The 64116-nt window shown below is 39.8% G+C and overlaps 3 protein-coding genes across 6 annotated transcripts; 1 reads left to right on the forward strand and 2 right to left on the reverse strand.

Moving 5' to 3' along the window:
- Window positions 1-7453: 7453 nt before the first annotated feature.
- On the reverse strand, window positions 7454-37473 carry LOC119742598 (forkhead-associated domain-containing protein 1-like). 4 transcript variants are annotated; one of them, XM_038218708.1, is made up of 26 exons: window positions 37138-37473; window positions 36123-36329; window positions 34779-35133; window positions 34307-34425; window positions 33015-33269; window positions 31869-32141; window positions 30000-30080; window positions 26752-26856; window positions 26314-26421; window positions 25895-26140; window positions 24851-25049; window positions 24146-24334; window positions 23482-23609; window positions 22773-22862; window positions 21703-21940; window positions 20829-20967; window positions 19133-19399; window positions 17120-17252; window positions 15447-15585; window positions 14292-14548; window positions 13234-13506; window positions 11865-11978; window positions 11162-11248; window positions 10573-10644; window positions 9478-9546; window positions 7454-9157 (listed from the first exon to the last, which is right to left on the reverse strand). In XM_038218708.1, the coding sequence occupies exons 1-26, from the start codon at window positions 37231-37233 to the stop codon at window positions 9146-9148; spliced, it is 4251 nt and encodes a 1416-aa protein (XP_038074636.1). In that variant the 5' UTR covers window positions 37234-37473; the 3' UTR covers window positions 7454-9145. The 4 variants fall into 4 exon arrangements, with proteins under 4 accessions (XP_038074636.1, XP_038074634.1, XP_038074635.1 ...); XM_038218706.1 differs by having other exon boundaries at window positions 34779-35136; XM_038218707.1 differs by lacking the exon at window positions 30000-30080 and adding an exon at window positions 30154-30231 and having other exon boundaries at window positions 34779-35136.
- A 1084-nt stretch (window positions 37474-38557) lies between these two features.
- LOC119743149 (Parkinson disease protein 7 homolog) lies at window positions 38558-44303 on the forward strand. The gene is made up of 6 exons (XM_038219516.1): window positions 38558-38894; window positions 40177-40278; window positions 40847-40906; window positions 41511-41580; window positions 42329-42415; window positions 42519-44303. Exons 1-6 carry the CDS (start codon window positions 38646-38648, stop codon window positions 42677-42679), a joined length of 729 nt encoding a protein of 242 aa, XP_038075444.1. The 5' UTR covers window positions 38558-38645; the 3' UTR covers window positions 42680-44303.
- Window positions 44304-57530: 13227 nt separating this feature from the next.
- Window positions 57531-64019, reverse strand: LOC119742602 (protein gustavus-like). Its single transcript, XM_038218716.1, is given in 3 exon segments — window positions 57531-61106; window positions 62979-63620; window positions 63623-64019. Coding segments are annotated over 3 exon segments (834 nt in total). The 5' UTR covers window positions 63687-64019; the 3' UTR covers window positions 57531-60978.
- Window positions 64020-64116: the final 97 nt, after the last annotated feature.

Genomic DNA, 64116 nt, shown 5'->3' on the forward strand with positions numbered 1-64116 from the left:
TTTGAGATAGTTTGTCGTCGACGTCTAACGTTCTCGAGCAAAATGTGAGAAATATGGTGTTTGGACTGGGACTGCATCCTATCGCCAACTTTTTCTCTGCGTTGACACTAGACACTGATGAGGGAGAGAAAAACAATATTTTGTCTAAATCTTCTGTCTAGTTTGTCTATTTTTCATGATAAATCACCTGGCCACAGTTCAATTTAATGAATTACTTAATTTTTGAGATAGTTTGTCCTCAAGGACTATCGTTCTCGAGAAAAAAGTGAGAAAAATGGTATGTTTGGACTGGGACTGCATCCTATCGCCAACTTTTTCTCTGCGTTGACACAAGACACTGTTGAGGGAGAAAAAAAATATATTTTGTCTAAATCTTCTGTCTAGTTTGTCTATTTTTCATGATAAATCACCTGACCACCGTTCAATTTAATGCATTACTTAACTATTGAGATAGTTTGTCCTCAAGGACTATCGTTTTCGAGCTAAAAGTGAGGAAAATGGTATGTTTGGACTGGGACTGCATCCTTTCGCCAACTTTTTCTCTGCGTTGACACAAGACACTGTTGAGGGAGAGAAAAACAATATTTTGTCTAAATCTTCTGTCTAGTTTGTCTATTTTTCATGATAAATCACCTGGAAACCGTTCAATTTAATGCACTACTTAATTTTTGAGATAGTTTGTCGTCGACGACTATCGTTCTCGAGCAAAATGTGAGAAATATGGTGTTTGGACTGGGACTGCATCCTATCGCCAACTTTTTCTCTGCGTTGACACTAGACACTGATGAGGGAGAGAAAAACAATATTTTGTCTAAATCTTCTGTCTAGTTTGTCTATTTTTCATGATAAATCACCTGGCCACAGTTCAATTTAATGAATTACTTAATTTTTGAGATAGTTTGTCCTCAAGGACTATCGTTCTCGAGAAAAAAGTGAGAAAAATGGTATGTTTGGACTGGGACTGCATCCTATCGCCAACTTTTTCTCTGCGTTGACACAAGACACTGTTGAGGGAGAAAAAAAAAATATTTTGTCTAAATCTTCTGTCTAGTTTGTCTATTTTTCATGATAAATCACCTGGCCACCGTTCAATTTAATGCATTACTTAACTATTGAGATAGTTTGTCCTCAAGGACTATCGTTTTCGAGGTAAAAGTGAGGAAAATAGTATGTTTGGACTGGGACTGCATCCTATCTCCAAGTTTTTCTCTGCGTTGACACAAGACACTGTTGAGGGAGAGAAAAACAATATTTTGTCTAAATCTTCTGTCTAATTTGTCTATTTTTCATGATAAATCACCTGGCCACAGTTCAATTTAATGCACTACTTAATTTTTGAGATAGTTTGTCGACCAGGACTATCGTTTTCGAGCAAAAAGTGAGGAAAATGTTATGTTTGGACTGGGACTGCATCCTTTCGCCAAGTTTTTCTCTGCGTTGACACAAGACACTGTTGAGGTAGAGAAAAACAATATTTTGTCTAAATCTTCTGTCTAAGTTGTCTATTTTTCATGATAAATCACCTGGCCAACGTGCAATTTAATGCATTACTTATTTTTGGAGATAGTTTGTCCACCAGGACTATCGTTTTCGAGCAAAAAGTGAGGAAAGTGGTCTGTTCGGACTGGGACTGCGTACTCTCGCCAAGTTTTTCTCTGCGTTGATACAAGACACTGTTGAGGTAGAGAAAAACAATATTTTGTCTAAATCTTCTGTCTAATTTGTCTATTTTTCATGATAAATCACCTGGCCACAGTTCAATTTAATGCACTACTTAATTTTTGAGATAGTTTGTCGACCAGGACTATCGTTTTCGAGCAAAAAGTGAGGAAAATGTTATGTTTGGACTGGGACTGCATCCTTTCGCCAAGTTTTTCTCTGCGTTGACACAAGACACTGTTGAGGTAGAGAAAAACAATATTTTGTCTAAATCTTCTGTCTAAGTTGTCTATTTTTCATGATAAATCACCTGGCCAACGTGCAATTTAATGCATTACTTATTTTTGGAGATAGTTTGTCCACCAGGACTATCGTTTTCGAGCAAAAAGTGAGGAAAGTGGTCTGTTCGGACTGGGACTGCGTACTCTCGCCAACTTTTTCTCTGCGTTGATACAAGACACTGTTGAGGTAGAGAAAAACAATATTTTGTCTAAATCTTCTGTCTAGTTTGTCTATTTTTCATGATAAATCACCTGGCCAACGTGCAATTTAATGCATTACTTATTTTTGGAGATAGTTTGTCGACCAGGACTATCGTTTTCGAGCAAAAAGTGAGGAAAATGGTATGTTTGGACTGGGACTGCATCCTATCGCCAACTTTTTCTCCGTGTTGATACAAGACACTGTTGAGGAAGAGAAAAACAATATTTTGTCTAAATCTTCTGTCTAGTTTGTCTATTTTCATGATAAATCACCTGGCCACCGTTCAATTTAATGAATAACTTAATTTTTGAGATAGTTTGCCCAGCAGGACTATCGTTTTCGAGCAAAAAGTGAGGAAAATGGTCTGTTTGGACTGGGACTGCATCCTATCGCCAACTTTTTCTCTGCGTTGACACAAGACACTGTTGAGGGAGAGAAAAACAATATTTTGTCTAAATCTTCTGTCTAATTTGTCTATTTTTCATGATAAATCACCTGGCCACAATTCAATTTTAATGAGTTACTTAATTTTTGAGATAGTTTGTCCTCAAGGACTATCGTTTTCGAGCAAAAAGTGAGGAAAATGTTATGTTTGGACTGGGACTGCATCCTATCGCCAATTTTTTCTCTGCGTTGACACAAGACACTGTTGAGGGAGAGAAAAACAATATTTCGTCTAAATCTTCTGCCTAGTTTGTCTATTTTTCATGATAAATCACCTGGAAACCGTTCAATTTAATGCACTACTTAATTTTTGAGATAGTTTGTCGTCGACGACTATCGTTCTCGAGCAAAATGTGAGAAATATTGTGTTTGGACTGGGACTGCATCCTATCGCCAACTTTTTCTCTGCGTTGACACTAGACACTGATGAGGGAGAGAAAAACAATATTTTGTCTAAATCTTCTGTCTAGTTTGTCTATTTTTCATGATAAATCACCTGGCCACAGTTCAATTTAATGAATTACTTAATTTTTGAGATAGTTTGTCCTCAAGGACTATCGTTCTCGAGAAAAAAGTGAGAAAAATGGTATGTTTGGACTGGGACTGCATCCTATCGCCAACTTTTTCTCTGCGTTGACACAAGACACTGTTGAGGGAGAAAAAAAATATATTTTGTCTAAATCTTCTGTCTAGTTTGTCTATTTTTCATGATAAATCACCTGACCACCGTTCAATTTAATGCATTACTTAACTATTGAGATAGTTTGTCCTCAAGGACTATCGTTTTCGAGCTAAAAGTGAGGAAAATGGTATGTTTGGACTGGGACTGCATCCTTTCGCCAACTTTTTCTCTGCGTTGACACAAGACACTGTTGAGGGAGAGAAAAACAATATTTTGTCTAAATCTTCTGTCTAATTTGTCTATTTTTCATGATAAATCACCTGGCCACAGTTCGATTTAATGCACTACTTAATTTTTGAGATAGTTTGTCCTCAAGGACTATCGTTTTCGAGCTAAAAGTGAGGAAAATGGTATGTTTGGACTGGGACTGCATCCTTTCGCCAACTTTTTCTCTGCGTTGACACAAGACACTGTTGAGGGAGAGAAAAACAATATTTTGTCTAAATCTTCTGTCTAAGTTGTCTATTTTTCATGATAAATCACCTGGCCACAGTTCGATTTAATGCACTACTTAATTTTTGAGATAGTTTGTCCTCAAGGACTATCGTTTTCGAGCTAAAAGTGAGGAAAATGGTATGTTTGGACTGGGACTGCATCCTTTCGCCAACTTTTTCTCTGCGTTGACACAAGACACTGTTGAGGGAGAGAAAAACAATATTTTGTCTAAATCTTCTGTCTAAGTTGTCTATTTTTCATGATAAATCACCTGGCCACAGTTCAATTTAATGCACTACTTAATTTTTGAGATAGTTTGTCCTCAAGGACTATCGTTTTCGAGCAAAAAGTGAGGAAAATGGTCTGTTTTGACTGGGACTGCATCCTATCGCCAAATAATATGATGGTAATAATGTAGTGTTTTACACATTGATTTTCATTTCGGATTGCATTTGGTGCGGATGCTGCACTATTAAACAAAAATAACAAGTAAGTTTCCAATCAATAACTCAAGAAATACGGGATGTATTTAACTGAGATTTCGCAAGGGCGGATCCAGAACACAATTTTTGGGGGGCCAAAACATTTTATTGGTCCCCTACAAAAAGTGGGTCAAAAAAATTATGGCGTGGGGTTCAGGAAAAAATTGGATTCTATAGATGCTATGTGGTGCGATCTGAGGCAATTTCTGACCACTTTAACCAATGTTTTTTTGAGGGAAAGATGGTGGTGTACTTTATTGCGATGGTGGCCTGCCTTTATTGCGATGTCACATAAAATAAAAATGGTTTCGTTTTTTTTTTGGGGGGGGGGGGGGGGCGCATGGCCCCCTTTGCCCCCTTTTTTTTGGGGGGGGGGGGGGGTGCATGGCCCCCTTTGCCCCCCCCCCCTTCGGATTTGCCCTTGCGATTTCGTGCAATTAATTTCCAGGATGTGTAACAGAGGTGTATTGAATATCATGAGAAACAGTCCAACGATAGAAATAATATGATCGTAACAATGTAGTGTTTACACGCGAAAAATACACATTGATTTTCATTCGGATTGCTTTTTCGCGCTTAAAACACTGTATTGTTACGGTCAATATTGCTTCATTGTTTGACGGTCTCTTATGAAATTAATCGAGACCGCTATTTATGTGGCGCGCCCTCTATCGAAAAAATATTGGTGCGGATGCTGCACCATTGAACAAAAATAACAACTCAGTTTCCGATCAATAACTCAAGAAATACGAGATGTACTAAACTGAAATTTCGTGCAATTAATTTCCAGGATGTGTAACAGAGGTGTATTGAATATCATGAGAAACAGTCCAACGATAAAAATAATATGATTGTAACAATGTAGTGTTTTACACGCGAAAAATACACATTGATTTTCATTCGAATTGCATTTGTCGCGCTTAAAACACTGTATTGTTACGGTCAATATAGCTTCATTGTTTCACGGTCTCTTATGAAATTACATCTCGTAATGTTAAACATAATGACAAATCACTAGACGAATTCAATTTAAAATATCTTGTATTTCTGGAGTTGTTGCCCCCCAAACGAGTTTGGCGGTGGATAATTATCGAGACCACTATTTATGTGGCGCGCCCTCTATTGAAAGAATATTTGTGCGGATGCTGCACTATTGAACAAAAATAACAACTCAGTTTCCGATCAATAACTCAAGAAATACCAGATGTATTAAACTGAAATTTCGTACAATTAATTTCCAGGATGTGTAACAGAGGTGTATTGAAAATCATAAGAAACAGCCCAACAATAAAAATAATATGATCGTAACAATGTTGTGTTTTACACGCGAAAAATACACATTGATTTTCATTCGGATTGCATTTGGTGCGGATGCACTATTGAACAAAAATAACAACTCAGTTTCCGATCAATAACTCAAGAAATACGAGATGTATTAAACTGAAATTTCGTGCAATTAATTTCCAGGAAGTGTAACAGAGGTGTATTGAAAATCATGAGAAACAGTCCAACGATAAAAATAATATGATCGTAACAATGTAGTGTTTTACACGCGAAAAATACACATTGATTTTCATTCGGATTGCATTTGGTGCGGATCCACTATTGAACAAAAATAAGCTCCGTTTCCGATCAATAACTCAAGAAATACGAGATGTATTAAACTGAAATTTTGTGCAATTAATTTCCAGGAAGTGTAACAGAGGTGTATTCAATATCATGAGAAACAGTCCAACGATGAAAATAATATGATCGTAACAATGTAGTGTTTTACACGCGAACAATTGATTTTCGTTCGGATTGCATTTGTCGCGCTTAAAAGAACACTGTATTGTTACGGTCAATTTTGCTTCATTGTTTGACGGTTTCTTATGAAATTAAATCTGGTAATGTTTAAACATGATGACAAATCACTAGACGAAAATTCAATTTCAAACATCTTGTATTTCTGGAGTTGTTGCACCCCAAACGAGTTTGGCGGTGGATAATTATCGAGACCACTATTTATGTGGCGCGCCCTCTATTGAAAGAATATTGGCGCGGATGCTGTACCGTATTGAACAAAAATAACGACTCAGTTTCCGATCAATAACTCAAGAAATACGAGATGTATGAAACTGAAATTTCGTGCAATTAATTTCCAGGAGGTGTAACAGAGGGATATTGAATATCATGAGAAACAGTCCATCGATAAAAATAATATGATCGTAACAATGTAGTGTTTTACACGCGAAATATACACATTGATTTTCATTCGGATTGCATTTGTCGCCGCTTAAAACACTGTATTGTTACGGTCAATATTGCTTCATTGTTTCACGGTTTCTTATGAAATTAAATTTCGTAAGGTTAAACATAATGACAAATCACTAGACGAAAATTCAATTCAAAACATCTTATATTTCTGGAGTTGTTGCCCCCCAAACGAGTTTGGTGGTGGATAATTATCGAGACCACTATTTATGTGGCGCGCCCTCTATTGAAAGAATATTTGTGCGGATGCTGCGACTATTGAACAAAACTAACAACTCAGTTTCCGATCAATAACTCAAGAAATACAAGATGTTTTAAACTGAAATTCCGAGCAATTAATTTCCAGGATGTGTAACAGAGGTGTATGGAATATCATGAGAAAAAGTCCAACGATAAAAATAATATGATCGTAACAATGTAGTGATTTACACGCGAAAAAATACACATTGATTTTCATTCGGATAGCATTTGTCGCCGCTTAAAAGAACACTCAGTGTATTGTTACAGTCAATATTGCTTCATTGTTTGACGGTTCCTTATGAAATTAAATCTGGTAATGTTTAAACATGATGGCAAATCACTAGACGAAAATTCAATTTAAAACATCTTGAATTTCTGGAGTTGTTGCCTCCCAAACGACTTTCCAAGTCAGCTGATGACAAAGTACAATACGATCGGAATGAAGTTATATACATTGTGTTATGAACATTCTTTCTCAATCACCGCGAGATTAAACCCTCTCGGTAACAGATTTTTCTTTGGACCGATTCAAGAAACAAAAAAAATAATTCTAAAGCAGGATATTAAAAACTGACAAATTTCAATTCAGTAGGCCTATAGATGTACTTATTGAGAGAAGTGTGAAAAGGCATCTTCATTTCCTCGACGCAAAGCAAGTTTTCCAGCTTTTTTTTTCTGGAGGATTTCAATTTTTTTTTTAAAGCGCATGTCAATTCGCTGCATGTCAGGGGAAAAAAATTAACACAACGGTATTAAATGGGACACAAAATCGATCTAAATTTCAATAACAGCATTTTACTGACAGAAGCCTCATGATTTAAGATCCGAGAAGATTGTGAACCGACTAACACAAAATGCTACTTCATAATTATTTACTCACATTGCACTAAAAAATAGAAGGGAATTCGAAAACCGCCATCTTGTCCATTATTTAAATACAGTCGAACCCTGATAAGAAGAGCACTGTTTATTCATTTCAGATCCCAGGTCTTTGTTATTCTTTGTTTTCCATTACTGTAATAATACATGGTGCCTGTTATAACAAGGTAATTTGTGAAGTCCCATGGACCTTATTACAAAGGTGTTCGACTGTAGCTCCATGATTTGGAGAATGTATACAGTTTTGCACGCTGTTGTGTTTAAGGTAATTCACGCGCATGATGTATGCTCAGATTTTCTGGGTAGCGCTGCCAAACTTCCCCCGATTGGATTTTTTTTCATCTTGCTTTCAGGGACCAGCGCATTGCCATGACAAGTTTTTGCACGCTATTGTATTCAAGGTCATTCACGCGCATGAGGTATGCTCAGATTATCTGGGTAGCGCTGCCAAACTTCCCCGGATTGGATTTTTTTTTCATCTTGCTTCAGGGACCAGCGCACTGCCATGACAAGTTTTTGTAGAAAACAAGTTTTTGTAGAAACTTGTCTTTAGTATGTGTGGTACAATTGCAAATAGTTTTGAATGTCAATGCCCACTAACATTAACATATCTTCCAACAGCATTAAAAAAGCCTTTTTTAAATTTACAATTTGGGCTTTACGCTTTATCTATTTACAAACATCAAAAACACACATTGCGGAATTACAGTACAAACTTTCAGCCTATTGTGAAAAAAAGAACATGAGAAAGTGTATTTATAAAATACCTATCTTCCAGTGCGCACAACTTTTCTTATTTCAAGTTTCAAAAGTTTTTGAGGGTGAACTAAAGAAACTCCTCAAAACTTTTTTTTTATATTAAAGTTAACTCTGATTCTTTGCGTAGATTTGTCTAAACCTTTTTCCGACATGAATCAAATTTGATAGAGTATTTACTTGTTAGAAACAGCATGCACCGAAAAATGTGGAAAAGTTCAGGATAAAAATATTTTACAGACCATGATTGTGAAATTAAAGCATAATCTATGTGTGTTTTTTCGTGCATATCAAATTTCGTGCGAGTACGAATTGAAGAAAACATGTAGTCCTTTTTTTGAGAAAAAGCTCACATTAAATTAATTTACTCTATAACTTGATTTTTAGCACAAACAATTTGTTTCCTATTTGATTTACATAGCTATTTACAATCAAAAGCGGCCAAAGGTAAAAGAATGAATGAATTTGTGTTTTACCTCTGAAGATAATTCTGCAATACTTTTTTCTCAACATTGACATCACTTACAAATTTACAAAGAAAGCAAAAATTCCATCTTTACCAAAAGAAACAAGCATTACTATATTTCTCAAATTTGATTTTCTCTATTCTACCTAGCATTCACCTTTCAAAAGAATCTGTACTTTTCTTTTAAACCCCAAAATAACTTTAATAATTCATAAAAATGTATCTAACTTTTCATAATGTTTATGAATCTGACATATTTACAGATTGTAAAGGCTTAGTGCATATTTGCATAATACTCATCGATTGCTGCATCAGTGCTTTACTGTCCTCCCCTAATCCCAGAAATGGAACGGTCCGTTTTCAAGCTCAGCTGATTGCCTGTGCAGAGAAAAAGAAGTAAACAACAGGAGTCAAACATCTACGGAAGCCTCTCGCAGACCTTGAACATTTAAAAAAGCACTTTCAGGAGAAAGCACCCACATGTGCACGAAAATGGAATTTTCTATAAATATTACATTTTTCCACGATAATATCTGGAAAGATGGTTACAAAGTAGAATACGAACATTCACACAACTACACCTTAGAAATAAGCTACGTTCCCATAAAAAAAAAAAAAGAAGAATTTTAGGGCAAAAAATGAATATTCATTTGATCCTCAAAAATGAATATTCATTAGGGAGCGTCAGCCAGACTCACCACAGCGTGTTCCAAGTTGATCAGCTTGGCTGTTGTGTCACACAGCTGTTGATCCTTCTCACTTAATTCCTGCATAAACATATAAAAATAAAAAATATAATTTCCTGAAAGAATGTTCTTGTATTACGTATTATAAAAGAAATTTCAAATGCTATTATCTGACAATTATAAAAAGTAACACATTTTTCAGATTTTGATATCCATTTCTGGGCATTTCAAGTCAATATGTTGGATTGCTGAAGACAAAGAGCTTGAATTTTACATGCAATTTTTTAAAATGAGCTTAAAGGGAAAATACAACATTTGCAAACATCAAAAAATAAAACTACCAAATCATTTTGAAATACCTTGCTGGACTGTTAGTGAATGACAGTGTAAAGCATCCTGTAAAATCATGGCACCTGGTATACTGTCATTTTCAAGGAAAGTGGTATTTTTGTATCAATTTCCAACGCTGTTCGGCCGACCAGCGTTGGAAAAAACTGGCTTTTTTTTCAAATACTGGCCCCAATTGACCATCGCACTTGTTTGCAATCGATTACACACCTATGAACGGGTACAAGCCAGCTAGACTGGTTCCCTGACCTTACAATTCCCCAATGTATGTAAACTGCTCTGTTTCTTCTTAAATGGAGTCAGGGAACCAGACTACAGGAAAATGATTGTTTTTCTTGGTTTTTATAGCATTTTTGAACCCAAAACCTCAAAAAAGTCAGTGTAACTATATTTGCTATGTATTTCCAACCCCCCCCCCCATTCCATCCATTTCTGAAAATTACAGCAAAAGCAAATAATGTATATTCCCTTTAAACTGGCTCATGATTCTCATTGGACGTATCAGCTCATGGTACACAAAGAGTGAAATACAGTCCACTCACGTTAATACAAACACTATTAACACAAACTCTGGTTATAACAAACAAAAAGCCTTGGTCTCGACTGAATTTATGTGCACAATGAATGTGACCATTGGTCCTCTTAATACAAAAATTCTGATATAACAAACATTTAGGCTAGGTCTAGCTGAGTTTGTATTAACGGGGCTCGACTGTATTATGCTTTTGAAATATAAAATGATTAAATCTGTTGTCTTACAGCTTTAAGACTCTCCAGTTCGTAGCTCTTCCGAAGCATCTTCTCCTTTTGAGTTTTCTTCTTTGAGTCTTTCTGCAAATGGAAACAAAAAAATCACAAACTACCCAATTATTTAGAGTTTATGACTCCGTGCTTGAACTTGTGAGGGCGCTCTTTATGCTAGGTACATGACAGCTTGAGCAAACAGCAGTTGGATTTAGCTGGTTCACATGCTTGAATTTAGCTGGTTCACATGCGTTATGCTTCTCAACCAAATAGACATACTCCCAAGAGCCTTGAGGTTTATTGATTGGACTTAGCAGTCAGGCTGGCGTAGCGGTTCTTTCCTCGCTTTCCACCGCTGTGACCCGGGTTCGAATCCCGCCTGGGCCAATATGTGGATTGGGTTTTCAGTCCCTGCATGATTCCGTGTGTTTTCCCCAGAATATTCTTCTGGGCTTTTCCTCCCACCTCTAAAACTGTAATTTCTTCTCACTGTCTTCTCTCCACAGGTTTCTTCAGGCTTGCGAGTTACAGTCCCTAGGGTACTTTTGAGGAATCCTTGGTTTACCAGAAATGATTAATAATAATAATGATAATAACAACCCACCTTCATCTTGGTCACCTCGTCCTCGTAGCAGTTGTGCTTAGGCCACGTCTGCTTGCTGTTTTTGGCATCGTTCTCTAAGTGAAACGTCTGTTGATAAAAAAAATTTGTACATTATTGTGGGAACTGGCACAACATGCAATCACGTTTGCGGTCACTCACAAGAACATGTTGGTTTTCTTTACTGATATTTTTTTTTTCTTCAGAGAAGCTAATTTGGAACACTTAGAATAGATTTATGATGTAAATCGAGGACAGGAACCAAATCGAGGACGACCTCGATTAGAAAACGTGTACAAAACCAATGAGAGCTGTATAAAGAAAGGAAAAGGAAAGAGGAACAATAGAAAATCCTTGATTTACACCATAAACAAACATGTGCGGACATACATGTGCTACGTGTGTTTACAGTCAGAAGCTAAACACATCACCACTGGTGGGGGGGGGGGGGGGAGGAATGCAATAAATACAATATCCAACATGAAAAATACCCAACTTCGTAAACACATTCAGTGCAAATGGCTGGATCAGTTATTCCGCTTCAAACACGATCCATCGTCAGGTATCAGACAGCATCGAGGATTCAAAATTCTTCAAAGTTTCTGGAGTTCTATCATCCAAAGTTTATAACCCACATTTTCTTCTATCCAATGATGTTGAGACAATTTGTTAATTTCCCTCGTTGTTTTTGGCATTTGCCTTTTACCTTTTTGTTCTTGATGGCTCGGTTCAGCCGTTTCTCCTGGTCAAGCCCCTCCCTAGTCCGTCTCAACGTCTCCCGGAGGTAGTGAGCCTCTTCTGTCCTGCCGCGAAGATCATTCTGAAACAAAAAACGCAATCCCTTCAACGATTTACCCTCCTAGCAGGAAGTCAGGGTTTGAAATTAGCGGTAGCCCGCTAGCCAAATGCTAGTCAAAACAGCGACGGGCTAGTCACACTATTCCTTAACCCTAACCGCCCTGAATCCTCCAAAAATCCTTTTTGCAAATTGGAGGAATTTGCAGGAATAAGGTTACATGGCAAAAGTGCGTTGCTGATTTCGGAGTACGCACTGTGTCACGGTCTTGGGCCGGACCTTGTGTTGTTTATGCTCAGCCGTGCATAAATTTAGTCCTTGATTATACTTGACATCCTCCGCACTGCTCCAGGATGTCACTGCCTCTGCTTCAGCCTATTGACAGTCATAGCCGGAGGATTTTGCAGGATTCAGGCAGTGGTCACCCCTCCATGGACCATATTCAAGAAATAGTGGAGGAATTTGCAGGATTGAGGCTATATGCTATATTTCCATGAGGCCAATTGGAGGATTTTGCAGGATTGAGGCTACTTCCTAGCAAAAAAGTTAGGGTTAAGAAGCCCGGCTGGCGATTCAAAATTATTGGGCTACGGCAAAGATGAACGGACAGGAAGAAATAAATCATTAAATTCAGAAAGCAAACCTCATCAATTTGTCTCATTTTATCAACTGTTTTAAAGGGTTAAATGAGATCTGTTTATTTAAAACACTGACAAAATTGCCTTAGAATTGAGCCTGAAAATACGGCATTTTGTATTTGAGCTAAAAAAACAATGCAGGCTAGTGACAATGCCCCCGGGCTAGTTAAGAGTCTTTTTCAGTAGCCCGGCTGGCTAGTGAACAAAAAAGTTAAGGTCGAACCCTGGAAGTCAATATTCAGAGCCAGAGGTAAACCCTTCAAAACACTACAGGTTAGTTTCGGAGGAAGGGATATGAAGTGTCACACAGAGAGTCAATTAACAAAAAATAGCACTGCGGAGAGCAATGAAGGGCGACCGAATCTGCCTCGTTGCCCTGAGCTTAATCGCCACCAAAGAATTGTTCAGTGTTATCCAAACTCCACGGAAGATTACTTCTAGGGAATTTGAAGTGTGGGTGCTACCTCTTTGAGCAAAAGTGGTTTTGCAAAACTTGAAAGGTTGTAAAGTGCAAAAAAACTAGGAGGTTTAATGAAGATCTATAGGCTATCCCAAAACTATCAAAAATTGATCAAAAATGAAAGGTCTTGGAAGGTCTTGGAAAAGTCTTGACTTCTAAACTGTACACTCTGAAGACTTACAGCCAGTGCTTCCACCTGTGTCGCCTTCTCATTGGCTAGCCGCTCGGCCAATCGCAGCTTTTCCAGGTCCTTCTCGTAGTCCTTCAGGAGCTCGTCCTTGCGATCAAGCCGCTGGTTCAGCGTCCGCAGCCGGCTGGCGATCAGCTCCTGGGTGTTGGCTCGTTCCTCGGCTAGCCTGTCTCGCTCGTCCTTGGGGAGATGGCCCATGGAATCCTGGCCAGCCACCTCGCCCAGGCTCAGGAGGTTGGCCACCGACTGGGTCAGCTTGAGGTACTGTGAAACACATTTGAGAGAATAAAATCGTAAGGACGTGTCCGAAACAGGTGTCAAGAGCTATGGTTTTGTCAATCGTTATCATGTTACATGAAGACCAAGATAATAGAGCCTGAACGTTCACCCCGGTGGCGTGCTTCCAGAACCCTTGTGTAGGAAAATTAACGTGCCAAACTTCTAAAATTTGCGCTTATTTTGGGTACTTTGATTTCTTAAGAAAATCACTGTCGAAAAAAGGCCTTTGCAAAACTGTTACTAGCATCTCAATTTATGGAAACTGAAAAAAATGGCCGGATGTGAAAGAGAAATATTGTGCCAAAAAATGACCTCTCACTTTTGAAAATCTAAAATACATGTGGACTATTAAACAGAACTCGATGTACTCATACAAAGGCAAACATTTATGAAACAATTTTGTGGCGGTCATTGGGTGAAAACTGAAAGTTACTTAGGAGACTAAAATGTCTTCTAGAATGCACAATTTTTTTGAGTAAACGCTTGAAGGACTCATTAGCATTTACAAAAAAAAATCTGAAATGACCGCTGATAAGGACTGCATTCATTCAAGCCAGCCCGACTATATCTAAAACCCATCGGCTGTAGGTAGGTAAATCTTCACGCCGTACACGATGTGAAAACAAACGTGATTTTAGTTGAATCAATAACGAGTCCTCACAAGTCCTCCAGTCAAAAGTCAAGTCACAAGCTGATCTGTGACAAAAGCAACAAGACTTGTGATGGACTTGTAATGGACTTGACTTGAATGCTGGTATGAGATGACTGACCGCCTGTTCGCTGATCTCCAGACCCTGCTGCATCTCGATGCGAGCGCTCCTCTCGATGGCCGCATCTGAAGACGCCGTGGAGATCTGGCCCCGGGCCTTGGCCACCTCCCTGTCCAGCACGGCCTCCGGGTTAGCCCCGCCTCCACCCATCCCTCCCGGCTGGCTCTGGTCCATAATCTGGGCCTGCTTGGCTCGCATCTCGGCCAGCTCTTTCTTGAGGAGGATGACCTGCTGCAGGGCCTGGTCTTGGGTCGGCACTGAAGACAAAAAAACCAATACGTGGGTCAAGTCAAAATTATGACTGATAATCATTTTCATATTACATTTTGCCCTCTACCAATGTAATGTTAAAAGTTCAAGATGTTCCGGAGCCACGAGAAAAAAATTGTAAGGTTTATGCCGTCAGCACTTAAACCCATGACCTTCTGCTAATACTAGTCCAGATGTCTAAATGCCAATTTGTCGCACAAATAAAGTCACGCGTGGTTATAAATACACACAAATCAAATGGTGTATTTACATTTAAGCAACAAAGTTGTGCACTTTTTTGCTCATTGATTTGTGCGTAATAAAGCGCAACATTGTTGTCGCTCCATTTTTGTGTGTGTATAAACTGGCCCTAAGACCACTCATTCATCAAGCTTGCCAGGGTCGTTACCCATCAATTTACGATTTCAATGATTTCAAAGATGGTGTATTGAAACCGTTGGGTGTGTCAACCCCTCCCTCCCCTTAAATAATTTGAAGTTAAATTTCTACTTTTTCAATTGAACTACAAGGTTCTAATTGAGTCATAAAAAAAACCCGAATAAAAAAACTTGCCTCACCAAGTGACAGATAAATTAATTTTCAATAGCTCCTTGTTCCTAGAGCATTGGTATATTTCAACCTTTGTGTCTGTTTCATGATGAAAACAATTTTATTGGAATAACAGTACACAGAGTAACAGGTGGTTTTTTTTATCCAAACCTAAAGTTTTCCTGAATAGTTTGTTGGCAAGAAGAAACTTAAGGACTTTTCAGGACAGCATGGATAAAGCAGCTGTCAAAATGCTGAAATAGTGACCAGCTCTAAAATTCACGCTTGCAATACTCAGCGAATGTGGCTTTCTTTCAGTAGTTTGTCAGCACGGAGCAGAGTAAAAGTAAAACGTACGTGGTGGTCTGTTGGATTCAATTCCTTTGATGCGTGATCTCAGCTCTGCCAGGGCCTCTCGTTGTCTGGCGATAACCTGCTCGTGTCTCTCTCCCCTACACTGGGCTCCGAAGGCAGACATCTCGCTGGTGATCATACCCTGCAAGAAAACAAAACAAGGAAACAATTATCAGAATTCTACAGAGTGTCAATAAGGACTGACCATGTCTGGATACCAATGTTCTGAAATGCCTGAATAAGTTAATGAGGCCTTTTATTGAAGTGAGATTTGCTCCTGGATAATAACCTTGGGAGTGGGGAGTGAAATTAGCATAACCAAAGTCCATTGATTAGGACTGTGCATCGGAACCGGGTACCCAAGTACCCAACCGTTAATGTCAGGAACCGATTCTACCGGTAGATTTTGGGATCGGGTACCCGTAACCAACTTGACAAATTACTTAGTTACTCCTCAGACAATGAAAAAGAAAGGTTTTGAAATCATTTGTGAGGAATTTTCAAAATGAAAACCAGGCCACATGGGAAAACAAAACGTATTTCACGTTTATGACACTCGCGAAAGCTGCAGTTTACAACGTGAAGCTATATAAGCTCACTGTACACACTTGTAGCTTGCTGTATTGATGCCCCGATGTGGTAATATTAGGTGCCTGGTTCCTGTACTACCTGTAAATGCACACCCCTACCATTGATGCAATGGACCGATCCAGTAAGCCCCGCCCACTGCACACGTGGGCAAATTAACACGTGCTCCTCTCCAATGCCACACTGCATTTTCCTGCCACGCGCATCATACGCGCGTGCACGCGCACGCATGTCGGACTTTTGTGCACGCACGTCGGACCTAAATCATGGCTGTGATTGGTCAGAATAGCATGGGGTGGTGCTACTGGATCGGTCCATTTAACCTTCAAGGCTTACTGTCAAAGTGGTAACTAAAGAAAGAATTTTCATTACAGACTCGGCAGACTTGGTATGCAGTCCATACTGAAGCCCGCCCTTAAAAACTCTGTTGCAGTCAAGACCTACTCAAGAACTGTTGAGACCTCTTTATTTTTGAATTATTATATACATTTTCAGAGAAAAATGAGCCAAGGAACTAGGCTGGAGGGTTTATTATTTGATGAAGAAATACTAATATCAGATTTAACATTCGTCGTCAGGTGTAAATGTGTGTGTCTTCAGAGCCAAATTAAGACCTACTTTTTTGTGACCTCTTAAAGTTCTTCAGACCATTATCATGTTGCGGCTATCTTGATATTTTCCCATTCAAATCAAAGTAACAAACGAGGCTGGAAGGAAAAACAGTCTGGTTCCTTTTTGCACAAAAAACATTATCATTCACTACTGTTATTTGATAGAGGGAACATGACTGAAATGGTGGCAGCATGATAAAAGTCTATTGACCCAATTAAATAATACGTTGAATTCCTACTTCTCCATGCTGATAACCTGACTGATCGGTCTGTGTCATTTGCTCATTCACATTGGACTGAACGAGTATTTTCAATTGCATGAGTATTTGCGCGAGATGAAGGTCTGGACTATGTCATTAAGAAAACTGACACTAAGCTGGGGACCTAGCTAGGGGACCTAGCTAGGGGAAGGCTGCAGCCAGCCCACCAAAGGGCCAGCAATGGGGGCATCAAGCCAATCCAGTCAGCGCTGCTCACCTCTTGCTGCACCTGTTCCAGGGCCCGTTTGCTGTTCTCCTGTTCCTGGCCCAGTTGGAGCTGCAGCTTAGCCAGCTCGTCTCCTCTCATCAACGTGTCTTGCTTGTGCTTGGACACAAACTCCTTCTGAGCACTGACGGATTAAAAAACACAGTCGTTTTTGGTGAGGGGAAATTTGGTCAGGAAAATTAATGCCACTACCAGAAAAATAACCTGATGATTTAAGAACAGAAACTTTGCTCAAAGTGAAGACAGGGCTGGCATCAAATACCCTGTGAAATTATTCCACCTATAAACAAGAACCTAACCAAAATATAACACACACACAGACACCCACGTTTGTTTTACATACGCTATGTGGACATTCCTTTGTTTTCGTGTAGTTAAGAAAACTCGGTACAAAAAATAACTTTACTTTAACTGTGAAAACTCTTTCAACCCAATTTTTTTTCTATGATGCCCTTTAGTGTTTCTCTTCATTTTGCCACCAATAAACCTAACCCAAAAATGCCTCTAAACCTGTTTTCCAGAGAGGGCAAAACGTTATGTGGACACGGCTTAGTCCACATAACGTCAACACAACTTGCATTATGTGGACATCTTTTGTTCACAAGTCCACATAGTGAATGTAAGACAAACTCATACGCACGCACAAGCACGTTTGTTTATGGTGTGAATCGAGGATTTTTATTTGTTCCTCCTCCCTTTTCCTTTGTTTGCACTTTAAATTTTTTCGCAACAGCTCTCATTGGTTTTGTACACATTTTCCAACCGAGGAGTCCTCGATTCGGTCTCTGTCCTCGATTCAGCGATGATGTTGCACGTGTGTGTCCTCAATTTACATCATAAACAAGCACAAGCATACTGTAACGTTCCCTTTAAGTTTCAGACTGCGCCTTTAACGCATCTTGTACATATGTTAGTTCAAAGGTCAACCATTGTGCATTCATTTTTTCATGTTGTTTCATTATCGTTCGTCTACAATTTTTTGTCACACACGCAATTTTTACAGTGCATTTCCTATACTTTCGCTTGGAAGTTACAAGCTAGAATCAACACTATATTTTACATGAGTTAGTAAATGTCGGCAGAGCTAATCCTGTGAGCAATCCAAGCTTCTTTCGTGGACTTTTGTGAGTGTTTATTGACTGAACATTGTGTGAGTATTCACCACGTGAGTTAAAACCAACTCGCCCCGCATTCACGGCGCGAGCAGTTGCCCAGTTGTGCATGGACTCAGCCCAGTTTTGGTTGTTTGTATATACTTCAAGCTGGTGAGTCATTTAACTTTCAATAAACTCAGAGTTAAGTAGGACAGTATAACTAATCCCTACAATACCATGCACAGACATACACACCCAGACTTGTTTCACATACCTAGTGTGGACTTTCCTTTCTTTTCGTGTAGTTAAGGAACACCAGTGGAAAAACTCATTTTTCTCAAACTGTGAAAACTCTTACAACCCAATTTTTTTTCAATGATTCCCTTTAGTGTTTCTCTTCATTCTGCTACAGATAAACCTAACCCAAAAATGCCTCTAAACCTGTTTTCCAGAAATGGGGAAACACTGTGTGGACGTGGGCAAGTCCACACTTCGTCGCTGCTACCTACATTATGTGGACGTCTTTTGTTCGGAAGTCCACACTGCGTATGTAAGACAAGCTCACCGAAGGAATACGCTATCGCAATATCTCCCTCCAGCTTACAGCCAGGGGGATAAAAAGGCATGGAAGAAAACTAACATTGAAGGTGGTTTCAAAATGGGTGCCCACGGGCACACTTTTGTTTAGTTGCATTGCAACGGAATCCAGTTATGAGACCCCTAATAATGGGTACTTTTCTGTTCTCTCAAAACTAAGTATCAACTGATCTAAAACTTCAACAGGTTATTTTTGTTATGAATTTCAAAACACAAGACTGGATTCCAATTAAAGTCTAGACTAAGATTCAACGCATCCACAAAACACCCTTGAGCCCTTCCCCCACCCCCACAAACAGGAAGCCAAACTCACGCCAGATCCTTGACCAATCGCTCAGTTTCGGCCGTCTTCTTGTCCACCAGCTCCGACAGCTTGACCAGCTGCTGCCGCTGGGTGGTCAGCTCGGCCTCCTGGTCTCGGACCAGCAAGCGGTTGTTCTCCAGTTCCTCTTTCTGTCGCTCGTTCAGCTCGCCGGTCATGTCCGACAATCTGGCCGCGGCGCCGGCCAGGTCTCGCCGCAGGCCCAGGATGATGTCCTGCTGGTCCTGCAACTCCTTCTTCAGGTTGCTGTTGTCTTTCCTTAAAAAAAAAGAAGAGAAAAGCTTGTTTATGGTTGCGGTACCTGCTGCTACATTAGATTCGAACCAGCCAGCCAACTCCGGCAAGCTTGGGCCAAGTTCGGGCAAGGACCATTAGTCAACTAGTGGTTGATTTGTGACGTACCTTACGCCTGCGCACTGATAGCAACTTGCGAACGTCTCTAGTCAAACGCTGGTCAAAATGTCATTGCAAAACTTCTGGATCCTGGCTCTCTGCTTGCGTTATGAATGCGCACGGCTATTGGTTACCAGCGAAGCAACCAACCCCAGTAGGCTGGTTCCAAATCGTCGAATAGCGTAGTCAACCACTGTCAACTAGACAGAGTTCGGGCAAACGTTAGTTAACCATTGGTCAACTATAGTCCTTGCGCGAACTTGGCCTATGTGGTTGAGTGGTAAAGACATCTGCACTAGCAAGCAGGGGTCGTGGGTTCAATTCCCACCCGAGAAGGTTGCGAAGTTTTTCTCACAAGCACTAAGACAACAATGAGGATATAGTGTTTATCAAATAGTTGGGTAACTCCGGGCCAAAAAATTGAAGCTTGTTTGCCTTGTGAATTATTTAGCTCATTTGTTTTGTTCAAAGATGGGGGCTTCATTCACACACCGAAGGTTAAAAGTAAGAGCAGTAAAAAAGTTCTGGCGAAGGCTCTTGGCTCCACAATTTGTGGAACAAATTATGTGGAAATTATTTTAAGTTATAACAGCTTTTCAGAAAAATGCAATTTGTAGAATATTTTTCCTAGCATTAACTTTAAGGTTTTGCTAATTTTTTAGTGCTATATTTGACAATTCAGCCAAACGTTTGTAAATAAGGCCAAAAAAAAAAAAGTCTCCGGTTTCTGGTATGGAGCTTGCCCAAAAAGTGGTGCGGCGACGCGGCTTTTTTTTTTTTTTACCTGATTTTTTTTGCTTCAAATGTCGGCTGATGACTGCAAATGGTGCCCGACTAAACTTAGTGCAAATATATAGGAGTCCAGAGAGGCCACATAAAGCTTATTCTCGACCATAACCCAATCTAAAAACACGTTAAAATTGTGCAGCAGCAGGATTCCAGTCAAACCAGTGAGTTTGGCGGTTTCGAGACATCATCTTTCATTGAAAAAAAACTTTTTCATTTTGCCGACACGCATGGCTACGACGACGCGCGCGCATACCAGAAACCGGAGACTTTTTTGGGGGGCCTAAAGGCCTGATATTTTATTAGTTATCTTATAGCTGTGAGGGCACAACCTTTCATACAATCATCTGAAGACAAAATCTCAAGCTGACATAAATTTTTTTAATTCAATCTGTTATCTTAAGATCGACAGTTGTGTGATGTGGTGTACGAACCAACCTTAGCAGCAACACAAACTATGCATTCATAACACCTCATGAATATTCATCAGGGGGCAGGGACAACCTACTTGAGTAAGCCAATCAGCTGCTCCATGCCCTTGACGTCAGCAGCAGGCTGCTGGATGATGACGGGTTTGGGCGGGATTTCCGGCTTGCTGGCCTGCTGCTGGAACTTCAACAGCATCTCCTGGGCCTTCCTAGTTTGCTCTGATTGGACAACAGAAAAGTTGGACAGAAATCTTGAGAACTCAGGAAATGGGAACACAAAGCTAATAATTCATCACTGTTTTCACGAGCTAACACACACGCACGCACTGTGTGCTTTCAGTTCATGAAAACCGCATAATCAATAGTTTTGGTGTCACAAATTGACAAGCTGGTGTGTGCGCGCACCTCATTCACTGATTCGTGATAGAATTACTTTGGTTTTCACGAACTGAAGCGCAAGCATGTGGCAGAAATGCAATTCAGAGAAAAACGCTTTGAAAGGTTTGGCACGAATTTTCTCCATCCACATACTTGAGGGGTTACAGAAACATTTAATTAAACCTTTTAACTGGTGAAATTAAGACAGGTTTCAAGTCGTGAAAACAGAAGTACGGAGTATGCGCATGTAGTAATTGGGCGTGAGTTAGTGAAAACCAAAATAACGCGGTTCTGTAAAGTATGCGCCCTCGCCGGGCACTCCCGCACCATCGAGTGTCAGTTCGTGGTGTCAGTAAAAGATTCCATGATGATCATCTTGGAGTATCGAAGTGAATACGTCACATGCACAAAATGTGTGTGAAAGACATTAGCGCGTGATTCAGACCGCAAACCAACACGCGCGTGTACTCCATTCGTTTGCACTACACTTTCTGGTTCTAAATGACGTCACACTTCGGTACTCCATTACGTACAGGGCTCAAGGTCTGAGAATGGTATCAGAATTTGGTTGCTCACCAGCGAGTTTCTGTTGCAGCTCCACCACCTTGGCCTGTCCCACGGCCAGGTCCTTGCCAGACTTGACGATCCTATCCTCCAGGCTGACGATGGTCAGGGAATGCTGCTTGATCTGCTCCCTGAGAGCCACCGTCTCCTTGCTGTGCTGGTCCTCCGATGCCGTCAGCTTGTCTTGGAAAGTGCTGACTTCCGATTGGTGCTTCTCCCGCAAGGCCGACAGGTCTACTTTCAGCTTCTCCTATTGGACAAAATCATTTTTTATTTCAAGCTACGTCCCCCGTGCTCATCATTTTTTTTTTCTCACTTAATATGTTCATGCAATGAACTTTTCATAGGAACACATTTTGTGCAACTTTCTACTGTTATTAAATGTATGAACATGATTTTGCATCCCTTGGTCAAAAGTGCACTTCTTTAAAACATTAACAAATGTCCATGCTTTTCTGGACAACTGAGGACGCTGTTGCTGTGATGTCTTTCCAGGAAGACAGTGTTCAATTTAGGGGTTTTCTGTGCAAATTGTGAACCCAAAAATTTGCTCATTAAAAACATTTGTGAGCAAAGTTTGCTCGCTGGCTTACTGCCATGTACTGACACAACAAAAAATCACCAAAGAAAAGAAAATTTACGACAGCAAAATATCAAAAATTCTGGCAAGATTTGGTGATGAAATAGCTGTAACATTGAGGTTTCTGCCTGGAATGGCATCACACTTTTGCTCATGAATATGGAAATCAGCATTAGCATTCAAACCTAAAAGGCACCAAAATATCCTTGAAATTGGCAAAACAAAAATTTAAAATGATGTTGAATGGGGACACAAAGTTGCAATTTCAAAGATTCCATCAAAAAATTAACATTGCATGGGCCCTCTGATAAATTTTCAGCTTGTTTGTTTTATATTGCAACAAAAAACCATCCTTTTTTTGTTCTTTTTGGGGTGTCTGCAACCCTCTGAAAAAGAGGTTTTCATTTTGGGGGGCAAATTATCGATACGGATTGTGGGACAATACACTAACTAATGCTTATAAATTATTTTTGCTATGTGGCTATTAAGACGGCTGACTTACTTCTGTCGCAGTGAATTCCTTTGCTCTAGTCTCAAGCTGCCTCTCCAGAACTAGCAGCCTTCCCTCATCTGAATTCTTCTCTGTCAAAGCCTGTCAAATGAAATGTAAACATCTGAAAGCGTAACATCCAAATTGTGAATAAATATCCCAAAGCATATCAAATGTCGCAGTGAAAACTATGAAAACTATGAAATACGAATGTCACTAGAAAATTTGGTTTCTCCGTGTCCTCACTTCATTCTTTACATGCTTATTTTACAAAGGAAGAAAACAAATATTCATTGTACCTTTGGTTTCATGGTGAACCAAGGTGGAAACATTATTTATTGTTAAGAATCCAATAATTCTACCCCTCCTCTGTGACTTGGGGAGTCAGGTTGTCGCAGTGGTTTTTCTTCGCCTTCCACCGCTGTGACCCGGGTTCGAATCCAGCCTGGGCCAATAAGGGATTGGGTTTTCAGTCCCTACCTGATTTTGTGGGTTTCCCCCCAGAACAATATTCTGGAGTTTTCCTTCCACCTCTAAAACTGTAATTTCTTCGCATTGTCTTCTCTCCACAGGTTTCTTCAGGCTTGTGAGCTACAGTGCGCTTTTGAGGTGGTTTTTGCTTAGCACGTAAGTTTTCTGCTTGACTGCTCAATGAAGTTTGGCTCTTGATACTCCTCTGCTTCTTCTGATGTTGGTGTCGAAATTTAGTTTTTTTATGTACCTGTCTGAGCTCTTGTAGGTTGGCCTCTTGTTGTTTGACCCGTTCCTGCTCGGCCTTGACTGCATTCTCTCTCTTGGCAGCTTCCTCCTGACGGAGTTTCTCCAGAGACGTCTGCAGTTTATTCTCAGCTGTGAAGGGAAAAGTAGTAGTCAATTCCATTTAGTGGGTTATGGGTATTTGGTAGCGACAGGTATCATCTTGGTGTAGGTACTTCTTCAGCGATTCTTCAAGACACTTTAGAGGGTCTTAAGTTTGGTCTCCTGTTGCTGAAGTCTGCTGTTGCTGATGAGTCTACACCGAGTCTCTTATCATTCAGATTCGATTTGAAATCTTACTTCCGGTTGTAGCACCTCTTACAGAGTAGTGTTCCAGGGTATTGCCGGACCAAATTATTACAATCGGAACTTCAGAAAACAGTTTTGTGTTTAAAACAGTTAGGAGTGACCAAAACAAAAAGATTGACTTCTGCAGTCATTCGGAATGACTCCAGAGTCTAATAAATGGAAAATCGTGCAGTCAGTCAACTGCGTTGAGCACAGATCTATTGGGGTTTATGTGACTTGCTCCTAATACTCTTCTGTTTGGTGCAAGGGAAAATTGAAATGTGGGTTGGGGGGGGGGCGGTGTCCCCTTAGCCTTGTCGAAGAGCCTTCACTGGTCTCACCTTCCAGCCTAGTCTTCTCCAGCACATCAGCCAGCTTGGTCTCATACTCCGTCTTGAGCCGAGTCACCTCCTGTCCCGTCTCTGTCTTCAGCGTCTTCTCCAATTTGTCAAATTTGGACTGGACGTCGGCAGCTTCCTTCTGAGCGCTCTCCTTCTTAGACTTGAGGTCCTCGATGAATGCTGCAAGACCTAGGAAGAAAAAAAATGTTCAGTTATAGTTTTACTTTATGCATACTCATGTATCCTCCAAAATCCTCCAATGTGAAGTAAAAGTGGCTGCAGGGTAATACAGTCGAGTCTCGTTAATACAAACTCGTTCGGACCTAGCCAAATTGTTTGTTATATCAGAATTTTGTATTAAGAGGAACATCAGTCCCAGTCATTGTGCACATAAATGCACAGTCGGGACCAAGGCTTTATGTTTGTTATAACCAGAATTTTGTATTAACAGAGTCTGTACTAACAACATTCGACTGTAACGCTTACTCAGTGGGTCTTTTACCAATAGGATTTTCAAAAGACATGCATGCCTCAATGTAAGAATGCATATGACGTATGCATTAGTACGCCTTTTTCGACCAATAAGGTTTCAAATGACACATGCGCCTTTAATTAAGACTTGCGTGCATATTTCTGTAAGGCTCACACCACCTAAGTAATTACACTTGCAGCAATAATTTTTGGGTACGTTTCTATCAACCGCACCTTTTCCGGGCGTGGCCGCGTCGATACCGCACTTCTCCAGTGTGCCCTCATACTCCTGTTGCCATGCCAACTCATCCTGCAGCATCATAGCGACCGTGTCCTTGACGCCCTGCAGGCTCTCGTCCACGGTGACGGAGGACAGGAGCTTGATCTCGTTGCGCAGGTGAGTACAGGTCCGCCCTCCCTCTTGCAAACGTTTCTATAGGGGAGCAAATGAAATTAAATTATTTCCTTTAACCTAATAAGCTTATGCATTAATCCCTCCTATGGAAACATGCATTGTCAGCCTGGTTATTACTTGGGTCAATATTGGTCAAGACCCCCATTGGTTTGTACACAGTAGGCCAGGAGGTGAGGAAGAAAATGTTGACCATTGGTGACCTCTTAATTAGTAGGAGGCTTAGAAGTGTAATAAGGTTCAATAAACCTCCATAAAACCTGGACTAGTTTTGGGAAGCATTCAGTTTACACACAGCTGAATTCCAGTTTCCACATACCCCAGAATGTCCGAGGGCATGGAATGTAAGAAGGGAGTTTTGACTTGAGACAACAAACACACCCTTTGGTTATTGGTTATTGGTTATATGGTGGGAATTGTAACTCAGGCGGTAAAAAAAAACACTAGAGTTTACTTTTTTTTTACCCATGTGGTAGGCCAATTTTTTTAATGTTTTTTTTTATTTAACTTACTTTTTTTTACCCATGTGGTAAGCCAAATTGTTTCGCAAAGCAAGCCCTCAAATTTGGTAAATATAATTTCCCTACTATAGTTGTCTTAATTAGCACAAATATTAAGAAAAGGGAAAAACAACATGTAAAATGACAAAAATATTTTATGTTTCCAAATCTCGATAACACCATACATTTTGAACAGTCAAATTTCTGTGAACAGTCCATTTACTTGGCCAGGATGCTAGAGTAGGGGGTTCAATAGCTGAACATCAAGCTAATGTATCCAAGCTTGCTGGAGTCCATTATTGGTTCCCCACAGCCAAAGATTTCTGTTTGGAATGGACACTGATTTGTCTAGAATCATCATCTCACCTCCAGTGCCACCATCTGCTGTTTGAGTGTCTTGGAGTTGGTCTTGGAGTCCTTCTTGTAGGCTTCCAGCGCCTTGTTTGTCTCCTTCAGCTCACGGAGTTTGTTCTTGCCATCCGTCCGGTCCTCGATCAGCTTGGTCATGGTCTCCACGATGGTGTCGTCGCTGACGGCTGAGTCTGGGTCCGGCATCTTGAAGCCTGGCGCAGAGAAGGTGGTCTGCATGATGCGGGTCCGGAACCGCTCAAGCTAAGAAGAAAATTGGTAAAGTACAGAAGACCTGAATATGTGTATTGTAGTACCACAAAAGAATTCATTGCATTTGTGTTCTTGGGCAAGACAATTTACTAAGACTTTATCTTCAGGATTATTCTTTAACAGATGCTTAGCTGATTCTTGGAAGGAAATGAACGGATTCCTACCCTCTTCTGACTTTGCTCAACGTCGCTCTTGGACGTCTTCTCCAGTCGCTGCATTTCAGCAAACTGGGCCTTAGCATGGTCTCGCTCCGATCTATACTTCTCCTCCATCTAAAATCGGAGAAAATGGAAAAGAAATAAAATCAATGAAATTACTGCATAACGGCTTCACTTCTTGGCTTCTGTAGTTTCTTGCTGGGCAAAATTCAGTTGGTAACCAGTCAAGAGCAATATACGTGACACTTTGGCTGGTACCTTATCACCTTTACCACTCTATGCAAATTGGAATGTTTTCCAATTACAACTGTAGAAAAACATACTTGTTGTCAATTTCTTCGACATAAAATTATAAATGGAAGAGGAACAAATTGATTTCTTTTCCTGGCTCAGTCCCAAGGCCTTTACAGCCCTCTACTACTTTTTTTTCTTCAGTAGACGAACCTCTTTTTCTTCCTCGATGTGTTTCTTCAGCTTCTCAATGTCTTGCTTGTAAGATTCCATCTCATGTGTCAGCTCGCCAACCCGAGTTTCAGACGATCGCAGTTTCTGCAATGAGCAGCAGTGACAAATAGGATGAAATTTACATAGAAGTGTAGAATTCAAATGTATTAAGGGCCAGCCAATTTGATGAGTAAGTTAGGTTAAACTATGGGCTCCGTGCACAAGTACCCCCTCAACGGTAAGAAAAGGAGAGTTGGGGGAGACCGCTGAAAGAGACATTGGAACGCATTGCTGCCGACGCCTGATGCTCACACGAAGACGCTATGGCTCTGTGCTCATTCAGAAAAAGGATGTGTGTACTTCGCGCTATGCGCACGTGAACCAGAAAGTGCACGCGGTGTGTCCCTCCAACTTGACTCTAAAAGGCGGTAAAAAAGCGCCCTCTCTGTTCGTGCACGGGGTCCATTTTGCCCTGAATCACACCTCCATAGACCCTTTGCACAGCAGCCATCTTTGAGGGGTGCGCTTTTGTTACCCAAGAATACGCAAAGTAATTTTTTTTTGTATATTCATTGTTACTGAATTGAAATAAAAGGAAAATCTCAAAGATGGCTGCTTAATGCAATTGGTGTATTGCCAAATTTTAACCACATTTTTCTTAACTGCTGAAAATGTTGTAACATTCTGACAAGTCGGTCAGCTTTCACGCAGGCATTCACTGGTCACTACTGAATAAATTTTCTGTATTTTGGGCCATGGCACTTTAAAAAGAACTATACAAAAACACTTAATCTACAAAATTTCAAAACGAATTGCTATATATAGCTTCATAACTATGTAAGATATTAGCTTTGAAATGAAACAATGAAAGAAAATCACACCAACAAATTTATAGCGAAAAATGAATAATGAAATTGGAGCATCCAACAACCAATCCTAAAAGTTCAGCAGGCAATGTTTAAATGTAAAATGAGCAGTTTTCTTTAATAATTTAACAAGAAGAATATTTTTTTCCCACGATAACAGAGACTATGGACATACATGTATGTCTCCCACAATACTATAACACAAATTTCATAATCCGCACAAACAGAAAAATAAGCAACAAAACAATGGCTACTAAAGCTAACACAAAGACAAAAGGCAAAAAAAACAAAGTCAAGACAAAAGCCTTTGCATTGTAAAAATATGTTAAGCAAAATGATGTATGTTTTCGACGTAATGCATGTACTGAATGCATTAAAGAGGTTGTGGAATGCTCGAAGACATTTCCGTCATTTTTTGGGTATATGTAGCCTAAGGTGTGATGAAATAAAAACGACTATTGTTTCTGTCATGAAATGAGTACAAAGGGTACTTTTGAGAGCTATTTTTCAGGTCCTGTTTCGACCCCAACGTGCAATTTGTGTAAAAGTCGTCGTTGCGGGCAGCAAACAAAACACAGTAAATCGTGACGTAATAAACAGGACTCCCGATGCAGAGTAGCATAAACGAGTCCTGTTTATTACGTCACGATTTACTGTGTTTTGTTTGCTGCCCGCAACGACGACTTTTACACAAATTGCAGGTTCGCGTCGAAACAGGCATGACAGGACTTGAAAAACAGCTCTCAAAAGTACCTTTTGTACTCATTTTATGACAGAAACAATAGTCGTTTTTATTTCATCACACCTTAGGCTACATATACCCGAAAAATGACGGAAATGTCTTCGAGCATTCCACAACCTCTTTAACAGTACATGTACATGTGTAGGATTATATCCATAAATGCACATTGTCAATGTTCTCTGATGAGGAATGAACAACGCATGCATGTGACGCATTTCCACCAATGACTCTGCTCCACGAGCAGAGTCTGTGGTGGCTGGCCTGGGTGAGCCACGGAAATGACGCCAGAGCTAATTAAATGGCATGGGGCTAGCCTGAGTCGACCTGGGTGAGCTATAGTCGAATGCACCCTAAATATTTCATAGATTTTGGCCGATAACGGCTTGAAGTACACTGCATATGACCAAGGTTTTTCTGTCAGTAATATCTACGGAAAACTGCCAGACCAACACCAACTTTAAAGCGTAGCACCTCAAGCAGCACATGCCTCACATCAAGCAGGGAATAAGAACAACACCCCCTCTACCGGTCATGCACGCACCGAATAGACCACGACCTACGACAATCATCCAGTTCGCAATGAGACAAATGGCAATGAATGCTAGCTCAGTATATGCATGGGATGACGATGGCTGTTTGTGGACCAACTATGCAACAAGATGCTGTAAACGTCCTGCGCCGCCAACTTGAGCAGTTAAGTCGGAAAAGATATCTCAAATCTTTAGTATTTCCTTTCAAAGGTAACAAATTGCTAATGGATTTTGTGTGCGTTTTTTGGTTGTCTTTTTTGCAAATTAAGACACACAGAAGCATTCAACAAATGGTGCTAATGGAACGTGGACAGTGGAATATAAAAGCATAAACTTTATAGATCACAGCACCATTTTATCTTTTTTCAATGCTTGGAAGCAACAGCACTCAAAGACCAAAACACGGAATGATAAAATAACCTGTTGAAGTAACAGCTCAGAGAATACTTACACTTTCAAGAAATTCAATTCTTTTTTTGTGTGAATTAAACCAGTGCAAATTTGTTGAGGGCATGATATTTATGTTTAACTCAAAACCACAACTTCAAAAATGTTCAGGGGAGTTTGGTCTAGCGGATAGGGTTCGTGACTCAGGGGTTTGAATCCAGCTGCTGGTCATATGTCGTGTCCTTGGGCAAGCCACTTCACCCTAACTTGTCTCTCTCCACCCAGGAGTACAAATGGGTACCTGCATTAGCTTGGGAGTAACTTGCGATGGACTGGCATCCCATCCAGGGGGAATAGAAATATTCTCAGTTGTTTTGTGCCAAGGAAACCGGAGAAAAACACTGGCCTGACAGACTCACTTTACTTAAAATGTTAGGTCCTCTTCGGCAGTGATGGTCATTTCAGTTCTGTTATGCTTCTACTAGGTTTTCTTGTTTTACTCAGTGCTTCTTTAGCAGTGTTTTCATACAACTATCACGTTCTATTATTTGTCAGGAGCTACATCTATTTCTAGAATTCAAACTCTATTTCTAGAATTGAGACCGATGACAGACTTTCCATTGCAAAGTTGGTCTACAAAGGCCAGGGGGTTAGGCATGCGACGGCACATGTGTCAGCTGCGATCTACATCTCATGACCTGCAACAGCCACGTTAAAACTTACATCGGTGCTCCTAAGAACCTCGCGGTCCTTGCGCGAGAGCTCGTCTCGCAGCCGAGTATTACCGACTTCCGAATCCATCAACTAGTGAACAAGAAAACAAGCCGCGTTAATGGGGTTTTTCTGTTTCCACACACTGCACTCGGGAGAGACTTACGTGTTTGAGGCTCATGAGTTCCTTGTTCCGGGCGGCCATTTCCTCCACGTGTTTTTTGTTTTCTCGGAACCTCGAGAACTGGGAACGATGAGGACAGGGAGATTATTGAGATGACAAAAAAGCGTAATGAAGATGTGACTAAGGAACAGTTACCACTGCCTTCCAACATTTGGCTAAAGCCTGAAAATGTGGATAGTGGACATCCAAACGATTTCTCATTTCCTAAGTACATGGCATCATTTGCTCTTCGCACATTTGTCTTTTTTTTTTAGGCCACAAATTGCTCAAGCTGTAGAGCCCTTTTCACACTAGACAAATCTCAGGGTTGACCCAGGGTTGCAAACATGCATCGTTTCACACTTGAAGAATTTCAACCCTGCGTCAACCCTGTGTCAACCCGAGATAGATTTCGCCCCCGGGTTGAACTCAACCCTGCCCCAGACCAGGGTGGAGATTTTCAACCCGGGTTGAAATTCTTGCCAGGGTTCAAAGCAGTAGTAACTGAGCATGATAAGCTTGATTTGCATGAAACAAGTGTGAAACGATGCGGGGTTGAACGCAGGGTTGAAAAATGAAAAACTCAACCCGGGGCGGCACTGGGTTCGCCCAGGGTTGAGTTCAACCCGGGTTGAGAAGCTGTAGTGTGAAAAAGGCTTAGGTAATCTAACGATGCATAACAACTAACCTGTTGAACTTTTAGCTCAGTGACTCTCTACAGAATGTATGTTTGCATAAGAGAGTTAAAAAGAAATATCCGTACAATTTTGGGGTCTCGTAACTGGATTCCGTTGCTAACGCACACTTTTTAAGATCATCTTCAGTTATTTCTTTCTTTCAATCAAAATCATTTCTGACAAAATCATTTCACAGGGTATTTGGTACCATTCCAATCTTCACTTTGAGCGAGGTTTTTCTCATAATATGGTAGGTACGTTTTCGGGTAACTGCCAATGGTTCCAAAATGTCTTAATAGATCAATTTCAAATTGGCTGTCTTTGTTGAGAGGATTAAAAAAAGAAAAGGTCCTCAATTCATACAATGGCTTAGCAGTGAGAGCCTCAGTATCAAAGCTAATTCAAAATTTGTCTGTTACAGCAAATTACTGAGCCTGTTTGGAATTTTCTACTGTGCCTTTCTAAGGCCAAAAAAAATATATATTCGGTCTCTGGTCAGACCAAAGTTCCGGAATTGACGCGGCCACGTGGCTTTTTTTTTTTTTTTTTGCTTTTTTTTTCTTTTTCTTCAAGCTTGGATTGTACAGACAAGGTGGGGTACTATTTTGCTTTTTTGGTGTCCTCATGTACATTGGTGTCCTCCATAATTTGCCTTGGTGCTTTCGATCATTTGCCTTGGTGCAATTTCCCATTCCTTGGTGCTCTTTGGTAAAAAAAATTGAGGAGGTGCGGAAATAGAGGGCGCTGTTGGAGCTACCGCGAAACATTTTGGAAAAAAAAACAGATCGACGCGCGCTGACCAGAGACCGACTTATTTATTTTTTTGGCCTAATACAGGTTTTTTGGTTTTTTTCTTTTACAGACTCATGCTATAAGTAGAGAATGCTAAGTATTGCTGCAACAATAGAAAATGAAATCATAATTTAGGTTGGACTCTGATTGGCTGTTTTATGGCCATGGCTTCCAGTTATTCATATTGACGTGTATAAATAGGTCACAGTCGTAACCAAAACTGCCACTTTCAGGCACGACCTATCATACCTTGGCTGTCATGGCTGAGAGCGACACCTCCTTCTCCCTCAACTCTCTCTTGACAATCTCCAGCTCCCCCCTCATCCGGCAAATGGTATTGTCCCGGTTGGCCATGTCCCTGTGCAGTGTGGTCACCAGCCCATTTGCTGTGGTCTTCTCCTTCTTGGTCCGTTCCATTTCTTGTTTGAGGGAGGTCTGCTCCCGCTCCTTCTGGATGAGGGAGCTGCGCAGGTTGGCCACGTTCTCCATGGGATCGGAACTCTCCGGACGCATTTTTGTCATCTTGAAGAAAAGTTACAAGTAGTTTTCTTGCCATAAGTACTCTGTTAAAGTGCTGCACGCCATTATCTAACCTAACAGGGCTAGTACACACGGAGCTGCTAAGCAAGAAAATATTGTTAGGCAAACTGTGAGCTAAGCAAAAAAAATTGATAGGGACCAGTTACAAGCTATGCACAGCCTACATGTATGATAATTTGACAGGCTACCTATTCTATCTTATTGTATTTTTCCTGCGCTGAGCCAAATTATGTGCTGAGGAGTTGTATATAACTGGCCTCTTCTCTGTGACGTGACTGCACCCACTTTAAACTGTTTCACATATCAGCGTCATTTTTTGTGTTCATGAGTCATTTGCACATTCTGTCTGGAAAATTTCTTGCCTCTCAATAATGTGTACTGAAAGGCCCAAAACATAAACACAAAAATATACAAATAAAGACATGCACATGAACATACACCAGTCACGTCCAAGGCTTCAAATTCTGAATAACTCTCTGTTGTAAAGTGTTGAAGAAACTCTCTTTTAAAATTTGAATTGTGACCTCAAATTTTGCTAGAGAAATATGGAGGACTAATTTTTCATTCTGAAAAACAGGGGAGAATTTTTATTGCCTAAAAATTGAGTTGACCTGATTCTATTTGGGATGTTCGTTTCTTCACTCAGTGTTGTAGTTGAGACCATCGCAACTTTTGCCACAAGACAAGTCCATGCAGTCACGGGTAACAGGGGATGAACATAACAAAGGAATACTTGTGTCATAGTTCATTAGGATAGCGTGGTATCTGACCTCCGGGCCTGGATGACTTGTGAGCACTTGTGATCGACTCATCAACACTATTTTCAATACTAAAGATCTAAGTCTGTCCACCCACCTGCTCTTTGAGTGCGTTGATTTCCAGCTGCTTCTTGTGTATATCAGCCTCCAGTTCCTTCACCCTGGTCTGCAGGGCCACGGTGTGGCTGTTGGCGTCCCCTCTCGCCGTGGGTCTGACGCCCTGATGCAGCTCGGCAGCCATGGCTTCCATCTCATCCCTCAGCTGGGCGATGACGCCATCCTTGCGGAGGGATTCAGACTCGAAGACGGCCAGGCGGTTGATCTCGTCGCCCATGCGTAACAGACGTTGCTCCTGATGCCAGAAAAGAAAAGTTGATTTGTTACTTGAAGATTGCATCCACGAGACTTTATATATACATAGACACGGAATTGATAAGAAGTGTATATAAGGCCAAAAAAAAAAGTCTCCGGTTTCTGGTATGGAGCTTGCCCCAAAAGTGGTGCGGCGACGCGGCTTTTTTTTTTTTTTTAACTGTTTTTTTTTGGGGGGCTTCAAATGTCGGCTGATGACTGCAAATGGTGCCCGACTAAACTTAGTGCAAATATATGGGAGTCCAGAGAGGCCACATAAATCTTATTCTCGATCATAACCCCATCTAAAACCACGTTAAAATTGTGCAGCAGCAGAATTCCAGTCAAACCAGTGAGTTTGGCGGTTTTGAAACATCATCTTGTATTGAAAAAAAAACTTTTTCATTTTGCCGATGCGCATGGCTACGGCGACGCGCGCGCATACCAGAAACCGGAGACTTTTTTTTTTGGCCTAAAGGAGTTGGGGTCTCCACAAGGCTTGCTGAGAGAAAGGTTTTATAAAGGATGTTTTTTTTATGGAAGGTCAGTTTTAAAACCTGGGCTAGAACTAGAACAGTGGCAATTTTTCTTCCTCAATTGAGGGTCTGCTCCATTAAGTATGGTGGCACTAAAGGGACATCACACATTGCAAACATCTTTGCAAATAGTTTTGCAAATATTTGCAAACATATTTACAATAATATTTGCGACACATCGCATTCGAAAATAGGGTAGGTAGGGAATTTTTTTGGGGGGCCTAATTTTTTTTGTACGATCATATGGAGGCGTCTGCATGTAGTCAAGGGTAAAAGGTAGAAATTGATGTTTTGGGGGTGGTTTTTTTTCTCATTTTTCCCATAAAAAAATTAGGGTAGGGGCTGTCAGAATAGCTAGCTATTTTTTTATATATATTTTTTTGGCATTGTGCATGGCGCCCATTCTTGTGGAAACATTAATATTTTGTAAAACATGAACCATGCCCATTGTAAAGTATACTACTCTAACAAAAGGAACAGAAAAGTAGAATTTTCCCTCTACCTTTTCGTGCAGTACTACCATCTCGTTGACTGGGGATGCCCGGGTCCCCGGGCTGCCCGACCCTTGCTGTGAAGTGACCACTGTCCTGGCTCCGGCCGTACTCACCCAACCACTGGTCACTACAAATGACCAAAGGAAATATAGAATCAAATCAGTCACAAAGATTGCCAGTGTCTTGGTAAAACTGAATATGCCTCACTTAGGTGTCTCTCGAATGCCGTCATTTCCTATGTGTCGTCATTTCGCGCATCGGCATTTTGAGCGTCAACTTGCATTACGCGCATCGGCTGTGTCGTATTTCAAACACATTTCGAGCAACATACGCGCATGTTTGGAAGATTTTCAACACTGCGCAAAGCGTGCTTAAAATACGCAGTTGCAGTTCTTCTACAGAGATGGCCGTTTTTGCCAGAGACCTATACTTAATTATCTGGTATATAAGCCAAGTCATAGAGAGATTGTTACAACAAACCTCTTCTTGGAGGCAGAGGGCTGTTCGTGGGGCTGTTATTGACGATCGGGCTGCCACTGCTACCCCTGCGTGTCCCAGCGCTGCTGGGTCGAGGCCTGGGCGGTCTCGGGATGACCACGTTGGCCGTGGTGGTAGGCGTGGCCCAGGTTGACTGAGACTGGGTGGCAGCAGGCGGGGCCGTGGGAATCAAGGGCAGCTGTGACTGGCCGCTGCCGGCCGGGTAGGCGGAGTCGGTGAGGTTGGCAAGGTGGGGCAGTTGTTGCTGCTGTTGGGTGCCCGTGATGGGGATGCGGGTGTTGATGACCTGTAAGGGGGAGCTCCAGGCTGGACGCTGCTGGACTGGTGGGTAGGACACCTGCTGAGGACATTCAGAAATACATGGTTCAGAATTCAAGCATCAACTGCAATAACTGATTCAAATCAGTCAGCCTATTCCAGCAAAGATAGTGATCTTCTTGTAAGACTAGGAGGTTGGAGATTTGAGTTCATCCAAGTAAGCTGGTGAAGTTCTTCAAGCAAGCTCTTTAAAATAGTTTCTCGTCTTGGCTTTTTCAAAAATTCAATTCAATTCAAAATACATGTATTTATCCTTGAAAAGGCAATTGCATATGGTTGGACAGCTCATTAAAAACACTAAGTAAATTACAAGTTGAGTAAATATATAAAACTTAAAACAATCACGAACAACATGTACTTATCTTGATTAAAATTTGTGTAAAACTTCTCTAAAAACATAATATCTTAATATAACTATATAAACAATAATTAGACGATGAATGATGATGACATAAAATGTAAAATGGCAAGTAAAAAAATTAAACTTAAAATGATGGACCTATAAAATGCAGATATATCCATTATTTTATGGTCTAATGGCCACTGGAGTAATGACAACTCAAATAATGATAATGATACCCTCCTTCTGTTCAATTGTTGCATTACAAAAAGGAATCAAATGAAATGAAATGACAAGTAAAATGATGGACCTAAAAATACAAACAATTATCAGTTGTGTATAAGTCTAAAAGCCACTGGGATGAACGAGAACTTCCTTCCGTTGGTTTTACATGGAGGGCATCTTAGATGGCGTCCTGATGGAAGAAACTCACACAAAAGAGAGGAGGCGGCCTTTTTTTTCTTCTTTCTATAAGTATAAGATGGCGAATTTTCCAAGATGGATTCTTCCATTTTTTCAACTCATTTCCTGATTCTTTTGTATCCAAAGGAGCCGTCAACCTTTCTACCAGATTTTGACCTTGCATTCATAGGGATTAACACCAATGCAGTTTGTCAAAGAAAAAGAATCCATACTAGGCCTAGGCCTACTGAGTCACCACTTTTTACCTGAGGGGCGTCTTCCACGTCCAGCTCCATTGGGAACCCGGAATAGGAAAACCGGATGATGTCACCAGGAGCCAATCGCACGGCGGCATTCTGGACCCGGCAGTCGTTGACATACGTCCCATGCGCTGTGTTCAGATCTTGCAGAACGTAGCAGGACTCACTGTCACTGTACTCAATGACGGCATGCTGGACTTCTACGGTGGGCGACTGGAGATGAGGAGAAATATGAATATAATGTGATTTTAATCTGAATTCTCAAAAAGTTCTTTTTTGAAAGTTTTATGTTAAATGTAAGGAATTTTATGTTATGAAAATAACACTGCCCTTCGCAGTATTAAGGAAACTTTGTAATACTGGCATGCAAATTGAAAGTAGCAAAAAAAAAAGAAGAAATTCCAAGCTTTATGATAAAATACAAGATTTTATACAGTGTTTTTCAATTTCTCATGGCATACGTGTGAAGTGAAAAAAAAGAGGAAATCAGCTTGTTGGAGGAAACGTTACACGCCCGTTAATAACAAAATAATGTATTCAACCTAAAAAGCAACTGAGAACAAACTAAAACAGACCATGTTGACATTGCTGATGTAGGCAACTGCCTTTTCTGTTTGTTTGTTTGTTTATTTGTTTGTTTTTAATGTGTTTTTGTTTGCAGCCAAAAAAAAATTGTAGGCCTAGGCCTAATTTGTATTTAAATTAAAATATTAATATTAAAAATAAAATGAAACATTACCTAACACTAACAGATTAGAATTAGTGAAGAATAAGATTTTACTGCAGTTGCCTGCAATTGGCTCAGGATGTATGGTTAAAACAATCAAACATTTTTCGTTTTTACCATGTTTCAAGAATCAGGACTGACTTGATTCCGGCTGGAATCAAGTTGTTAAGCTGCTTATCAAGTGCTCATTTAGTTTCGCTGAAAACATTTTCGTTTAAAATTGTAAAGACATTAAAGGAGCTCCATTTAATTAAAAAAGTCTTTCAGTTTCAATTTTCTCGTGTCTATACTTACCTCAATCACAAGGTCACAGTTTTCTCTTCCTATAACTGTCACTCCAGGAGAGAGTTGAAAAATACCCTCCGAGCTCTTCAGAAAACCCTTCACCATTTTTGCAGGCAGTTTTATTTTTGCAAAATTTATTGCACGAAAAGAGCTGAAAATTCTTTGACGAAAATTCGACTAACACCACAATTACTCCTGCAGATGAATCACTGAAGCTTCTCTGAGGCAGTTATCCTTTTGTTTCATTTTTGTTCCGTCCAGATTTCCAGCAAAATACTGTTAATCCGGGTGTAAAACACTGCTACGTTACCCGAATTCACCTGTTCACAAAATTAATTGACTGGTATTTATGGGTCGCACTAAACAGCGTCAACACAGCGTCAACACAGCGTCAACACATGACAGAAGCGTCAACACACCGTCAACACATCCAAAACACATTCTGAATTGACAAAAAGGGCATATAATTGTGAAACATACAATAAAAGAGAATTTCCATTGGATTGAGTTTCCATTTCGTTGTTAAAATTATCGTATTTTCACGCGAAAAAAATGACCTTAACTTGCACGGCCGTTGTCCGCCATCTTGACTTCGCACAAAGCTTGGACTACACCATTTCAAGTAGGGGTGTGTAGGTAATGACATTATCTTGTCTTGCAATATTATACAATAATGTAAATACCAACGAGCAAGTAAAGAAAATTAAACAACAAAGGCAATTGCAGCGTAAACACAGCATTAAATTGTTAGTCTTTGCAGATATTTTTAACACTGGCGACCCCGGCCGCGTCCCTCTCTGTTGGTTTATTGTACAACGCTATCACCCTTTAGAATAATGGTATGGTCCGTGCTGCCACTGAGGCAACATGGCGGGTGTTCGGCAGCCGATTTCGGAGCGGCACGGAGAGCCAATTTTCTTGAACTAAAAATCGCGATTTTCAGACGTTTAACCTATTGAGTTTAAGCACAAATCTTGTTTCTGTCCATACTCTATGGGTTAAATACTGCTTTTGTCAATTTTAATGCATTTTGGATGTGTTGACGCTGTGTTGACGCTGTGTTGACGCTTTGGAGTGTGTTGACGCTGTGTTGACGCTGTTTAGTATGACCGGTATTTATTCATTGTCCGAGTGCGCTTGCGCGTGGTTTCTAGGGAACGCGAAAAAAACGATCATCATATCAACAGTCACGCGCCCTCTGTCGGCGGAACGGTTGTAAATCAAAATAACAGATTTTTCGCCCCAAATTTGCCCGTTTTCAGATAACAGCAATCCCATGATTCAGAAATAATGTCCTTTTTGTATGTTACGGTCCGTGAACATGCCGAAAATTGAGAAAATCTAAATTATGAATATTCATGAGATGACAATACACATGCGTTTGAAAATAAACATGAACTTTGACCAGGTGAAAGTAGCACGTGTCAAGTGTCATTTTACCGGAAGTACAGTGTGCACTCATTATATTATTGAACGCGCTGTGTATCGACTATGTACACGCATACGCAAAGTAAATAATGCGCCTTGCACTAGCAGTCAATGTCATGAAGGCTGCAGTAGCGTTATCTGGCCGATTTTCGGATATACCCTCTCTCTACAACAGTCATCAAAACGCAGGAATCGGCGGTTCTGTTACCACAGAATCGACGGATACGAGGCGTAGATCGAGCTCACTGACAAGCAGGATGTCTGCGCTGTTGATTTTGGCGGCGGGAGCCGAGGAAATGGAGATGGTTATTTCTGTCGATGTGTTGCGACGGGCTCAAGTTAGTTCCAATGCTTTTGGAGGTCTAAGTAATCGCCTCTTGAAAATGAAAGACACGCCCCTTTGCTAACAAACTTCTGAGCTGACCAACTCGACCAGATTTTAAGCTTAATTTTGATCGATATATATTTATTGACACCAATGAGATTACTTCTAGAAATAGAAGGCACCTCTCTTAACGAGAAGTGCCTTCTAATTCTGGAAGTACAATGTGATTAGCCATCAATGCGGCCAATTTACTGGAGTAAATCAAACTTATTTACGGAGGTAGTCCAGTTAAAATTTGACACATTTATGAGGCTATAGGCCTAAATACAAAGTGATGATTGTGTACAAAATTCAATAAGCCTTTCACAATTTCAACATACGTACATGCGCAATAGTCCGAGTAACTTGGACCCAACTTATCGCCTTTTTAACATCGCCAGACCATGTCTGAATGTTAAAAAGGCGATAAGTTGGGTCCAAAGTACTCGGACTACATGCACACATCATCATGATTTACAATTTTGTTTCCAGAGATAAACAGTTCCCCACATGGCACACGCGTGCGGGCACCAACTATAATCAAAGAAAAGTTCTTGTTTTGAAGGGTAGGCCTAAATGCAAAATTTTGATTTTTTTTTTGCGACACCATTGTTTGAGATGTATTGTTTGCTCCATCTTTTGTGCAAACAAAACTTTCCATCTTCTTTCCGATTACATGAAACATTGTGGATTTGATTGCCGCGAACCCATAGACTTGTGTGCATTCATCTGCTTTGTTTATCTCCCATAAATAAATTGTCAACTTCTGTTGTGCGCATGCTTAGTTGAAATTGTGAAAAGGCTTATTCTAAGTTAGTCCGTGTAACTTGGACCCAACTTATCGCCTTTTTTAACATTCGGACATGGTCTGGCGATGAGTTGGGTTCAAGTTACTCGGACTAATTCAAAGTCTACTACTAAATACAGATATAAGTAGGCTTTGCATTATTTTATTCAACTTCAAAAAATATTAAGTGTAGTAAAATCCTGCAATTATGCAAATTACTTTTTTTTAATGCAATTATCAGGGGATCAACTTAATATGACCAATATCTAATTTGGGCATTTCTCTAAAAGTTTTAGTACAACACAATTTAAAATAAACTAAACAAGAATAATTTGTATATTTCAGGTCATGCAGTTGGCAGTTTGCAGCAGTTTTATTCATTTTTATTTTTATGATAAAAATTCAATGTAAAACTTTCATCTGATGAGAATGCAGTTGACTAGACTTCCTGTTGTTTTGTTTTGCACAGATCAGTGTGACAGTTGCTGGGTTGTCTGGCACTGAACCAATCACATGCAGTCGCAATGTTGTCATCGTCCCCGATAAAAGCTTGGAAGAGGCAGCCAAGCAGGTATGCAGGTTTGATTGAAGTATCATTAATTAAAGCAGATTTTAAAGCTATAGTCCATCATTTGAAGCCATCTGAAAAGTAACTGGCGTAATTATTGTTGAAAAACATACTTGGTTGAAAGATAGTAAGTGGACTAAACTCCCTGTGAAATTATTCTTTCTGGAAAGCTGTCATTTTGAAGTAATCAATGAAAGAAGGCCTTTCCAGGTCTTAAAGACGCACCGTAGGAAATTTAAATTAGTAGTTCGTTTTGTTATTTTGCACAAATTACAAATGATGGACTATATCTTTAAGTACATTGCACTGCATCATGCCTTTTGCAGTATTCAGGGCAGACTTACTATCAAAGTGTCTAGCCAAAGGACTCACAAAACTCTCTTGCAGGGTTTACTCAAACCCACAACCTGCAGAATTGCCAACAAGATTTTGAAAGTTTGATGAACCAGACCGTGAGGCTTCGGCACTCTCCAAAACATTGTGCCCTCGTACCAAATGTTATCAATGAAATAACAAGCTTGGACAACAACAATCAAGAATTTTTAATGATCGTTTTCTGTTTGGTTTCCAGGGACTGTACGATGTTGTCATCATGCCTGGAGGCAACGGGGGAGCTCAAAATCTGGCTGGGGTGAGACGTCAAGTTGTGTAATTTGCAACCAAAATCAGTCGCATGTTAATCATGAAAATGTACACAATCCACAAATGTGGTTAAATATTTTGAAGGAGTCAGTACTTTTTATCCCAGCCGCTGTAGTGTGGTTTGGAACATGGTGCTTGTGCCCTTGAGCAATACACTTTACAACAATTGCCTCTCTCTACCCAGGAGTATAAATTCAAGCAGTTCAAGTGAGAACAAATTTTCAAATTAAAGTCTATTTGTCTGTGCTGAGTGTGGAACTTACGATCTTGTGGGAAATTCCAGTGTTATGAAAGGCAATGTCATGTCCGTAACAGAGCAAATAAACCATGATTTCAAATTAAAAATTTACCGAAATGATCCAAAACGCCTGGTCTGTAAATCCCCTTGTCCATTACTAGATAATAAATGAAAAAGATTAGAAAAAAACATGTTGAGGTTTATTCACTGAGCTCTTAAAAAGCTCTGTTACGGACTTTACATCATGCTGGAGTTACCCACGTACAAAACATGGATTTCATATATCGAACACGGTTTACAAGCAACATTACATTGAAAAATGTGATACACTTTATGTGACAATTTCATTTTGCAGTCAGAAAAAGTTGGTGAAATACTGAAGGCCCACGAGAGCGGAGGAAAGATAGTTGCTGCAATCTGTGCAGGTGTGTGGCTAAAAATGATCTACTTAATTACCTCATACATATGTAACCAAACTGGTCCATTTATGACATCCGCTAGTTTTGTTCCAGGAATCATGCAAGATTGCGGGTAACACCATGTGGAAAGTAATCTCTTCTTAGAAGAAGTGTGGTTCTGAAAAGGGGGTCCGCTCATAAGTCCGACGCCTCATATGTCCGACAAAATAGCATCCCCTAACCAAATAAAGGCCCATAAGTCCGACGCCTCATAGCTCCGACGCCTCATAGCTCCGACGCCTCGTAAGTCCGACAAATTAAATGCCTCGTTTTTCCGTTGTCGGACTTTTGAGGCGTCAGACTTATGAGGCGTCGGACCTATGAGGTGGAATAAATAAATTTTATGCCTCACAAGTCCGACGCCTCATAAGTCCGAAATTGCGGACTTTTGAGGCGTCGGACCTATGAGGCGTCGGACTTATGATACGGCCCCCTGAAAAGAACCGGTTGGTTGAGTGTAGAACTCGATGTTTCGGACAGTGTGCTCTGCCCGTCCTCAGGAGGGTGAGTGATGAGATGTGGAAGATGCTGGAGGTTTTATGGCTGTGTGTGTGCAGTGGGGTGTGACTGGATGCTGAAATGTCAAGTTCTACACTCAACCAACTGGTTCTTTTCAGATTTACACTTCTTTCAAGAAGAGATTTTTTTCCACATGGTGTTACCTTTCTACTTTATCTTAAGTCTTATAGCTATTTATGTGTTTTTTTTCCACCAGCTCCGATAGCACTTCTTAGCCACGGCATTGCAAAGGGCAAGACACTGACCTCACATCCTGCAGTCAAAGACAAGATTGTGGCAGCAGGTGAGCAATCTTTGTACTTGGAGACAACAGCGGCCATCAAGGAATTCCTCATTGTGATACACACTGTTGTATTTATTGTTTTGTCTCGTCACTTCCTTTGCAGGGATCTACAGGTACTCGGAGGAGCGTGTGGTACAGGACGGCAACCTGATCACCAGCCGAGGGCCGGGTACCGCCTTCGAGTTTGCCCTGGCCCTGGTAGAGGCGCTCAAAGGCAAAGAAGTAGCGGATTTCCTCATCCCACCCATGCTGCTCAAAGTATAAGGTGACCGTGGGGCTGAACTTCAGAGAGCTGCTAAGCGGAAGAAAACCTGCTAAGCCAGTTGGCAGAGAGCCAAGCCAGTTGGCAGAGAGCCAAGCCAGTTGGCAGAGAGCCAAGCCAATTGGCAGAGAGCCAAGCCAGTAAGCCAGTTCTGTATTCCAACTGTGCATGTGCACATCAAGATTTGACAATTATTCTTTCGGGATAAACATTTATCGTATGCATGCAAAAGCATAGCGGGGTACCAGCAAAAATGAAGAGATCATCGTGTTCCGACGTAACATTTTGCAAAAACAAAACGTTTGGACAGCGAAGTATTTTAGCGTCTTGAGTGTCCAAACTTTTGTGCAAACGTAAGTTTCCGTCTCGTTTCGACCGCACGTCCCCCATAGCCTTGTGTGCATTTATCTGCCGCGTTTATCCCGAAAAAAAAATTTGTTGAATCTTGTTGTGCACCAGACTATTTTGGAATACCGAACTGGCTTATTTGCAGAGGGCCAAGACATCAAAAACTTTTCTAATCTCTGCTTTCTCTGCTTAGCAGCCCTTTGAAATTTTCTAAACTCTAAAATATATTTATTTAATTTTTCTCTTACTGATATGTCACTCTATGCATGTTGGTAGTCAGAGTGGTGTTATAGACACCCTGTATTGAATGTGAAAGGTTTGAAAATCCCAGTGTTTCATGTTCGATTTTGAGGGGGAGGGGGAAATGTGGAAATTGCAATGTGAAATCATGTAGCTAATCTTGTCATTATTCATTCAATTTGATCACGCTTTGATTCTTGTTTAAAGATGGCTAAAGTGCTCTTAATAATGTACTGGAGACGAGCGGGGTAACCTTGGTTCTCATGGGGGGGGGGGGCTCCCAATTTCATCTGTTCTGATAAGTAGACAATTTTTTCATCGGTCACTTGGCCTCCTGCTAATCAAGGGGGGGGGGGCTGCTGTCAGTGTCAGACAATAGGTGGCGCTATTCGCTGTACACGGTACGTACAGTACAATAAAAAGCCACTTGCAAAAAGCAGGGATTTCTTTGGAAAAAAAAACAATCTTGAAATTAATCTTAATGGAGTACCGAAGTGAATACGTCACGCGCACAAAATGTGTGTGAAAGACATCAGCGCGTGATTCAGCCCGTGAACCAACATACGCGCATGCTCCATTCGTTTGCACTACACTTTCTGGTTCTAAATGACGTCACACTTCGGTACGCCATTCATTGTTCTGAAGGTCACAGGTTTCAATCCCTTTCTAGTCATTTCTTTGTTGTATAAATTATAATTAGCGAAATCATTTTTTCAATGTGATTTGTAATGATTTGTGTATGTAATTGATTATTTATTTATTGTGGGGGCGGGGGGGGGGGGGGGATTAGATTTATCTGATTTATTTAGTTCAGGGGAATAGAATTTGGAATTTCAGTAAAATGTAAAATGCTGATGATAAAAGCAGCCAACCCTTTGCCATTACAAAAATAGACCAAAAAATGTGTTTGCTGCCCTCTGTTGACAGAGATTTGACAGTCCCTTGACAAACGTTCTTATTGAATCAAATAATATGTAGTGTGATTTCTGACAAGAATTTTAAATAAATTGCTGATCGAACTAGCTCCAAGTTATCACATCTCTTTGAAGCGCAGTGTCTCTGGTATAAACAGCGCCCCCTACTGTCAATTGGCAGTTTCTTCCTAGCCATAAACTCTTACGATATAATTTTTTCTCGTTCATTTCTGCATGGCTCATGAAAAGCAGTAATTTTGGCCCATTTTTTAGTTTGTAACTACCTTTTTCCTTCAAATGGTACTAAAAATGGTACTTCAATTTGTACTAAAAATAATTGTAAATGGAGAGTTGTTTTTTTACTACAGGAAGTTTCAAATTTGAATTTGTTTAAATTGGCATTGGAGAAACTCAGAGAACAATCTTATTCCTTCTGTGCCCGACATTTGTATTAAATAATTCAATTTCATATTATGTGCCTCTTCGGTTTGAATGAGGTATTCCAAGTGGCATACATTTAATTTCCTGTTAAAAATTTTGTTGGAATTCTTTTATTTCATTTCCTCATCATCATTTTCTAACATTCATGTTCCGCAATGCAGTTCATTTTTCATGGGGTCTTATACTTCAATGTTTGTGAGTCTCAAAAGTAGGAATGTTTGGAAAGTTCCAATTTTTAAGACTGAAGTAATACTCTTTAAGCATCTACTTGACTGGCAAGATTTTTAGATGTGTTGGTCCATGTTTCATTCTTGGAAGATTTTATTAATAAAGGAGGATCTGATATATGAAATACAGTTGTCAAGCGTTCAAAATTGAGTCATGTAAAACCAAAAAAAACTTTTTTCAGTGGCTCTTTGAATAGTGCTAAATGTGGTTTGAACTTGTGCCCTGTGGTGTCTGCATTTTCGAAACCCTATCAGCTTTTCAAACGCAGAACACATGCATAATGCACTTGGTGACAAACATGCAGAAACCACTTCAGGCATCATGTAAATTGTTTTGAAAAGTTGTGTTCTGAATTTTCCAGGCAAAAAGTCAGACAAATTGTCCAACAAGGTGAACTCTAGTGTGAAAATCTGGTTCTGTAATTGTGTCTATTAATAATAGATGTAAGAAAATTGACTGCTTCACACAAAAAAATGACAGTACCAGTTTGAATAGTTCACGAGTAAAGTACATCATGTACAATAACATGCGGTTCCAAGTCTCAAATTCTATACATTCTCGATCCGTGCAAGTCAAGCCAACAGATGCAGAGTGGCAATCTTTTCAATAAATTGGGAAAAAAATGATTTATTAGCCAGTGTAGTCGTACGTTTCAAACTTAAATAACTTTCAAACACCAGTCAAACATTTTCAAATGGCAGTCAAAAGGATGAAGAAAACATCCCCCCCAATACAAAGTCACCCAAAATAAGATGGTTTGGTTGGCAAAGCACTAATCTGAGCTCATTCAAATGAAATAAGCCATACCTGTACAATGGCTGCCAACTCACAAATCCTAGACAAATACCTCTGCATCATACGCCACAAATTTACTGCCCACTTTGAATACAATATGTTGTTTTGTGCTCTTTGTTTGTCCAACACCTCAGCACAACAACAATGTCACAAGCAACTTCATTTCTTACAACTAGATGAGTAATCAAACCAATTATTGTTCAAGTTTCTTTAACAAAAAATCACCATGGGCATTCAAGACCAATAGACTTATTGTTATAAACTCCGGCAAAACAAGAATTTCGTCAGCAAGTTTCATTTTCTTCAAACCACATTCAGAAAGTCCCCTGCAGGTGTCGAAGACTAGAAAAGAACCATGAGTCAATTCCTTTGTCATTTGGAGTACATTATTTAACATTAATGAACAAAAGCTCCCTAAGGAACTAAACCAACACCGTTGCACAATAGTGGCATGCAACTTTTATTCTACATTTTTTGGATCGTTGAAGCTACAGAGATCGCCATGTCACCAGAGGTTTCAACCGCAGACGGTACTTCCACAGCGCAAAAGTGCTTTATACTTAGAGCTCCATTCATTACCATAGACTTAAAGGGCTACCATATACGACAAAAAAAAATTAAATTCAATCCTTAAAAATGCACCATTTGTGACCAATTTCAATTGATGTCCACTCTCTATCTTGTCATTTTCAAGGGTGCTTGGTGCCTTTCTTTCTGCATGGTTCTTATGCTAGCGAGAACTTAATGTTTGTGAGCAAAACGTTTAAGCGAATTACAGCTGCTGCAGTATTAAAAGTTGTCAGAATTTTGGTTTTGTTTCACTTAATGACTATAAGTAAACGAATAAACTTTATGCACAATTTTAAAGCAGAGTTCCCAGCTTGAACAGAAAATCCCTAATATAAAACGAGGAGTGTGTATCTAGCTCATATAACAATAGCGCCCTCAGTTGTCAGGAAAAAGATTCAACATTGTAAATGCATAGAGCGTGCAAGGAACAGACAAGAACGGTATTTCACAATTTTTTTTTAACCAAAACGGGATGTCTCAACAGTTTTCATACACTTCAGAGGAATGAATGTGTGCACAAAATATGTTTGAGTGTAACATGGACATTATTGCCCTTTAATGGTTCTATGAAAAGAATCCCTGCGGTTGATGTTTTAGACTAGCCTACCAAACCACAGACCCATATGAGCATTACTTCTATAACACCATGGAGCAAGGAACAGAAACGCCAATCAAAGCGGGCCATTGTCGAGATGTTACTCAGGAGTCTAAATATAGCTCAGAGTTTTACCCCCTGAGTTGCTCATCAAGAGAATTGACCTCCTTTTGCCCCAAAGAGGGAAGCTATACACGTACATTTTATTGTACTCATTATTTCATCTCTAACTTAAAAAAAAAAAACCTGTTCATTACCACACGGTGAGGTGTATTTAAAAATGCACAAATTGGACCAAAAAACATAGCACTGGCTTTTCACATTAGTTCTGAGAGTTTCTTGAAGGTTAAAAAAAAGGTTTTCGTGGATGCATGTTGTTAATCTAGGAGGGAGGCTTCTTTCATTGGTTGGTATAAGGAGAGGGGAGAAATGGCGGTCAAATTCTGAAAAAAGAAAGTCGGCCATTGAACTTGTTGACCATTCAATTATTTCAGAAAGCATGAACATGTGAAATACTTTTTTCAAAAGGAGTTCTGATCTTCTGTGTGTAATGGTGGCCGGTCCCAGAATGTTTTTGTGTATAATTTTCTGTACTGTGTACAGTACATTTTTCTGCATGTGGTTTGTCAAGAATAGTTTAGGGATTTGAAGTATAGTTCCTTCATCAGTAATTAACACTTTTTGTCAGAAAATTGTGGCTAATTTTAAACCTGATGCGAAAACGTTTATCCAGTTTCCCAGAATAATGACGACATATTTTTGTGAAAACAAAAAATCTATTAGTTCTGTGCTTTGAAGGTTTGTGCTACAGTACACGTATAGTAACTTTACTTTAGTATTTTATGTTTTTAAATTTTATTTTCCCGTTTACTTTTTATCTTGGGGGTCAGAATGCAAAATTCTACACAATACAAAAATGTCAGAAGCATGTGCATATTTCAATATAGGTCAATGTCTTTGTAAATTCATGACTTTTAAATTGTCTCTTGCCAGAGTTGGCCAAACGGCGTTTCTTTTGTTTGTAAAGCAGAATAGGGTGTCTGTTTCGACCCCCCATGGTGACCAAATTGAGGCCCAAAGGTGTACCGCTGCTAATGACGCTACCACCTGTGTTACAAAAATTGAATTACGGCTCGGCTGCAGCACTTGGAGGGTTTTGATTTTTATATTATCACACTTCCCAGAAGTTAAAAACGGTAATAGGGGCAAGATATCTCATATAAAAGAGAATTTGGAAGGACAAAGAATTGTTTGTTGGAAAATTTAGTTTCATGAACATTATTCTTGTGAGATAGGTCTGTAGCTAATGTACCTAAAGAAAGCTGGACGTTAGTGTGGTCACTTCAATTAAGTTGTGCTCTGTAAGATTACTTTGATCAATTTATTTTAATTTTGGTGAACAATTTTGTTTTTTTAGGTTTGTGATGTTTACATGTCCTTTGACAGCAGAGAAATTGTTGACTTCGTGAAGTGGTGCATTTGCCAATAAAGAAGCCTTTTGAGAACATATATTTGCATCATTATAACACTTCAAATACTGCATAATGAGTGACAAAATAGACGGGTTTAATGTTGTGAATGTTGAAACTAGGTAGTTTTATAAAACAGCTCCTCGTATGAACTGATAAAACCTGACTGATTGCCGTGTACAGTTGTGAGCTGTAGTGCGCAACATAATATCATCTGGCACTCAACCAAGGTACAGAATTCTAACCTAACGCAATAAGGAAGTATTCTGTTTCAAGGCGGCAACATCACCGTTCTAAATTTGTACTTTTCTTCTAATACGTCTTCCGTCCTTTTCAACGAGGGAGCCAAGATGGTGGCTATATAGTTTCTTGCAAGGGGAAGGGCCTCGGCTACGGGGACCAAAGTTGGGCCATGCCCTCTGAGCGTTTTAGTTAAGACAGTCTAATTTGAGATATCCCCAATTTGCTATACCTGTAATACTGAATTTCCTTTCAGGTTGATGTTCAGCATGTTCAGGTTCATGTATTTGTGATATTGATGCCTCGTTTACTCAGTATGATTTTTTTGGGAGGGGGATTGATAAGTACGGAAATGTGCCACAAAAATTCTCTGGATTTGCAAAGACTGCAAATTTTTCTAAAGTTTCAGAGTGAAATATTCATTACAAAGAATTTCATTGTAAAAGAAAAACCTTTACAGTGACTCCTTTCATATAATAGACAATCTTTGTGAACAAATTATTCCTTTTTTTTCAGTTCCCTTCCAGGTTTGCTCATGGGTAATTTACCTGACACACTGGTTGATTTCCTGCCAATGTTCTTTCTTTTCCGAATCCTTTTCTTTTAATGCAAGACAAATAGAAATTATTTTCTTTCTTAGAAAATGGTACCTGTGTAAATTCACTCTCTAAATTCCAAAGAGTGAAAATTCACTCCATTCGAGTGAAGATTTCCAACCCACAGTCGGAAACTAGGGACTAGACGTTTTAGAGTGAAATTTCTTCAATCGTAAAGATCGGGTTTTCACTCGAGCTTCGACTGAAGTGGTTCATTTCAATCGAAAATGAGAGTGATTTTTACTCTAAAACGTCTAGTCCCTAATTTCACTCTTTGGAATTTAGAGAGCACCACCGCGGTATGTCTTCAAACGATAGCAGTTTTAAGTTTTGAAGTTGTCATCTGCAGAGCTTTTTCTGAACTAAAATTCCATCCAATCGTAACTTTTACTTTCTTTCTTTTGGTATATAGCAAGAGGACCATCGAAAAAAATATTGGATTTCTAAAAATTGATTTCTATGAAACCGTTAAATGCAACACGTACTTGGCGTTGAAGAGTGCTTCTGAATAGTCGAGGGTGTGGCAGCCTCAAGAATTAGCCGAATTAAACCATCACTTATCAATTATCAGTGTAAAATGTTGCGAGTCACACTGTAGGCCTCAGTCAAAAAAAGAAATTGAGGCTTATATGCCACAGAGGATATATTCTATTACTGAGAGATGGCACGATGCGGCGGGCTGTAATTGGTCAGTTGTCGCGGAGTCTAGCTCGAACGGAAAGGGCGCGATGGATTCGCGGGAAGATCTGGCCGATACGGGTGTATTTTTGGGGAGGATGAAATGACGTTGCTATCAACTGCGAATTACTCGCCAGCAGAAATTATATTTTTAGAAGGATTCTTGTCGAGATAAGGGCAAGAGGGTTGTCGACGGGACTGTACTGAACCGTGATAGCCTTCGGGGCTCATGTGTTGCAGAGTGGGAATTGAAATAAGAGGGTGTGACAAGTACAGAAATAATCTTCTTTTAAGTTCCGTGTAGCTGATTGGAATGTACAAATCCTTTAAGTATTTGCATATTCATAGACCTTTCTTTGCCAAGTACGGGTTGGCAAACTATGATAGGCCAATGTTGCAAAAATAAAAGGACATTTATAAATGTTTCCATATCATTATGAAAATACAAAATAACCAACAAACGCTGGCAAAGACTTAATAAAATTCCCTTTTTCCAACATAATGACGGTGTTAATATGCAATCATTGGCAAAATGGCAAGTGTAAGGAAAGAAAGGTCCATAGGCCTATTACTCTTTTTTTAACCTAATGTTTCATCTATCCTGGGGGGGGGGTTAAAAGGGAGTGTTTCATAAGTCCTTGGACTTCTTACAACTTCCTTATAACTTCTCTGCTTTTCATTTATCTTTGTTACTTATCTTTGTCATTTACTTTTATGTTTTGTTTATCTATTAAGTTACGTACTTTATATGTTTTCATTATGAAGTTATGAAATAAACTAGATTGATTGAAAGGGGGAAGACTTAAAGCTAGACAAAGTACTCGAAATTCCACCTTAATTCACTTTTGCATGGTTACTATTCAATGTGTGATTATAGTTTAAAAGTATGAACAGAGGTATTAGTGTTTGTATAATCTATGTATATAATCTATGCAATAAACATCAACGAGCATTAGACCAATTTAGATCAATGGAGTTGTCAACTTTTGAGGCGGCTGCTGCTAACTTGAGATCTCGTGCAACCAATCACAACTCTGAATTTGCATTGGACCGTAAGTGCCAGCAAATATTGGACCAATCAGAACAGTTGAATCAGATTGCCTTATCTGGGTATAGCCAGTTTTCCAACCAATCGCAGCCCTTAATCAATGTTGAGCTTGAGGATCAGCAAACATTCCTCCAATCAAATCATTGCAATGAACATTGTTGGATCTTTGTTTGCAGCCATTGTTGGGTCAAAGGCTGAATTTGGATTTCGATAAGCAATTCTTCACCCCCTCCCCCCCCCCCCAAAAAAAGTAGCTTGAGTTCATTAATCTCATGATTGGGTTAAAGTACATGTATATAAAGTAATTGGAATGAACACAAAACATAGTCAAGGCTGTCTTGACCCTCTCTGCATAAATTCTTGCAAGATAAGTACCTGTAATAATAACATGTTTGAGAATTTCTTATATACATTCAATTACACAAACCTACAGATGATTTCTAAAAAAGAAAATTATCAGTGTGAATTGTATAATTGTCAAATAAACGTTGTGAATAAATTTGGATATTAGAGTTAAACAAGGAAAATGACACCACTGCTGTTGTATAACAATTCCCCTAACAGTCTCCCCACCCCTGCACATGACATAACGTGACTGCAATCGAGCCAATCAAAACATGAAATGACATGCCACTTGGCAGGTATTCTTGCTGCCCACACGGATGTTGGCAGGAATTCACCAAAGAGGGAAGGAACTATTAAAAAAGTCGTTGAATGTTATATTTCCTCCTTCGCCCTGTTGTTGGTTCAATCTGCGTTTGCGCTTTGGAAATGTCTGCAGCCTGCTAGCACGTACACAAATTAGCTCACTAAGTCTTGTGCGTGCCGTGTTGATTCAATAGTTTCAGGATATTCTAGATCCGTGACGAACTTGTCCTGGTTTTGTTGTTATTTTTCCTAGAGCTTTGTTGCTGGGTGTTCCTACGTCATTCTTTTTCCAAGGAAAGAAAGGAAAGGAACTGCGCATATGGGTTGCAATCATTTGGTTCTTTTTAAATCTCTGCGAAGTGGTGTGCAAGATTCTCAAAAGGGGAGAAGGGAGGGTACAGTAGAATAAATTCGATATTTGTAATGCTTAAACCGAAGTCATGAAGTTCAAATCCCTGGTAATAGGCGTATATTTTTCATGAATATAGTGTGTAGTTTTCCTCACTTTTTAACGCCAAGAAAAAAAGCAAAGAAAACCTCATCTGTCCATCATTCTATCTCTAAGGGGGAGGAGCATATGTTGCCATGTCAACCAGCACGAAAATGAGAGCCAGTCTAACCAGTTGTTTAAATAGTTGTCTGGTGAATTTGTTTTGTTACTTTCCACCATAAAGGTTAAAAGATTGAAACTGTGAAGCAAACATTTTAAACAATATCAGAATTTATATTTTTAGCAGAAGTACATTTTCTGAAGTGCATTCTTTCTTGGTATAACAGCGAACTTTGACAAAGTTCATTGAAACTAAAATGATGTCAAAGACTCGCAGTATTAAATTCCTCATATTACATACTTCATACAGCTGTTAACTGAACATATGGCTTAGCAAATGTATTCCACTAATAAGCTAAAATAAGCTGAATATACTAGTCACTGGCAATTATACACTGCATGATAATTTGGTTGGAAAACTGTTTCGGTAAGTAAATAATTTAGTAAGGTTTGAGGCTTTGCATGGTGGAGATACTAATGAATGAAAGGTTTGCGGAAACACCATGTGGGAATAATTTCTCAAATCTAAGAGAATGGTTCGGAAAAGAACCAGAGGTATGAACTTAATTTATCTGTTAGCAATATATCAGTACTCCCTGAAATGTTATATGGTATAACACATCTTAATTGCAGCAGTCTGGGTTACTAAAATGCTGTATACAGGCGGTTGTGAAAGGACAAAATTATGTTAGCCGAATGCAGAGGTCAATCCACAATGAATACTGAAATTTAACCAAATACTTCGCGGCAATTGTCCAGTCATATTAAGTCCCACTTCACACCTGGTTAACCCTGACCTGCAGTAGCCATGTTTTTATAGTCCCGGTTATTTTTAGCATTTTTTAAAAAACTTATTTGTATGACCTCAGCATGCATTGCAGTGGTGGGTGAAATTGGGGTCAGATTTTGGGAGGTTGCTGCAGAGCTTAATTGTACGGCATTGAGTTAGTTCAACTGGTTTTTTTTTTTCATGACAAAGAAATTGCATGCTTGCTTATGGACCATTAAAAATGTTAAGAGTAGCAAGCTTTTCAGAGCTAGTCCGTTCACACAGTTTACGGTGCAAACTGATTTGCTATTCCATCACTTTATTTTTTTTTTCACTTTTAAAGTTGACTCAACAGATTTGTCCAGATGAAAAGGTTAAATAAATTGTCTTCAAATTTCTGAGTTACGTAATTGATGCTTCTTGTGTACAGTATGATAATTTACCAAGTTTTTTTAGGGTCTGCATTTACTAGAGCACCGGTACTGTATTCTAGAGGTTGAAGGTTCGAATCCCGCTTCAGTAAATTGTTCTTAATTTATTGAATCTTAAAATTATTTTGGCAAAGAAGAATTTGAACGACAGCAAATTTATTTGAGGTAGTGTTTCAACTTTTTTGGGGGTAGGCTTATTGATTGGGCTTTTATTGAAAAGTATCAATTAAAGATGTACGTTTTACATTTTGCAAAACTGTTGTTTTCAGAGGTTCCCACGGCTTTGCTGGAGTAATTCAATGACTTCTTCACAGCTTTCATGTTTTTCAAACTTAAGTACCGGTTCTCATGAGGTTTACACACTGAATTTGTTGGCAAAGCGTTTTACTATATCCACACAGTGAACTTTTAATGCTTCTGGCGTTTCGATTAGAACACAATAGACCAGCTAAACATATTAGACATGACCCTGACCCCATGTTGCCATGCAGAATATATAAAAGCCAATAGCCAAATATTGTCCAAAGACAGTCCAACTGCATTTCTAAAGCTTTCAATTATAAACGTCTATTTGAGTCACAACAAAAGATGGAATTGTCTGAGACTTGGGCTGGGTTTTAAGCACTTTATTAAAGGTCTGATGAATAGCTAATTGTTGTATTTCTATATGGCTCTGAAACAAACTTGATGTACGTTGACTGTGATGATGTTGCATGGTGACAAGCTCTTACATTTTTGATGAACTAGAGATTTGTGATAGGTATATGACTAGGTACAAACTGCATTCAAAACATACATCAATCAAATGCGGCATGTGTATGTACAATGCCAACTGGGAAAACATGTCAAGAGAAAAGAGATCACCGTGATATGGGATGGAGTCCGTGGGCTTGGGTCCAATATTTTATGTTGTTCATACACTTTTGCAGGGAGAGGGTTAATAATTTGGTTTGACGAAATTATTTCTATTATTTCAAGTGGATTTGTTCATAACACAGAAGCAAAACACAAAGTTCACAAACTTCATATTACAAACCACATCAAATACTTTGACATAGCAATCAATTGCCTAATGAAACTGAAACTCCCTTAAATAATAGCTTTCGAAACCCAACAATATAGCCCATATGAACTTTAATGGTTTCATGCACAAACTGTATTGACTGTTAAGATCATAAATTCTGTTTTTCTTTGAGTTTGAGGTGCAAACCTAGGGGCAATGTCGCACAATGTAGACATGCAGCCTTGGTTGGGTCATGGGCCTGCTATAACATGGCATGTCAGGGCCACCGTGACCTAGATTTGACCATCACTATTTGCAATTTCAGTTTGACCTCAGGTTTAGCCTACGGTTCTTTATAGTTTGAACCATTGTTGGAGGTCTGGACAGATCTGAAAGATTTCTAATGCTTTGTTCATTGGGCTGCTAAAGTATATAGAATTTGAACGTAGTTTTCTCACATGAATGAGGGATTTCAACAGACCTTAAGACAAACTAATTGGCAGTTAGCTTCAGGGAGCCGGAGATAGTATAAACTGGCTAAGAACAGAAAAATCTTGCCGAGCCAAAAAAAACCCAACGATTATACCATGGAGGTAGGAAACTGTGATGCATAAAATGCCTGTGACTGGTTTCTCGGCTGAAATTTAATAAACCAATAAAATTCGATTGGAAAATTTTCAGCTCGAAGTTTACTTGGCCCACTGAGTTGGAGTCGAGATATGGCTATACCTCAGTATCTGTGTACTTGAATACAGTCGTTCGGCAACTCAGGAATAAACAAAAACATTAGACAAGCCTGTTAAATTTTGTCCCACAGTGCACAAAAAACATGAAAAAAGATGGTAATCTGTGGTTTTCCTCATTTGAATAATCCTTGGCCAGTTTGCCCCTTTAATGGCAAGACAAACATTACTGTAGCAGGTCGATGATTATGGCTACAACTTATTAAAGACCTTTGCTTTGTTAAGTTCACAATGGAGTTTATGGTTTCTTATCCGAGATAATCTGAGGCTTTCCGCTTCGGCCAGTAAATCCTTCATTAAAGAAGAAAGACTCCAGCTGGCACACAATTGTTCCTTTAAGGTCCTTTTCACACACAGCTGATAAGGCGGTTTGGTGTCTTTTTTTTAACTGTTGGGTGTGAAACAAAATGATAACAAAGGTTCACAAAAGTTGCCTCATTAAAAAAGAAGACGCTACGAACCAGCGTATGGGAGACCTGATTTAATAGGACTTTAGGCCGCCTGTGTTACGTCATCTATTTTAACAACTAAGAATACCATTTTATATTTTGCCAAAGTTTCTAATTCTTTTTGTAGAACATTTTCTAGTTTTATAGAGAGAAAAAGCATGGGTGTTCAGACAATTTCAGACTAGTATTTAGAATTAACTATTGTTACGATTTTAGCTTCATTGCTATCTGAAAGTAGTTTATGTAATAGACCGTGGCGAAAGCCGTGGTCTATGATATGAGAGCAGATTCGCTGATTAATTAGGCAAGACCCCGCCTCTAGACCTCCTAGATTTTGACCAATCAGCGGGTGCTTTCTATATCGGGTCTTCGGTCATTCGCCCGTTGCACCGCAGCGGAAGATCTACAGGGCCAACTGGGTCGCGGAGAAGTTAATAGACAATGGATAAAAAAACGGTGTCACACTGTATCATGTGACGCGATATGCGCCCGGCTGTTGTATTTCAAAAACACTGAATTCAAATTGACCAATCAAACCATTTAGTCCTGATTTGGGAATGAAATGACGTCACGATTTAGCAAAGTCAACTCCGATTGGCTGGCGCGTGGCTTGCGTATATCTGCATGTCTAGACACGTTGCCAATACTTTGCTGCGTGGATAACGGGTGATACTCAGAAAAAGTGCCTCAATGTGAACAAAGTTATAACAAGGCAAACGACCTCTAAAATATAAATTGGTACGTTTGATAATCTGCTTATACATGTAAATAGGAAAAACATAATGCTGTGCGTCATTGTATACAGACTCGAGAAGGTTTTGAAACTATTTAATGTTGTCAAGTATTCTATTTTAATCATGAGTATATGTTTCATATTTGTTAAACCTCCGCAGCACGTTCCTATGATGATACTTCTTGTTATAACTTCAAAAACAAGAGGATCACAGATCCGCCATGAATTGAAGGGTGTTTGCTCATTCTAGAAGAATATTATCCTTTCTGACTCATTGCTTGGTGGTAAATTTGAGGGTGGGGAAATTCTTTGGGATAACGAGTACTTGGCAAACAAAAGAAGGAAGAATATGAATATATAATTGTGGTTCTATTTTTAGGCCATATGGATACACAGGAAAAGCGTTGTTATTACCGGTTTTCCCCCTATGTCAGGGAATCCTTTTCATCCAGGATGGGACACCGTTCAGCATTTTGTTTTGTTGTTGTTTTTCCTGAACTGCCAGGCCTGGATATCTTTATTTTAGGAGGAAATCTTGAAGCTAATACAGGGTGGTGCAAAAAGAAGGAAAACCACTTTTGAAAAGAATTTTAAGCTACTTACTTAACTTATTTGAACTGTTATTTTTTTTGTTATAATGTAGTGTAGTATAGCTCTTCAAAATCGCGAGAATAGTGTTATTGTGCTAAGTTGAATACAACGTGCAAGTCACCAAAAATCACTGTTGTCCACGTGTAAATCTAGTCTAGTGTTTTTTGTCTTCAAATCAAGCTCTGGAGCTCAGTCAAGCGGATGGAATAAAGCCTTCCGTGGACAAACAGGTTCGGCACATGAATTTTTAAGATATCGGGGAGACAAAATATGCATTTGCAATCATTTTTTCGTCACTCATGTTTAAAGTTCAATATTTAAATACCATTACATTGACTTTTAGAAATATACTTGAACAAGTAGGTGAAATTGCTGTCGAAAGTGGGTTTCCTTCTTTTTGCACCACCTAGAAGAAGGCAAAACCCAAGTTTGTCTGGCAAGGTTAAGTAGGGGCCATTCTACACAAAGGTTTTTTTATTCATTTAGGCATCTATAGAAAAAATTGTGGTTTATTTCAAAACAGGAATTTGGACCACTTTCCTAAGCTGCAGATATCGTCAGACCCCCTTAAAAGAGAGGTCCAATCTGCGTTGGACAACGCGCGCGCGTTGCAAGCGTTACCTGCGCCGATTATGGCGACTCGAGGATACAATGTACTATTTTGTACATCAATATTTTCATTCTTCGAAAAATTGCATTTCCTTTGTGAAGGGGTGGACACAATTTTGCCAGGCGAGACGTTCAGAAGAAATGTCACAAGACGAACACAGCAACTTGATTCTCAAAATATTTGCAAAAGGTGTTTTAATATTAAAGTGGAACAGAAATCGGTTTGGCATACACTTTAATTACAATAAACACAATTTTGTTAACAAATATTTTTGTCTTTTTAAAAAATGGACACAACAGTTGAGCACTTAAAAACCGTCAATACTTTTTAAAGAAAAAAACAAATGAACGATGAAAATCTGACCAGAGAAAACAGTCACCCACATGTCAAACAGGCTGACATGTATCACATACATGGTTACGCACACACACCTCCAGTGTTAAAGACAGTTTAAAAAAAATTCTACATATACAACAGTTTCTATAGTCTTTTAAACACATGATGTCATGTCAGTAAATGTACAAAAAATTGAACTGTCAGTATTTGTCTGACAATATTGCCTTAGTAAAAAGTAGTCTTGTCTGGCTGTTTCAGTACATTAGGCATATCCAAGAGTTAAAAAGAGAATGTAATTTCTTGAAAATACAATTCGTTCAATACTTGTGCTTGCCAAACTTTATATGAAATTACTCAAATCAAATTTCAAATGGATCTAATTTTCTTAATGAAGGCAAAGTGAGTTGTTCTCTAAATTCAAGGCTGTACTTTATCGTAATCTGGAAGCTGTGAAAATGTACCAAATGATTTGATTTTTCAAGACAAAAAGATATCACCGTTGAATTGTGTATGTTAAAGACACACTTTTGAAAGTTTTTTTCTAAAAAACAATCTGACCAAAAATGTGTTAAATATTATCATAGCAAGATTTGTGAAGACGTTTTGTCTCCAATGATTGCACATGTTACAGTGTCACACACAGTGATGCATTGAGAACAATACTTGCATCAGCTAAGTTGTTTCGCTTTAAAACACAATTTGTGAGTTCTTTTTTTAAATTCAAAGATCTCGCCAATAATTTAGTTAAATTCGTTACACAAATAATATCACTTGAGTTGCAGACAAGACTAGTAGCACCTAGTTGGAATAAAAAACAGACAGTGGAACATTTTTAAATACTTTTTTTTCTGTTTTTTTTAGTGTGTGATATGCAAAGCAAATTTAATACATGTGAATTTCAGGTTTTAAGGTCGGCAGCACTTTTCCATCTTGTCCAACACTTCCGAGTTCATTGAATAAATACGGCAAAATATAAATATTCATACATTAATTATTGTTATTATTCTGTATACAGCAATAATGTAATCAACTCCATCAACGACTTTTTTTCTTCTTTTTCCGCCTTTACAATACCCGAATACAATTTATATTATTACAGAGCATAATTCCTCAGATGTTTTTTTTTGTACAAAAAATGACATTTTTTTGAAAAGAATACGCATGCACAAATGCCAATACTGGGTGTTTTTGTTTGTTTGGTTATGCGGCTGTATATATATCTTAAATGACATTCGTGAATGGTGTAACCCTAACATGTCAGCTTCTAGGATGGTGCCAGCCTATTTTGGTTGGTTGCCCCACTTTCAGCCGCATTCAAATGTGTGTGTGCCAACCCTGGTGGCTACCGTGTCATGAAGTCTGGTGCCCTGCATTTAGCACTGAAATTTTTCCCATTCTTTTAAGCGAGAAATTCATTCCCTTCCCTTGGGCCCTGCATACATGTATTAATAATTTTCTTGAGGGCACACGACTGAAATTGATTAAAGCTGAAACCACGTTTTTAAGAAGTACACTGACAAATCAAAATTGCATTGATAAATACTTAAAAAACAACAAAAAAACTTGTTTTCTGAAACATAAAACCCTGAAACATCTCTGGTCAACAAAAAGCTGTTTGTGTTTGACACTGACCAGGCAATGCACATTAAAACACATCAAAACATAACGAGTTAAAATTAAAAATGTGATTCATGGAATATGTTACCGTGGAAACTAACTGGTGATGCAAATACAATACATGAACTTACAATGTGCTAAATCTCTCAAAAGCCTTTAAATGGAGTCAAGTTGCTTAAGAAGATTGTTTTAAATGTCGATGGAAAACATTACAGACTTGTTGAGGCTTCAGTATTTTCCAATATACAGATTTGTTAACAGTACTGTTCTCATGAAACGGTGGTTTTTAAATTTCAAGTTGCTTACTAGAAAATGGTTTAAAAAAAATTATGCAATATATAAATGATGCGTGTATGTTATTCAGTTTTTACTAAATGGGATTGGGTAATTATATTTAAGTCATAAAAAGGCAACTTGCTGGTTTGACAACAGTGATACAATTTAAAGTAAAAAATGCTTGTGGTTTTAAAAAACCATTTCTAGTTTTTGATCCGGAAATGACAAACGAGTCTCTATCACAAATTTAGAAATTGGTCACACAATCTTAAGACCCTGTGTGTAGTCCTTCATGTATAAAAAAGAATTACCTCAAGTTTTGTGAAATGCACTTTAGGTGGAAGTAACAACAGTAAGAAATTGGAGATTTTGTTTCGTGTCATCCATCAGTCCTGAAAAGCGGATGATGTCGGAAGTGCCCCGGGCCAAACAGTTGCGTCGCAATCGCAACTGGGAAAACGCAAATCACTCATCTTGAGCTTAAAACTGCAAAGAATTTCCTGTGAAAACCCCAATTTGCAATTCTCCGAGGCCCACCCTTCAATTTGAACAATCTTTTTTGGGATATCCTCTTCTGTCTTTTTTGGAATGAGTCCTCTTTTTTTTTTAGAGGTATACTGCACCTCCCCCCAGCAATACTAAATGCATTGGTCCACTCTTGTGGGAATGCGCAATACTGTGCACAGTTTCTTGGCCTGATCCATTCTTCCCTGAAGGAGGGGGGAGAGTCTTATTGAAGACTTCATCCCTCGAGGAGGGACCTGTTATCTCTTGAGCCAGTCGCCGTGGCAACAGTGCCTCAAGAAAAGCACTTAATACCAAAATACTCAAAGGCCGGAGACAGTATTCTCTCAACTGGGAGACTCGATTTCTTTGAGATTTCCAGAACCTCATGGCCTTTCACCTTACAGCCCCTGACCTCAAATCTCCGTTGCTGTTCATCTTTTTTCCGAATTTTCCCTTTTTAATTAATTAGTTGAGTTGCACGTTCTCGCGATTGCTACACAGTCCCTCTTTGATTTTATCAGCTTCGCAGCGTTCCACAATTAAATTCATCAAATTGACAAAACATTTCTGTCACAGCAGCGGAATCGTCAATTGCCTATTTTTTTCATTTCTTTAATTTTTTAAATAAAAAACCAAATTCAGACCGCAGAAATGGCAGCATGTTCACTGTTTTTTTTTTACACACATAAGTAAAGTACCGACCCTCAGTACAGTACTCTCTTAGGCAAGGCAGGCTTCTCCCAACAGCTCTCATCTTGAAATTTTCTCTCTTTTTAAAAAAGATTTAAGAAAGTCTGGAGCTTGGGTGGCAGATCATCAACGGACGTGTTTCTTCCTCTTCGTTCTTGGGAGGGCTGGTTGTTGGTGACGATGCGCTCACTGGTAGAGGATGTACCGTTTCATCATGGAGGGCAGTGGTAGCTGGTAGATGTCTTCCAGGTTTTCCTTGCCGACCGACACCCGGATGCCTCGCCTGCACAGGTCTTGAAGAGGGAGGGGTGAGGCTGTATAGGACAGGTGAAGAAACAACGGGGCTTTGGTCAATTATCGTTTCATTCGTATTCTTTTTTCCAGTTTACGGAAGTACATACATCGGCAGTTAGACTTGGCTTGAACGAAATTGCACTTGGCACTATTATGCCATCGAACTTCCTTTATCAACAACACATACAGAAAACAGATCGTGTGTCAAGAATTATTTCCAAATATTCAACCCCTTGGGTTTGGGGCCTTGAAATTAAGAATCTAGGGCAACTTTTAGCTGTGTAGATCACTTATGTGGACGAGTTTGTTTCGCCAGAATGGAATGGATTTCACATGCTGCATTTTTTGGGCTTCCTTTTGCATTAAGGAGAGCGTTTTTGAATTCATGCTCGACATGTACACTGCCATATGCCATTATTTCAAAACATGAAAGAATATAACAGGAAATTGACCGGGATGTTACACATGCGCTCGTGTCAAGTTCTCCCAAGAGGATTGGGGGGAAGGTAATACATGGCTGGCTCCACAGGCAACCCTCAGTGGACTTTGGGAGAATTTCAGAAACATTTGGAAAGATGTTTTTGATCACAAATAATTAATTGTGATGGACAAAACATCAGTAACAAGCAGACTTTAGGCAACAATATAAACCCTCTAACTGGAAAATATACAATGTACTGGCAATTTTGAGGTTTCCTGTGTGTGTGTCCCCCCCCCCCCCCCCCAATCAAATCCTGCAATTGTGGTTTTGCTCGTTAAATTATAAAGACATGTTGCAATACAATAACATAAACCATAGAAAATCAAACACGATGAATGTTTCGTAACATTCCACAGAAATGTAGAATTCTTTGTCAACAAAATTCTGGGAAGGGCTGAACTGATTATTTGAAAAACAAGAAATTTTGTTTATTTTATTGTTGCATAACTTGAGAAATTGAGGGATGAAATGTTGCGAGAGGGTTGCTACCGTTCCGAGCTCTACACTGTGTGCGAAGAATGCTCTGCTGTGGTTTTTGCAACACAACTATTCAATTGCACTGTTTATCATTGTATTGTGTTTGTACACTGATAGTCCAGCATTGTCTTGAGATTAAGCACTGTACAAATGTACTTGTTTATCCATTTTATCAATAGTCTTGGACAGCCCCCCCCCCCCCACACCACTAAACAAAGGCAGTGCGCCATCAGCCCCCCCCCCCCCCCCCCCCCCCCCCCCCAGATACCAGCTGCCTTCAGACATTCACAGTACAATGACCAACCCTGAGGAAACGGACACAGGCACACGATGCCGTGTCATCTTTTCACAGAAAAAAAAGAATGGCGCTACACGGGAAGGGCATAACATCCTATTGTTGGTTTGGGGACAAGGCCACTGCACCGACAATGCACATTATGTTGAGTTTGCACAAAGACTGGCAAAAAAATACACTGGTAGGGACAGGATCTTTTGCACGTTCTCATGATACACAAAAATCCTTCTTGGATTAAGAGCCAGGTGCGATATCTCGATACTGGTATTTATACAGCTAGGGCACTTTGGTTAGGTATTACAGGTCTTTGTTTCCGGACATTTACCAGAATTCTACAGAAAGATATTTCACTTTCCCCCACTTTCCTGTGCCACCATTGTCTACGAATATACATGTCCGTGAATTTATGTTTCTGTTGCGAATGTATAATGTAGTATGCATGTTTGTAAAGGATGAAATTCAGTTGTTTATTTGTACAGGGCTTATGGAACAAAGGGTCACACTCATGGTTTACACAAAAGTATCAGTATCTGTTTTCTTTGTTCACATTTTCAGTTTTCCCAAAGAGAGATTGAACAATGTTTAACAGTCAGTGAATTCACTTGTTTTAAGATCAACGTTTATTTGAAAGATACTCACGTTCAAGGCCTCCAAGGTACCTGACTGAGATTTCACAGTGTCCCCAGACGGCGCTGACGATGGGGAATAGTCTTTTGCCCTTCAGGCCGCGGAATGCCACACCGAGAAACTGTCCATCGGCAATAAAACTAAGCGTTCCCTCGTCCATGTCCAAGACCATCAAGAATTTGTCCGGGACGGGGAAATTGTCCGAGTTGGGCAAGAGCGGGTAGGACATGCCCGCTTTGTGCTTGGCGTCGTGGAAGACCTTTTTGCGACAGATGTCCCAACCCCAGGATTCGGCGTTGCTGCCGACTAGCGACTGGTACCCGACGCAGTGGAGCGGGGCGTCGGCTGTCGCAACGCCCACCACGGCGTGCGTGCCGCGCTGCCGCGAGTTCCAGTACACCTCAAATACGTGCAGTCCCCGGGTGAAACCCACTTTCCCCCGAATGCAGTCCGTGCTCTGTGCCACCGGGTGCCGGTGAAATGTCGAGGGGTCATCCTCTTTGACGAAAATGTTGAGCGATCGGTCCTCCTCGTTCCAGGCATATTTGTACTGCAATTCTTTGTCCACTGGGGGCATGTCCAGCAAGGTGTCCAGGCGATTGGGCTTGACCAGATCGCCGCTGTAGATGAGCTCCCGTTGGCTCATCTTGTGGGGGGTTCTCTGGCAATCTGCTTCATGCCGCCGGACAGTTTCTGCCCCATGACCAGCGATCGACTCATGCAATTGCCCGCCGTGTTGGCTCCTGGGAAGGCACTACCGCTCCGAAGATCCAGGACGATCGTCACACGATCCACACAGACGAACACAATAACAAATCTCCTCCTTTTAGCCACTCTTCTCTTTATCCTTAAGCACTTATCCCACTTTTTTTTTTAAGATCCTCTCCTCTCAGCGTCCAACGAACATTTGAGAGCAGTCAGCACACACTGATCCAACTTATCAGCTGTTGGGGCTTTTGTTGTCAACACGAGTCCTTGCACTCTGTTGTCGGTGACCCGCCGCTACGACTGACGTCACTAATGCGAGGCCTGCATCAAGGATGATTATGAAAAAAAAAAAAAAACCTGTCAGAACACTGTTCAATAATAGCCAACTCGGACCACAATGACGAGGAGTACAAGGTACACTTTTGACCAGTCCGGGGGGGGG

Source organism: Patiria miniata, unplaced genomic scaffold (assembly GCF_015706575.1).
Source record: "Patiria miniata isolate m_02_andy unplaced genomic scaffold, ASM1570657v1 HiC_scaffold_6, whole genome shotgun sequence".
Taxonomy (NCBI): Eukaryota; Metazoa; Echinodermata; class Asteroidea; order Valvatida; family Asterinidae; genus Patiria; species Patiria miniata.

Coding starts and splice junctions, on each gene's coding strand:
- LOC119743149 (XM_038219516.1), top strand. CDS start 38,646: ATGCGCCTTGCACTAGCAGTCAATGTCATGAAGGCTGCAGTAGCGTTA. Junction 41,581..42,328: donor AGTTGCTGCAATCTGTGCAG/GTGTGTGGCTAA, acceptor TTTTTCCACCAG/CTCCGATAGCACTTCTTAGC. Junction 42,416..42,518: donor AGACAAGATTGTGGCAGCAG/GTGAGCAATCTT, acceptor CTTCCTTTGCAG/GGATCTACAGGTACTCGGAG.
- LOC119742598 (XM_038218706.1), bottom strand. CDS start 37,233: ATGGTGAAGGGTTTTCTGAAGAGCTCGGAGGGTATTTTTCAACTCTCT. Junction 34,426..34,778: donor CCCTCTGCCTCCAAGAAGAG/GTTTGTTGTAAC, acceptor GGTCATTTGTAG/TGACCAGTGGTTGGGTGAGT. Junction 25,050..25,894: donor AGCAGATGGTGGCACTGGAG/GTGAGATGATGA, acceptor GCTCCCCTATAG/AAACGTTTGCAAGAGGGAGG.